Source organism: Scyliorhinus torazame, chromosome 9 (assembly GCF_047496885.1).
Source record: "Scyliorhinus torazame isolate Kashiwa2021f chromosome 9, sScyTor2.1, whole genome shotgun sequence".
NCBI classification, from domain to species: Eukaryota; Metazoa; Chordata; class Chondrichthyes; order Carcharhiniformes; family Scyliorhinidae; genus Scyliorhinus; species Scyliorhinus torazame.
The window spans coordinates 54,916,481-54,982,081 of record NC_092715.1 but is presented as its reverse complement, the minus strand read 5'-3'; the positions used below and the strand labels follow the sequence as shown (position 1 = coordinate 54,982,081).

Genomic DNA, 65,601 nt, shown 5'->3' with positions numbered 1-65,601 from the left:
AAAATATTGTGTAATTTCAAGAAGGGAGTAGATATAGCTCTTGGGGCTAAAGAAGTCGGGCAGCATGGTAGCACGGTGGTTAGCACAGTTGATTCACAGCTCCAGGGTCCCAGGTTTGATTCTCGGCTTGGGTCACTGTCTGTGCGGAGTCTGCTCGATCTCCCCGTGTCTGCGTGGGTTTCCTCCGGGTGCTCCGGTTTCCTCCCACAGTCCAAAGATGTGCAGGTTAGGTGGATTGGCCTTGCTAAATAGCCCTTAGTGTCCAAAAAGGTTAAGTGGGGTTACTGGGATAGGGTGGAGGTGTAGGCTTGAGTAGAGTGTTCTTTCCAAGGGCCGGCCAGTGCAGACTCGATGGGCCGATTGGCCTTCTTCTGCACTGTAAATTCTATGATTCTATGAATCAAGGGATATGGGGGCAAGGCGGGATCAGGGTATTGAACCTGATGATCAGCCACAATCATAATGAATGGTAGAGCAGGCTCAAAGGGCCAAATGGCCTCCACCTGCTTCTATTTTCTATGCTTCTATGTGAACATAAAGACAAGCAGATGGGGGCGGCACAGTCGTTAGCACTGCTTCTTCACAGTGCCAACGACCCGGGTTCGATCTGGGTCACTGTCATAGAACATAGAACGATACAGCGCAGTACAGGCCCTTCGGCCCACGATGTTGCACCAAAACAAAAGCCATCTAACCTACACTATGCCATTATCATCCATATGTTTATCCAATAAACTTTTAAATGCCCTCAATGTTGGCGAGTTCACTACTGTAGCAGGTAGGGCATTCCACGGCCTCACTACTCTTTGCGTAAAGAACCTACCTCTGACCTCTGTCCTATATCTATTACCCCTCAGTTTAAAGCTATGTCCCCTCGTGCCAGCCATTTCCATCCGTGGGGGAAGGCTCTCACTGTCCACCCTATCCAACCCCCTGATCATTTTGTATGCCTCTATTAAGTCTCCTCTTAACCTTCTTCTCTCCAACGAAAACAACCTCAAGTCCATCAGCCTTTCCTCATAAGATTTTCCCTCCATACCAGGCAACATCCTGGTAAATCTCCTCTGCACCCGCTCCAAAGCCTCCACGTCCTTCCTATAATGCGGTGACCAGAACTGTACGCAATACTCCAAATGCGGCCGTACCAGAGTTCTGTACAGCTGCAACATGACCTCCTGACTCCGGAACTCAATCCCTCTACCAATAAAGGCCAACACTCCATAGGCCTTCTTCACAACCCTATCAACCTGGGTGGCAATTTTCAGGGATCTATGTACATGGACACTTAGATCCCTCTGCTCATCCACACTTCCAAGAACTTTACCATTAGCCAAATATTCCGCATTCCTGTTATTCCTTCCAAAGTGAATCACCTCACACTTCTCTACATTAAACTCCATTTGCCACCTCTCAGCCCAGCTCTGCAGCTTATCTATATCCCTCTGTAACCTGCTACACCCTTCCACACTATCAACAACACCACCGACTTTAGTATCGTCTGCAAATTTACTCACCCACCCTTCTGCGCCTTCCTCTAGGTCATTGATAAAAATGACAAACAGCAACGGCCCCAGAACAGATCCTTATGGTACTCCACTTGTAACTGAACGTCATTCTGAACATTTCCCATCAACCACCACCCTCTGTCTTCATTCAGCTAGCCAATTTCTGATCCACATCTCTAAATCACCCTCAATCCCCAGCCTCCGTATTTTCTGCAATAGCCTACCGTGGGGAACCTTATCAAACGCTTTACTGAAATCCATATACACCACATCAACTGCTCTACCCTCGTCTACCTGTTCAGTCACCTTCTCAAAGAACTCAATAAGGTTTGTGAGGCATGACCTACCCTTCACAAAGCCATGCTGACTATCCCTGATCATATTATTCCTATCTAGATGATTATAAATCTTGTCTCTTATAATCCCCTCCAAGACTTTACCCACTACAGACGTGAGGCTCACCGGTCTATAGTTGCCAGAGTTGTCTCTGCTCCCCTTTTTGAACAAAGGGACCACATTTGCTATCCTCCAGTCCTCTGGCACTATTCCTGTAGCCAATGATGACATAAAAATCAAAGCCAAAGGACCAGCAATCTCTTCCCTGGCCTCCCAGAGAATCCTAGGATAAATCCCATCAGGACCCGGGGACTTATCTATTTTCAGCCTGTCCAGAATTGCCAACACCTCTTCCCTACGTACCTCAATGCCATCTATTCTATTAGCCTGGGTCTCAGCATTCTCCTCCACAACATTATCTTTTTCCTGAGTGAATACTGACAAAAAAATATTCATTTAGTATCTCGCCTATCTCTTCAGACTCCACACACAACTTCCCATCCCTGTCCTTGACTGGTCCTACTCTTTCCCTAGTCATTCGCTTATTCCTGACATATCTATAGAAAGCTTTTGGGTTTTCCTTGATCCTACCTGCCAAATACTTCTCATGTCCCCTCCTTGCTCGTCTTAGCTCTCTCTTTAGATCCTTCCTCGCTACCTTGTAACTATCCATCGCCCCAACTGAAACTTCACACCTCATCTTCACATAGGCCTCCTTCTTCCTCTTAACAAGAGATTCCACTTCTTTGGTAAACCACGGTTCCCTCGCTTGACGCCTTCCTCCCTGCCTGACCGGTACATACTTATCAAGAACACGCAGTAGCTGATCCTTGAACAAGCTCCACTTATCCAGTGTGCCCAACACTTGCAGCCTACTTCTCCACCTTATCCCCCCCAAGTCACGTCTAATGGCATCATAATTGCCCTTCCCCCAGCTATAACTCTTGCCCTGCGGTGTATACTTATCCCTTTCCATCATTAACGCAAACGTCACTGAATTGTGGTCACTGTCCCCAAAGTGCTCTCCTACCTCCAAATCCAACACCTGGCCTGGTTCATTACCCAAAACCAAATCCAACGTGGCCTCGCCTCTTGTTGGCCTGTCAACATATTGTGTCAGGAAACCCTCCTGCACACACTGTACAAAAAACGACCCATCTAATGTACTCGAACTATATCTTGTCCAGTCAATATTTGGAAAGTTAAAGTCTCCCATAATAACTACCCTGTTACTTTCGCTCTTATCCAGGATCATCCTCGCCATCCTTTCCTCTACATCCCTAGAACTATTTGGAGGCCTATAGAAGACTCCCAACAGGGTGACCTCTCCTTTCATGTTTCTAACCTCAGCCCATACTACCTCGGAAGATGAGTCCCCATGTAGCATCCTCTCCGCCACCGTAATACTGCTCTTGACTAGCAGCGCCACACCTCCCCCTCTTTTGCCTCCTTCTCTGAGCTTACTAAAACACCTAAACCCCGGAACCTGCAACATCCATTCCTGTCCCTGCTCTATCCATGTCTCCGAAATGGCCACAACATCGAAGTCGCAGGTACCAACCCATGCTGCCAGTTCCCCTACCTTATTTCGTATACTCCTGGCATTGAAGTAGACACACTTCAAACCACCTACCTGAACACTGGCCCCCTCCTGCGACGTCAAATCCGTGCTCCTGACCTCTATACCCTCATTCTCCCTTACCCTAAAACTACAATCCAGGTTCCCATGCCCCTGCTGCATTAGTTTAAACCCCCCCAAAGAGCACTAACAAATCTCCCCCCCAGGATATTTGTGCCCCTCAGGTTCAGATGTAGACCATCCTGTCTGTAGAGGTCCCACCTTCCCCAGAAAGAGCCCCAGTTATCCAGAAATCTGAATCCCTCCCGCCTGCACCATCCCTGTAGCCACGTGTTTAATTGCTCCCTCTCCCGATTCCTCATCTCACTATCACGTGGCACGGGCAACAACCCAGAGATAACAACTCTGTTTGTTCTAGTTCTGAGCTTCCATCCTAGCTCCCTGAAAGCCTGCCTGACATCCTTGTCCCCTTTCCTACCTATGTCGTTAGTGCCAATGTGGACCACGACTTGGGGCTGCTCCCCCTCCCCCCTAAGGACCCGGAAAACACGATCCGAGACATCACTTACCCTTGCACCTGGGAGGCAACATACCAAACGGGAGTCTCTCACGCTCCCACAAAATCTCCTATCTGTGCCCCTGACTATCGAGTCCCCAATTACTAATGCTCTGCTCCTCTCCCCCCTTCCCTTCTGAGCAACAGGGACAGACTCCGTGCCAGAGGCCCGTACCCCATGGCTTACCCCTGGTAAGTTCCCCCCCCCCACAAGTATCCAAAGCGGTATACTTGTTTCTCAGGGGAACGACCGCAGGGGATCCCTGCACTGATTGCTTCTTCCCAGTCCCTCTTACAGTTACCCATCTATCTCCAATCTTTGGTGTAACTAATTCCCTGAAGCTGCTATCTATGACCCCCTCTGCCTCCCGAATGATCCGAAGTTCTTCCAACTCCAGCTCCAGTTCCCTAACTCGGTCTTGGAGGAGCTGGAGATGGCAGCACTTCCTGCAGGTAAAATCAGCAGGGACACTAACGGCATCCCTCACCTCAAACATCCTGCAGGAGGAACATTGCACTCCCTTCCCTGCCATCCCTCTAACTTTCTACCAAAATTTGGCTAACAACTAAATTAAATTTTTTTTAAAAATAATAAAATATGGTACTTACCTCACACCAATGGGTTTTATTATTAGGTTAGAGGAGGAGGGCGGGTGGGAGACACTACACGTGTAGTGTCTCGGGTTTCCTCTCCACCAGAATTTATTGGTGAGGGTCTTCCCAGAAGTCCGCGGGTCGAACTTCCTGTTCCTGCCTTAAACACTAAAATTAAAAATAAAAAAAAAACAGCAAAGAGGGACCGAAAACTGGACCAGATAAGTGTTTACCGCTGAAATTGACTAGCCTGCTCCTGTGAAGGTCTCCCAGAAATCACTAACGCACCGCTCCCGCTGAAATCGACTGGCCTGCTCCTGCAAAGACAAGTGTTTTTAAAGGAGAGACTTACCTCCCAGAAATCACTTGCGCACTGCTCCCGCTGAAATTGACTAGCCTGCTCCGCTCCCGCTGAAATTGACTGGCCTGCTCCTGCAAAGACAAGTGTTTTTAAAGGAGAGACTTACCTCCCAGAAATCACTTGCGCACTGCTCCCGCTGTCCATGTGGAGTTTGCACATTCTCCCCGTGTCCGCGTGGGTCTCACCCCCACAACCCAAAGATGTGCAGGGTAGGTGGTTTGGCCACGCTAAATTGCTTTTTAATTGAGAAAAAATGAATTGGGCACTTTAAATTAAAAAATACATAAATAAAGACAAGCAGATGGTCTGATCTCAAGCAGCAAAGCTTTGGAGGCAAGCACATACTGTACGTTGTGTGCCCCTTTTGTGCTGGCACATCGGAGTGTTGGAGGAGTTGAGCAGTGGCTTAGAAAACCAAGACCTTTTTAAAACTTCATTTACAACAATATGCAAGTACTTGCATTCTTTAGATGGGTTTGGGAGGAATATATTACATATCCAGATCATTATTTAGCAAACAACATTTCAGATTTGAATTGAAGTTAGAGAACTGTAGGCTTTCATTATTTGAGTAGCCTGATAAGACAGCCAGAAATATGTTAAACTTGCAGAATTTTATGTTAAAGGCACCAGGTTTTGTGACGCAGTGGGTAGTGACCCTGCCTCTGAGCCAGACACTCTGGGTTCAAGTCCCACCCCCGGGATTTTGTACATTATCCTTCACTGAACAAATCCAAGAGACATTGTTGATTGAACATTTCAAATGTGCTTTATTTCTGCAGTATGGATAAAGTTCCAAAACTCAAAGCTAGTTAAACAAAAACACCAGTACAATTTTGATCCACTTCCACAATTGTTTAAATAACAAAAGACATTGTAATTGGTTCACCCCGGATACCAAAAAAGCAAAGGGAACTACTTACTTTTTTCCTGGACCCGTACTAAAATATAATTGCAAATTTATGATGTCGTCGAGGGTGGCACAGTAGTTAGCATCGCTGCCTCACAGCGCCAAGGACCTGGATTCAATTCCGGTCTTTGGCAACTATCTGGGGGGAGTTTGCACGTTCTCCCTGTGTCTGCGTGGGTTTCCTCCGGGTGCTCCGGTTTCCTTCCACAGTCCAAAAAGATGTGCGGATTAGGTGAATTGACCTTGCCTAATGTCCAGAAATGCAGGGCGGCACAGTGGTTAGCACCGCTGCCTACGGCACTGAGGACCCGGGTTCGAATCCCGGCCCTGGGTCACTGTCTGTGTGGAGTTTGCACATTCTTCCCGTGTCTGCATGGGTTTCACCCCCACAACCCAAAGATGTGCAGGTTAGATGGATTGGCAATGCTAAATTGCCCCCAAGTTTAAAAAAATGTCCAAAAATGTGCAGGTTAGGTGGGGTTACGGGGATAGGGTTGGTGCAGACACAATGGGCCGAATGGCCTCCTTCTGCACTGTTGGAATTCTACATTCACATCCACTGTGGTACTTTTTAGTACAGGAAAATCTATCAATTAAGTTGCAAATCACAGGCATCACAAGATAACATTTAAAAACTTGGAAATCTTATAAAAATACTTAGAATAACACTACATCATGAGGTTCATTTCCATATTTACAATGCTGACATCTGAGCAATATTTCTATCTCCATCTTGTACATGAAACCCAAATACTGTCTCTCCAGAGTAAGAGTGGATGAGCAAAAGCTTCCCTCTGCCAAATGTATACAGAGTGAAAATCAGCCCTCATAAATATATGGATCTCTCCTTCAACATCCCCTGCTGTTCCTACCTCAGATTTTAAATTCCTGACAGCCGGTTGGTGTTGAGCAAACTTAACACAATTAGTCTAATTAACTAACGAACCACCCCTTAAAGAGACAGTTAAATAAGTGTCTCTTTATACTCTTCTGAGCACAACAGTGAAACAAATAAACTAATTAACAGCCCCTTAAAGGGGCACTGTACCAAAAATCTAAACTTTGAAGGAAACGTATCGAATTTTAAAGTAAAGTACCATTTTGGGGGCTGATAATGCAGCCCTAAAGTGTTCCATTATAGTCTTTTCAGCATAGCAATAAAACAGGCAAATAAATTATTAATCAAATTAACTAATTATTAGCCCCTTAAAGGGGCACTGAAACAAAAATGAAACAATTTATTTTACTCTTTACCAATGTGGGCATTGCTGGCAATGTCTTTTTGTTGCTCAACACTAATTGCCCCTGAATGGAGTGGCTTACTAGAGGGCAGCTAGGAGTCAACCAAATGTGGTCCAGGTAAGGTTGGTAGACTTCCTCCCCTAACGGACATTAGTGAATCAGATGGGTTTTTACAACAATCAATGATAGTTGTCATGGTTCACCCTTACTGTGAGTAGCTTTATATTCCAGATTTATTTATTGAGTTTAAATTCCACCAGCTGCTGTGGTGGGATTTGAGCCCATGTCCCTGAAGCATTAGCCTGGATCTCTGGAATGCCAGCCCAGTGACTCTACCACTACTTCCCCCACCCTGATAACTGCCCGTACCTGATAACTGTCTGATAAAATCCAGTTAAAGAGATTTGTGTGTGTTGAGATGATCAAATGATGTCTTCGTACCGTAAACAATTGACCCACTTAATTACTCTCCAAAACATTTATGCAACAATATAAATGTTCGTGCACCACCGATTTTACTGCTGTCTTGCCAAATGCGACACAATAGTAATTCAAAATTGATGACTGAATTTGTAAAAGAGATTTGAGCCATAAAAGTAGAAACATTTACAGCATAGAAGGAGGTCATTCAGCCAATCGTGCCTTCAAGAGCAGCCAGGTCTAATCCCACGTTCCAGCACCTCATCTGTGGCCTTGTAGGCTACAGTGTTTCAAATACATATCCAAGTACCTTTAGAAGATTTCTACCATGCTTTCAGGCATCGAGTCCCAAATCCCGAACACCCTGCAGGTGAAAAGAATCTCCCCTCAAATCTCCTATAGCCCTCTTACCCTAAATCTTTCCCCCCTCGTTATGGATCTCTCAATCAGAGGAATAAGCCTTCCGATCCATGCCATCCAGGCACCTCATAATTTTATACACTTCAATTAGATCCCTCTTCAGCCTCCTTTGTTTCACAGGAAACCCTGTTTTAATATTAGTCAGCCCAGGCAACTTCCTCACAAGTCCCCTCTGTACTCCCTCGTGTAATCACATCTTTCCTATAGTATGGTGACTACATGCAGTATTCCAGCTGTGACCTAGCTAGTGTTTTATGCATTTCCAGCAGAACATCCCAGCTCTTAAGATTCTATAACTCAGCTGATAAAGACAAGTATCCCAAATGCCTTCTTGATCACCTTATCTACCTGTCCAGACACCTTGAAGGACCCATTGACATGCACTCCAAGGTCCTTCTGTTCCTCTACATTTCTCAGTCACCCATTATATATTGTGCATTCCCTAGCCTTGTTAGCCTTCCCCAAATGCTTTATCTCCTGCTTCTCCAGATTGCATTCCATTTGCCTCTGTTCTGTCCACCTGACTGGTTCATTGATATCTTTTTGCAGTCCAAAGCTTTTTAAAAAAAAATCAATCACACCATTAATTTTTGTAACGTCTACAAACTTCTTAAGCATGCCCCTTACATTCAAGTCCCAATCATTGATATATAACCACAAAAAGCATAAGGTGTAGAACTGAGCCCTGTGAAATCTCACTAGAAATAGCCTTGCAGTCACAAAAACTGGGAAATAGAGGGCTGTGCAAGTGTAACAGGCAATGAATCCCAGGACGAGTCATTAAACATATTGAATATTAGAGGGATCAGTTGTCTTGCAAACTTCTAATGAAACTCAAGAAGGGCCAGGAGCTTTATCCCTCTGCATTAGCCCAATGCATTTCAGAATTTCCTCAGGCGCCAATGGGAATTCCAATTCTTCCCACCGCTCCCTCTCCACCAATGGGAAGGATAACCCATCCAAAACCTCCGTCATGGCTGAACTCTCCTCCGGGGGCTCCGATCTATAGGGATCCCGATAAAATGTTTCAAAAGCCGGGTTGACCTTAGGCGGGAAGGGAACCAAGTCCCGTATCTGCAGAATCTCCCTGGAAGCAGCTTGCTGCCTCAGCTGGTGCACTAAAAGGTGACTATCCTTCTCCTCCTGTTCATAAAATACCCCCTCGAACGTTGCAGCTGGCTCACCACCTTACCTGCTGACAGTAATTCCAATTGCATCTGCAGCCCATGTGTGCTTGTAGGAAATTATCTCCCCCCTAATGACCATCTTAAAGGAAGGTGAGATAAACTCACTCTTATAAAATGTAATATATTCCCCAATGGCAGGGGACATGCATTTGCAAAATCTTTTGTCTGCCAACAGCGCCGTATCCAATCTCCATGGTGGGCATTGGGACCCGACTCCAGTATCAAATGCTTAAAATGTGGGACATGGTCTGACATCACAATCGTCAAAGACCTCCACCCTTTTCACCCAAGGGAGGGGAGACCAACCTGCCACAAAAAAGTCAATACGAGAGTAAACCTGGTGGACATGGGAGAAAAAAGAAAAATCTTTCTCCCTCGGTTGCAAAATATGCAATGGATCTGTCCCTCAATCTGCTCAATGAAAGCCAATAACGCCTTTGCCACCTCTGGTGGAGTCAGAGATTTAGGCCTGGATCGATCCATCCTGAGATCCAGAACACAGTTTAAGTCACCCTCCAAGAGCCGCTGATGTCAATCCAAATCAAGATTGCAGGTTAGCAGCTTGTTAATAAAACCCATATCATCCCAATTTGGAGCATAAACATTAACCAGGACCACCGAGGTGCCCACCAAGGACCCGCTAACAGTCACATGCCTACCATTAGGGTTTGCCAAGATTTTAGCAGAAAATGTAACCCTTTTATTGATTAAAATTTCCGCACCCCGGGCCCTACCATCAATGATCAAATGAAACACTTGTCCAAACCACCCTTCCACAACCTTGTCTAGTCACTGACCTGCAAATAAGTACCCTGCAGAAACACCAATTCAGCATGAAAACGTTTAAGGTGAGCAAATACCCTCGACCTTTTCACTGAACCATTCAACCCTCTTACATTCCAGGTAACCACACTAATTGGGGCCTCCCACCATGTCTTTCTCCACACACACACACAACCCACTCCCCCTCCCCACCCTGGATCTGGAGTCAGCCATTTCCACCAAGAGAATTTATCCAACAATTACTTCGAGATTACAGGCACCAGGCCCATCCAAGATGACCGCCAAACCCATCAGCAAGACAAAACAAAGAAAAATCTGTCGTCACTGTCAGCAAACTATCCCCGTCCCCCCACCCTCAAACACTATCATAAGCAAATATACATACAAAGAACCATGAGGTGAACAAAACCACTAGAACCTACTTCGACTAACCCTGGCAACAAACAAAACGAAAACACTAAGCTCATTAAAAGAAAATTGATATAATGAGCTGCAGTTACCCCACCATTTTGCTCCTGTTAGCTAATTATTCAGCTATCAGTATGGCTCCTGCCCAGAGTGAAGACAAATGCTAGCAGAAAAACGACACAAAGAATAAAACACTTTTAAAACACAGTACTCCAACAGGGAGCTATATATTTTCATAACAGTTAACAGAAGAAAACCCCCCATACATTGAACACTCCACCCAAATCCAATACTGAACCCACCCAAGAACAAAGAAATGCGAACATGTACAAGGAACCTCAACAACTCCCCATATCCACATGCTCATCCCCAACAGCCAAAAGCCCCAAAAACCTCAATCAACTCGCACCCAATCCATGTTTTCTTTTACTAAAGAATCCACCTCCTCCTTGCATCAAAAAATAGACTTTCCCCTCAAAAGTCACTCTGAGCCACCCCAAAACGAATTATACAGGGCTGCTTTGGACTTGTTAAACGCCGCCCGCTTCTTTGACAGCTCCTCTCCAACGTCTTGCAGTGGCCTTCCCTTTTACAATCACAATGTTCCTTTGCCCATCTCAGGACCTGTTCTTTTTCCAGAAAACTGTGAAACTTCACAATAACTGCTCGCAATGGTTCGTTGGGATGGTGCTTTTTCAGAGTGTCTGGTGGGCTCGATCCAGCTCGGGAGCGGACGTGAATCCACTCTCCCTCACCCCCTTCCTAAACATCTTCGCAAAGTATTCTGTGGGAGATGGGCCTTCCATCCCCTCTGGCAAACCCACAATTCAAATATTTTTCCTCTTGGAACTATTCTCCAAATCATTCACTTTGGCCTTCAGTGCTTTATTCACACCAGCCAATAGAGACATCTCCGCTTCCAGAGAGGCAATCTGGTCGCTATGCCTCGAGAGAGTCACCTTCCATGCCTTGTATCGCAGCGCCATGTGCTTTTATTGTCTCATTGGTCTTCTCCAACACCAACCAAATGGGAGCCATGGCCTCTTCCATCGGCTTATAGCGGTACCCCGACATAACCCGCCATTGCTTCTCGACTTCTGCGGCCAAGATGCCGGTAAACATCTCGGTCGTTACTGGAGTGGCCAGAGTCCAAGAAGCTGTCTCTGCCATTTTTTCCACCGAAGAACCCGGAGAAGCTTCCGATTGCATTGACGAACTTCTGCTTTCAAGTTTCTTTGCTGTGGTCCTTCTGGACACTTCCCTTATGTGGGCACCTTATACCATTAATCAGGTGGGTTTTTTTAAAAACAAAAATGTCCCCAGAAACTGGGTGAAAATGGCTAAAAGTACAGCGCCCTAGCAGGAGCCACCAGAAGTCCCAACCAAAGTTATTTTTAATAACATTACTGCAACAAACCCATAATATAAAAAATTACTACAGCGATCACAGATTCAAGGTGCCACTTGGCTTTTGGGACCCATGGGCTTTTATGGGACCCATGGGCTTTTACTTTTGTGATCAGTGCCTCTGGGACCTTACCTTGTTAAAATCCATATAAATTACATCAAAAGCATTCCTGTCATGTCCAGTGACGGCATGTCCTATTCATAACTCTAAATGTGGACTGCACTGATTCTGCAGCTGTATTTTGTTTGAAAATGGACACTAACAAGACTTTCAAGATGGCCGCTGCGGATCACCCACTAGCATTTGTGGATTCAAACTACCACGTTAGTTCCAAAAGACAATGGGACCCATTTCAGACTAAGAAATGTCAACACATATTCTGAAACCATCGCCAACTTTATTCCTGGCTTGAATGTGTCTTTTCAGCAGCAAACACAGTAATGGTCTCAAGCTAAAGAGAAAACACTGGAAAATCTCAGCAGGTCTGGCAGCATCTGTAGGGAGAAAAGAGCTAAAGTTTCGAGTCCCGATGACCGTTTGACAAAGGGTGATCTGGACTCGAAACGCTAGCTCTTTTCTCTCCCTACAGATGTTGCCAGACCGGCTGAGATTTTCCAGCATTTTCTCTTTGGTTTCAGATTCCAGCATCCTCAGTAATTTGCTTTTATCCAATGGTCTCAAGCCACCAAGGGCGGATGGCGCAAAACAATAGTCAATATTGTGGCTATTCAAAGTAAAGCCGACACCATATTTGGAAGGGAGCTGTCGCTTTTCATCAAAACAGGCTGTCAACACAAGGGCACCATCTGCAGAGAATATCAACAGCAGTCAAAGTCAGTAAGATCAAAGCCGTGTTTTAAACTGTGGAGGCTGTTACATCTATAAGGTATCCCAATCCCTATTCAAAGCCCACCAGTAGAGAACTTGATTTCCTGGTAAGAGGAAACTACAAATACCTAAATTTGTCACCTTGTTAACACCTATATCTTTGAGGGAATCCTTAACATCTACAGTTAGTGAAACCACTTAAATTAGTCTTTCAGTGTGAAAATGCTGCATTTACCAGGCTCTCAATGACTGTTTTTCCTATGATGAGCTAAAGATGTGGGCCGGGATTCTCTGATCCCGCGCTGGGTCGGAGAATCGGCGGGGGCGGGGGGAATGGGACGGGGGAATCTTGCCACGCCGCTCCGACGCCGGGCCGCCGAAGAATCGGCGCCAATCACGCCCGCGGGCTCGCTGCTGCGCCGGTTGGGGGCCGTTGAAAGTGACCCCCTGGCGATTCTCCGCGCCTCAACGGGCCGAGTGCCCGCCGAGTTCAATCGAGTCCCACCGGCGTGGGTTATGTCTGGTCCTACCCGGCAGGACCTTGGAGTTCTGGCTGCGGGGGCCGCCCTGGTTGGGAGGGGGGGGGGGGGGGGGGGGGGATCCGACTCCGGCGAGGGCTCCACGGTGGCCAGACCTGCGATCAAGGCCTACCGATCGGCGGGCGGGCTAATTCCATTTTGCCCGGTGGAGACGGCAACCCACGTGCATGCGAGGACCCACTCCGGCCGTGGCGTGCATGCACGGACCCGCGCCGGCTGTGGCTCGCTGGCTTTCGAACGTCGGAGCAGCAGACAGCACTCCGGCGCCGTACTAGCCCCCGAGGAGGGGGCGAATGCCTGGGCCTGGAGGCCCGTTGACACCGGAGTCGCTTGTGCCGGTTTTGATGCCGGCGTCAAAACCGGCACAAGCAACTCCGGCGTCAACACTTGGCTGGGATTTCGGAGAATCCCGGCCGTGAACTTTGTTTTTGTGTTTACAACTTGTAAAAACGTCCTATCCTCTTGAACTGTATTTTTCTTCAGCACGTGTGTGTGTGTGTGAGACATTGCGTCTAGACTTTGAGTCCGATAGCACAAATAAGGGACAGTACAGGATAAACTGTCCCTTAGAAAAGCACGGATTAATCATGGGTAGTCAACATGGATTTGTTAAAGGAAGGCCGTGTTTGACTAATTTGGTTGATGGAGGATTGATGAGGATAGTGTCGTCATTTTAGTCTACAAAGATGTGCAGATTAGGTGGATTGGCCATCCTAAATTTCTCCCAAGTGCCCAAAGGTTAGGTGGTGTTAAGTGGTTGTAGGAATAGGGCTCAGTGCAAACTTGATGGGCTGAATGGCCTCTTCTGCACTGTAGGGATTCTATGTACATGGATTTTAGCAAGGCTTTTGACAAGGTCCCACATAGCACACTGGTTAAAAAAAAAAAAAGCCCATGGGATCCAGGGGAATGTAGGAGGCTAAATGTAAAATTAACTCAGTGGCAGGAAGCAAAGGATAATTGGTGATGGGTGTCTTCGCAACTGTAAAGCTGTTTCCAGTGGGTTTCCACAGGGCTCAGTACCAGGTCATTGGCTTTTTGTTGGACATATATTAATGATTTGAATGTAAATGGAGGAGGAATGATCAAGAAGTTTGTAGACGACACAAAAATTGGCTGCGTGGTTGATATCCAGGGGGATTGCTATAGAGTGCAGGAAGATATAAATGGACTGGTTAGGTGGACAGAAAAGTAGCAAATGGAATTCAACCCAGCGAAGTGTGAGCAATACATTTGGGGAGGCCAAACAAGGCAAAGGAAGACACAGTGAATGGGAGGATACTGAGATGTGTGGAGGAATTGAGAGACCCTGGAGTGAGTGTTCACAGATCCCTGAAGGTAGCAGGGGGGGAGGGGGGTCAATAAGATGGTAAAGGAGGTACGTGGAATCCTTTCATTTATTAGGGCATAGTATTTTAGAGCGGTGAGGTTATGCAGAAACTTTAGGCCACAACTTGAATACTGCATGCAGTTCAGTTCTGGTCATCTTGTTACAGAAAGGATGCAATTACATTAGAGAGGGTACAGAGGAGATATACGAGGATGTTGCCAGGAGATATACGAGGACGTTGCCAGGAATGATTTAAAGTGATTGGCAAAAGAAGCGACACGAGGGCAAGGTTTTTTTACGGAGCGAGAGGCTAGGGTCTGGAATACACTGCTTGACAGTGTGATGGAGGCAGGTTCAATCATTCAAAAGAGAAATGGATCATATTCTGAAGAGGGAAGAATTGCACGGCTAGGAGGAAAAACTGAGCGAGTGGCACTTGGTGAGTTGCTTTTGCAAAGGGGGAGCACAGATGTGACGAGCTGAAGGGCTACAGAAGGAGACCATTCTATGATTCTGTTCAAACCTCTGTCGCTAATACTTGCCCCCAGAGTTGCCCTATTGATATTTTTACCCCATGCATTAGACTGAAGAGTGTTTACTATATCATCGTAAGTTACTGGACTTGATTACTTGAACCAAGCGCAACTTTAAGTTTCTGGTGAAAAGCCGGTATTCGTTCATGCTGTGCAGGCCAGGCTAGAATGCAGTGCGACTTGAACATCCCTCTTCGTAGACAGAGCATCTGGTGTAATTTATAATCAGGGATATCATGTAAAAATATCAAAATGATGGCATCGCGGCTCTGCTGAATAGCTTGCTGCATTGCTTGATGCACCTTGAACCTGCAAACAGGAAAGTGATTTAATTAGGCAAAAAAAGCGACATGTGATATTGGGCATGGACATTTCTCCTGACCGAGTAGGATACGCCCGCCAACCTGGTGAACCTTTGTTATGGGGCCAGAGCAATGAAAATCACTTTCAGACAACCAGTGTCAGTGGGCAGGAGATGGCCTGCGCAGTGTGAATAATGGTAAGGACGTGCTCGGTGGAATGGCCCGTGCTGGTTCTGTGAATACTTTCTGAATATGTAATGAAAGTGAGCATACCTTCTGCACCAGGGATCCTTTAAAAGCTCTTGAGTCATAACAAAGATGATTTTTCTGCTCTGGCTTATGCTTCTGACGATGGATTCCAGCTCAGAAATTCCAACTTCGGAGTCCCTTTCCTCCAAACAAAACTGGAACATAGTTTGGTCATGTTGCTCCAAGGGTAACAAATAGTTGTTGACCCAGTCAATGTCATTTTTGGCATGAATAATGTAAGCATCGTACTCAAATTGAATTTCCTGGTGGTCTATCTCCCTAAACCCAAATATCCGGTTGACAGAAAAGTTCCAATAGAATTCTAACCTCCATCCTTGAAACTGAATCAGAAACACAGTGAATATGATGCCAAGTATAAAGCTACTACTGATTATGAACGCACCTGCAAAAGGGGCGACATCTTTGCAGGGAGATATGTCAAAAGCGACAACAGTTCGGTTGTGGTAACTCGGCGGAGTGTTGCAAATGTACTGACTCTTTAGGTCAGGGATGCTGCTGTTGGTCTTATTGAGCCAGGTAACAAACCAGGAAATACTTTCACAGGTGCAGTCAAAAGGATTAAATCCCATGTACAGAGCTGTTAAGTTATTAAATGCTTGGTTAAAAACATCTTTTTCGACAGATGTAATCAGATTTTTCTGCATGTGTAGCAATTTGAGAGACTGCAGGTCATTAAAAACAACACCTGGAAGAATGTTCAAGTTGTTTGAGCTTAAATCTAAAACACTGAGTTTATACAATCCTTGGAATGCTTTCTCCGGGAGCTCGTCTAACCCATTGGATTGCAAATCAAGCATCTGGAGCTCCGTCATACTGTTTAGATAAAGAACCGGGCCACCAGGATTAATGCCCTTCCAGAGCCGTGCCAAGTTATTGTGTTGCAATTTTAAAACTTGAAGCTGCCGAAGCTCCCGGAAGACATCTTTATCCAAATTGGCTAAATTATTGTTGCTCAGGTCAAGGACAGTGAGGTTCTGAAGTGGATCAAATGGCGAGGGTTGAGAGTTCAACGAGACGATATTTGACTTGCTGAGCATCAAGACTTTCATAGAAGGGACATGAACAAACGATGAGGAGATCAAAATCAACTTCGAGTTATATGACAGGTATATCTCCTCTACCTCATTGAGACCTCGAAATTCCTCTCCCGTCAGGGTCTGAGCAATGGAATTGAGGCCTATGTCCAGTTTTTTCAACTTCTTGAACCAGGAGAAAGCTCCGTGCTGCAGTTTTGAAATTTTTGTTTTTGTCAGGTTTAAATTGACAAGGGGAGACTCAGCGAGGGACACAAAAGTTTCATTTCTGACAGTTTTTAAATCGACCAAACAGTTGTACAGGCTTAGATATTTCAGACTAGTCAGGCCGGAGAAAGTATGCGCCCTTATGCCTGCTATACTGTTGTCCTCCAGATTGAGTTGCACCAAGTTTTTCAACCCCTGAAATGAGTAATCATCAATGAGAGATTCTGCGTCAGGCTGGCTGCCTTGTCCTCTGAGGCCTTTCTTCAAGTTCAAGCACTTCAGATTTTCCAATCCAGCAAATGTTTTGCGGCTGATATGACTGATGCTGTTATTTTCCAGGTACAGGTTCTCTAAATCATGCAACCACTGAAATGGATTACCCTGCAGCGTAGTTAACTTGTTGTTGGACAGATCCAAGGATATCAAGTTTGTTTTGTTTAATCCAGCAAAGGTATTGGCCTGTATTTTCAGGTGAGTGTTCCTCAAAGAAAGCTCAATGATGTCAGTCCCTGATAATGCTTGACTGAGCTGCTCAGTGGCATTTGGATGGAGAAGAACATTGTCCAAAACTAGAACGTGTAAACTTCCAAGTGTGTGGAAACAGTTAGGTTCAAACTGGAAAAGAACAAAGAGATACATTGTTTATTAATAATAATAATAATAATAATAATAATAATAATCTTTATTATTGTCACAAGTAAGCCGACATTAACACTGCGATGAAGTTACTGTGAAAATCCCCTAGTCACCACATCCCCTAGCCCCCCCCATCTTCGGCTACACGGAGGGAGAATTCAGAAGGTCCAATTCACCTAACAAGCACATCTTTCCGGACTTGTGGGAAGAAACCGGAGCACCCGGAGGAAACCCAAGCAGACACGGGGAGAACGTGCAGACTCCGCACAGTGACCCAAGCCGGGAATCGACCCCAGGTCTATGGTGCTGTGAAGCAACAGTGCTAACCACTGTGCTACCATGCCGTTTATTTCCACTGGCATCATTCTGAGCAATGAACACAGGATTAGTCCTGGGGGACTGGAGGATGCAAACGTGATGCCGTTGTTTAAGAAAGGGGCAAAGGATAACCCAGGAAACTACAGACCTGTCAGCTTGACATCAATAGCGGGGAAACTAAAGGAGGCCATAATACAGGATGAGATAAATATACAATTACAGAAAAATAAGTTAATACTAGACAGTCAACATGGTTTTGTCAAGGGCAGGTCATGTCTGACAAATTTAATTGAGTTGTTTGATGAGGTGACCCGGCAGTAGATGAGGGTAGTGCTGTGGATGTTGTATATTTGGACTTTCAGAAAGCATTTGATACAATGTCACATGGTAGATTGGTTAGCAAATTAAAAATGTTTGGGATTGATGGGTCCTTGACAGCATGGATTAGAAGTTGGCTAAGAGATAGGAAACAGAGGGTAGGGATAGATGGGCATTTCTCAGACTTGAGACAAGTTGAAAGTGGTGTTCCCCAGGGCTCAGTGTTGGGATCCTTGCTTTTTCTGATTTCTTTAAATGATTTAGAGGTGAGTGTTGAGGGCAAAATTTCTAAATTTGCAGATGGTACTACATTGTGAGGATGATGCTGAGTGACTTCAGAGGGACATTGACAAATTGGCCAAATGGGCAGACACCTGGCAGATGAATTTTAATGCAGCGAAATGTGAGGTAATGCATATTGGGTTGAAGAAAAGTGGGGAGACAATATTGGCTCAATGGCACAACTTTGAGCGGAGTACAGGAGCAGAGGGACCTCGTGGTTCAAGTGCATAATTCTTTGAAGTTGGCCAGTTGAAACAGTTGTTAAGGAGGCTTATAGGAGGATCCTTGGGTTTATAAATAGAGACATAGAGACATAGAGTATAATAGCAAGGAAGTGATGTACACCTCTACAAATCATTGGTCAGACCACATTTGGAATATTGTGTTCAGTTCTGTACACCTTATTAAAAGACAAAGACAAAGAAAATTACAGCACAGGAACAGTTCCGTCGGCCCTCCCAGCCTGCGCCGATCTAGATCCTTTATCTAAACCTGTCTTCTATTTTCCAAGGATCTACTTCCCTCTGTTCCCCGCCTGTTCATATATCTGTCTAGATGCATCTTAAATGGTGCTATCGTGCTCGCCTCTACCACCTCCGCTGGCAAAGCGTTCCAGGCACCCACCACCCTCTGCGTAAAAAACTTTCCACACACATCTCCCTTAAACTTTCCCTCTCTCACCTTGAAATCGTGACCCCTTGTAATTGACACACCCACTCTTGGAAAAAGCTTGTTGCTATCTACCCTGTCCATACCTCTCATAATTCTGTAGACCTCAATCAGGTCCCCCCTCAACCCCCGTCTTTCCAACTAAAACAATCCTAATCTACTCAACCTTTCTTCATAGCTAGCACCCTCCATACCAGGCAACATCCTGGTGAACCTCCTCCGCACCCTCTCTAAAGCATCCACATCCTTCTGGTAATGTGGCGACCAGAACTGCACGCAGTATTCCAAATGTGGCCTAACCAAAGTCCTATACAACTGTAACATGACCTGCCGACTCTTGTACTCAATACCCCGTCCGATGAAGGCCAGCATGCTGTATGCCTTCTTGACCACTCTATCGACCTGCGTTACCACCTTCAGGATACAATGGACCTGAACTCCCAGATCTCTCTGTACATCAATTTTCCCAGGACTCTTCCATTGACCGTATAGACCGCTCTTGAATTAGATCTTCCAAAATGCATCGCCTCGCATTTGCCTTGATTGAACTCCATCTGCCATTTCTCAGCCCAACTCTCCAATCTATCTATATTTTGCTGTATTCTCTGACAGTCCTCCTCGCTATCTGCAACTCCACCAATCTTAGTATCATCTGCAAACTTGCTAATCAGACCACCTATACCTTTGTCCAGATCATTTATGTATATCACAAACAACAGTGGTCCGAGCACAGATCCCTGTGGAACACCACTAGTCACCTTTCTCCATCTTGAGACACTCCCTTCCACCACTACTCTCTGTCTCCTGTTGCCCAGCCAGTTCTTTATTTTAGCTAGTACTCCCTGAACCCCATACGACTTCACTTTTTCCATCAACCTGCCATGGGAAACTTTATCAAACGCCTTACTGAAGTCCATGTATAAGACATCTACAGCCCTTCCCTCATCAACTAACTTTGTCACTTCCTCAAAGAATTCTATTAGGTTTGTAAGACATGACCTTCCCTGCACAAAACCATGCTGCCTATCACTGAGAAGTCTATTTTCTTCCAAATGTGACTAGATCCTATCCCTCAGATCTTCTCCAACAGTTTGCCTACCATTGACGTCAAGCTCACAGGTCTATAATTCCCTGGATTATCCCTGCTACGCTTCTTAAACAAAAGGACAGCATTAACAATTCTCCAGTCCTCCGGGACCTCACCCGTGCTCAAGGATGCTGCAAAGATATCTGTTAAGGCCCCAGCTATTTCGTCCCTCGCTTCCCTCAGTAACCTGGGATAGATCCCATCCGGACCTTGGGACTTGTCCACCTTAATGCCTTTTAGAATACCCAAAACGTCCCCCTTCCTTATGCCGACTTGACCTAGAGTATTTAAACATCCATCCCTAGCCTCAACATCCGTCATGTCCCTCTCCTTGGTGAATACCGATGCAAAGTATTCATTAAGAATCTCACCCATTTCCTCTGACTCCACGCATAAATTCCCTCTTTTGTCTTTGAGTGGGCCAATCCTTTCTCTGGTTACCCTCTTAAGGAAGGATGTTAAAGTCCGAGAGAGAGTGCAGAGGAGATTTACTAGAATTATACCAGGAATGAGGAATTTTAGATGCAAGGAATGATTGGAAAAATTGAGCTTGTTCTCCTTGGAGCAGAGAATATTAAGAGGTGACCTTATTGAGGTGTTCAAAATTATGAATAGTTTTGACAGGGTAAATAAGGATATTCTGTTTCCCTAGTTGGTATGTCAGTGACTAGAGATCACAATTTCAACATGGTCAGCAAGATAGCGAGGAGTGAGATGAAGAGAAACTTCTTGACTCAGAGAGTTGCTGGGATTTGGAAAGCGCAGCTTGGGAGAGTGGTGGAGGTGGATTCCATAGGAGGTTTCAAAAGAGAGCTGGATATATATTTGAAAGTGATTAATTTGGAAGGTTATAGAGGTACGGCTGGAGAATGGGACGAGCTAGGTTGCCGTTTTGGGCGCTAGTGTGGACACAATGAACCAAATGGCCTCCTTCTGTGCTGTAAATAACAAAACATAACAAATAAGAGTACAAATAAAAACAAATTGAAAATAGGAGCAGTAATAGGCCATTCACCCCTCGAGCCTGCTCCGCCATTCATTATGATCATGACTGATTATCCAGCTCAGTAGCCTGTTCCCACTTCCCTCATATTCTTTCATTCCTTTAGCTCCAAGAGCTATAAATAACTAATTCATGTAAACATACAATGTGTTAGCCTCAACTGCTTGCTGTGGTGAGAATTCCACAGGCTCACCATCCTCTGGATGAAGAGATTTCTCCTCATCTCAGTCCTAAATGGTTTGCCCCATATCCCCAGACTGTGGCCCCTGGTTCTGGACTCCCCCGCCATTGGAAACATCCTTCCTTCATCTGCCCTGTCTAGTCCTTTTAGAAATTTATACGAGATTCCCCCTTCATGCTTCTACACTCCAGTGAATATAATCCTAGTCGACTCAATCTCTTCTCATACATCAGTCCCACCATCCCAGGAAGGAGTCTGGTATTTCTGTTTATATGGTACCACATCACACCAAAAGATCTCAAATTTGTTGCTCTGCCTAAGTAACATTACATCCATTGAAGTATGTACAAAAGTATATATTTTAAAAAAAATTTTGAGTGCCCAATTATTTTTTTTCCAATTAAGGCGCAATTTAGCGTAGCCAAACCACCTAAACTGCACATCTTTGGGTTGTGGGGGTGAAATCCACGTAGACATGGGGAGAATGTGCAAACTCCACATAGACAGTGACCCAGGGCCGGGATTCAAACCCAGGTCCTCAGCGCCGCAGTCCCAGTGCTATCCACTGTGCCACATGCTGCCCTCCCAAAATTATATTTTAAGTATATAAATATACGTTCTCCTATCAGATTATTTCAAATAATCTATGTTAGGAAAGAGTTAATGTTCCCTTGTACTTAAGTTGGAATTTTAATTGCTGTGGTAGTCTGTGCAGAACTCTTGATCCAGGACGCTTTCATGGCAGGTATGCTGTCCTCCCAAATCAGCCAGCGATTGCTGGAAAAAGACACCCTAGGCCTCCAGGAGGCACGGGCCCTTGCAGGTTCCCTGGATGTGTCCTCCAGAAACGCCCGCGTTTATGTTCCCGACCGCGTGGCAGCCCCCTGGGCAGCGTGGAACCCCTCCTCAGCCGACCCCGAGACATCCCCCATCCCCCCCACAAGCTTGTGCTGCAAAGCGGCCTGGCAACCCCGGGGGGGGCCCCGCTGCTACTTTTGCGGGCAGGCCAAGCACCCCCGGCAGCGCTGCCCGGCCCGCGGGAGGGATGCGGTAAAAAGGGCCACTTCATGGTGGCATGCCAGGCCCGTGCGGTCGCCACGGTCTCCGGCGGCAAATGCGGACCGCCACCACAAACCTCTCCATGGTCCCCGTTCGGCCGGCGGGCGCCGCCATCTTCCTACTCCAGGGCCACGTGCGGCCCCCAGGTGCCACCATCTTGTCCCGCGGACGCCACGTTCGATGGACGGGCGGCATCATTTTGTGCACCCCCAGCCATGTGCAAACAATGGGAGCCGCCAACTTGGATGGACTCCCAGGACCCCAACTCGGCTGACTGCATACCGCCCGAAGAGAAGCCTCAACTGCTGAGATTAGCCTCGGTGACCCTGGATCAGCCCCGGCCTCGAACACTCAACTGCTACAACAACAGTACTAATCAACGGGCTCGGGATATCCTGCTTAATCGACTCTGGGAGCACGGAGAGCTTCATACACCACGACAAGGTAAGGCGCTGTTCTCTCCTCGTCCACCCCGTTAATCAAAAAATCTCTCTGCCTCCGGTTCCCACTCAGTAGAGATAAAGGGGTTTTGTAGCAAACCTCACAGTCCAGGGAAGGGAGTTAAAAAAATTACCGGCTCTCTGTCTTTACCCACCTCTACGCGGTCACACTCCTAGGTTTAGACTTCCAGTGTAATCTTCAAAGTCTAACTTTCAAATTCGGCGGCCCTATACCCCTCACTGTCTGCGGCCTCGCGACCCTCAAGCTCGATCCGCCTTCCCTGTTTGCAAACCTCACCCCGATTGCAAACCCGTCGCCACCAGGAGCAGACGGTACAGTGCCCAGGATCGGATCTTTATTGTCAGAGGTCCAAAGGCTACTGAGCGAAGGAGTCATTGAAGCTAGCAACAGTCCCTGGAGAGCTCAAGTAGTGGTGGTAAAGACTGGGGAGAAGCATAGGATGGTCATCGACTACAGTCAGACTATCAACAGGTTTACGCAGCTGGATGCGTACCCTCTCCCCCGCATATCCGACCCGGTAAACAGGATCGCGCATTACAAGGTCTTCTCCACGGTGGATCTTAAGTCCGCCTACCACCAGCTCCCCATCCGCACTAGTGACCGCAAATACACTGCCTTCGAGGCAGATGGGCGGCTCTATCACTTCTTAAGGGTTCCCTTCGGTGTCATCAACGGGGTCTCGGTCTTCCAGCGCGAGATGGACCGAATGGTTGACTCGTACAGTTTACGGGCCACATTCCAGTACCTCGATAATGTCACCATCTGCGGCCACGACCAGCAGGACCACGACACTAACCTCCGAAAATTCCTCCAGACCGCAAAGATCCTTAACCTTACATATAACAAGGATAAATGCGTGTTTAGCACCGACCGCCTAGCAATCCTCGGCTACATAGTGCGAAATGGAGTTATAGGCCCCGACCCTGAACGCATGCGCCCCCTTATGGAGTTCCCCCTCCCTCATTGCTCCAAGGCCCTGACGCGCTGCCTAGTGTTTTTCTCTTACTATGCCCAGTGGGTCCCCAACTATGCAGACAAGGCCCGTCCCCTGATCCAATCCCCAGCTTTTCTCCTGTCGATAGAGGCCCGCCAGGCCTTCAGCCGCATCAAAGCAGACATTGCAAAGGCCACGATGCACGCCATCGATGGGTCCCTCCCCTTCCAGGTCGAGAGCGACGCGTCTGACGTAGCTCTGGCGGCCACCCTCAACCAAGCGGGCAGACCCGTGGCCTTCTTCTCACGTACCCTCCATGCTTCCGAAATCCGCCACTCCTCAGTCGAAGAGGCGGCCCAGGCCACCGTAGAAGCTGTGCGACATTGGAGGCATTACCTGGCCGGCAGGAGATTCACTCTCCTCACTGACCAACGGTCGGTTGCTTTCATGTTCGATAATGCACAGCGGGGCAAGATTAAAAACGATAAGATCTTGCGGTGGAGGATTGAACTCTCCACCTACAACTACGAGATCTTGTATCGTCCCGGGAAGCTAAACGAGCCTCCTGATGCCCTGTCCCACGGCACATGTGCCAATGCACAAGTGGACCGCCTCCGAGCCCTCCACGAGGACCTCTGACCCTGGGGTCACTCACTTTTCCACTTAATCAAGACCTGCAACCTGCCCTACTCCATCGAGGAGGTCAGGACAGCCACCAGGGACTGCCAAATCTGCGCGGAGTGCAAACCGCACTTCTACCGGCCAGAGAAAGCGCACCTGATAAAGGCTTCCCGTCCCTTTGAACGCCTCAGCATGGACTTCAAACGCCTCCTCCCCTCCACCGACCGCAACATGTACTTCCTGAATGTGATTGACGAGTACTCCCGGTTCCCATTCGCCATCCCCTGCCCCGACATGACCGCAACCACCGTCATCAAGGCCCTCCATAGCATCTTTGCACTGTTGGGGTTCCCCGCTTACATACACAGTGATAGGGGGTCCTCCTTTATGAGCGACGAACTGCGTCAATTCTTGCTCAGCAAGGGCATCGTCTCGAGCAGGACGACCAGTTACAACCCCCGGGGTAACGGACAGGTAGAGAAGGAGAACGGAATGGTCTGGAAGACCATCCTACTGGCCCTACGGTCCAGGAATCTCCCAGTCTCCCGCTGGCAGGAAGTCCTCACGGATGCCCTCCACTCCATCCGGCCACTGCTTTGTACCACAACCAACCAAACACCTCACGAACGTCTCCTTGTCTTCCCCAGGAAGTCCTCCTCTGGATCCTCACTCCTGACCTGGCTGGCAGCTCCCGGAACCATCCTGCTCCGAAAACACGTGCGGGCACACAAGTCGGACCCGTTGGTCGAGAGGGTCCATCTTCTCCACGCTAACCCCCAGTACGCCTACGTGGCGTACCCCGACGGCCGGCAAGATACGGTCTCCCTACGAGACCTGGCGCCTGCTGGAGCCCCACACACACCCCAGCCACCAGTCCCACCCTCCCTCCCACCAGTGCACCTTACAGGTGGATCGGTCCTTCCGCCTGCCCCGTCTACACCCCCCCACCCAGCGATGCTCCCCGCAGACGCTCTCTTCCCAGGTCAACCGTTTTCCCCACCAGCGGCGTCTAGGGGTGTTGAAGCTGCCACAGAGATCGAGGCCACGCTCCCGGAGTCACAGACACCCGAGCCTCCACCGGAGTCACCACCGAAGCTTCGACGACCAGGGCCCCCGATCGACTGATTGCTTCATTTTAAATTGACACTTCCACCCTCAGAAAAAGCCTCTGACTATCCACCCTGTCTATGCCTCTCATAATTTTGTAGACCTCTATCAGGTCTCCCTTCAGCCTCTGTCTTTCTGTGAAAAAAATCCTAGTTTATTCAACCTCTCCTCATAGCACGACCGGCACAAAAAAAACACCATTACCTCAGTTAGCTTGTTGGATGACAAATCTAGCTGGTACAATGTGGTGTTCTTGAGGAAGTCAAAATCGTTGTTCCTTAATTGTGTGATTTTGTTTGCGGACAGCGCCAGTCTTTGCAGCTTCTCCAACTGCAGCTGAGTTCCCAGTTTTCCAGAAACCAGTTTATTGTGAGAGACGTCGAGGACCATCAACTCCTTAAAAAAGAAGAGCACAGTCAAGCTGGAGCAGAATAAATTTAAACATTACTCATTCCCACCTTGTCAGATCGCCGCTCAAATTCGCCTCATGGCAAGAGGTCGGATTTCTTGGCCTTTGCCAACACCTAATTACAAAACTCACGAGAAAGATCTGAATTACAAAGCACACACACACACACACACACACACGTTGTTTCAGCGCATCCCAGAGTTTTCTGGCTCCACCTGGTGGTGGCTGGAAGTTAGGCTGCGCTTGGAGTGGACACTGAACTGGGAGGGAGCATTCCCAGTCTCCTACCTCACTTTCTTGTAGATGGTCTTCCTGTCTCTGCTATTCACGTTCTCTACTTTTCCTATTTCTTTTTTTAACTATCTCCTCTTTTTATTCTGTGAGATTCCAGGTAATTCCTCTAGTTTATTTCCTTTGTTACGGCTCTAGTTAATTGTCTGTTATTTCAGAATTGCTGCAGTAACATCAACCGGTGTCTTTTTTAGCACAAATGCTGCCCCATCGACTCAGCATTTTCAACAGTTTTTCTTTTCTGAAGTTTTCACTTTCTAATAAAGGGGCAGCACAGTGGTGTACTGGTTAGCACTCGTGCCTCATGGTGCCGAGGATCTGGGTTCGATCCCGGCCCCGGGCCATTGTGTGTGTGACTTTTTGCGCACTCTTCCCGTGTGTGCGTCGCTCTCACCCCCACAACCCAAAAGGATGTGCAGGGTAGGTGGATTGGCCCTTAATTGGAAAGAAAGAAAGAACTGGGTACTCTAGATTTATAGGGCAGCATGGTAGCACAGTGGCTAGCACTGTTGCGTCACAACGCCAGGGTCCCAGGTTCGATTCCCTGCTGGGTCACTGTCTGTGTGGAGTCAGCATGTTCTCCTGTGGATTTTCTCCGAGTGCTCCGGTTTCCTCCCACAGTCCAAAGTTGTGCGGGTTCAGTGGATTGGTCATGATAAATTGCCCTGTAGAGTCCAAAGGTGAGTTGGGGTTACTGGGTTATGGGGACAGAGTGGAGGTGTGGATTTAAGTAGGGTGCTCTTTCAAGGGCCGGTGTAGACTCGACTGTAAGTTCTATGATAACTCATACTGTTACTTTATGTTTGCTGCCAATACAATGCTTTTAAAAAATTAATTTGAAGTACCAAATTCATTTTTTTTACCAATTAAGGGGCAATTTAGTGTGACCAATCCATCTACACTGCACATCTTTGGGTTGTGGGGGTGAGACCCATGCAGACACGGGGAGAATGTGCAAACTCCACACGGACAGTTACCCGGGTCCGCGGCGCCATGAGGCATCAGATCCTGAACATGAAATGAATCAGAAATGTAATTAATTATATGTGGTCTTCACAGGTCTATGCAAGTATACAGCTCCACCAAGTGGCTGTGAGTAGAAACAGCAACACCCTTGGTACAGCAGTTCCCACATACTGCCAGTAGATGGAAGTGTAACATTTACATAGCGACAAAATGACAATTGCAATGCCAGGTCCATTGCGTGACATGCATGTTTAAACCCCAACATGATTTGTGAAACAAAAATCTGCCAATTAAGTGCAGATTTCTACAGTGATTTTACTGGATTCATCCATTCCTATCCTTGCCTCACAGCCATGGCCGCATTTCAGGGTAATTCAATGTATGCAAAATGCTTTGGATTGTTTCTGAGTGATGTAATGAGACGCTGACAATACAAGCCATTCCTTTTCCCTGAATGAGGGAATCAACACATGCCAAGTACACGTGTCACTTCCAGCTTTCGATACTGCTGTCACGCTTGGCACTTACAAAGAAACGGTGGAGGGGGGAACCAGCTTTCCAACAATATAATTACAATTTAAAGCAAATCTCTGAATAATCTTAACAAAGCATTCCAATCAGAAGTGCCTCTAGTGGTTTGAACATTATTGCAACTCCTTAGTTTGGTTACTGTCAGATAATTGCTTTTTCTCAGCTATGAACTCAATTCAGAGCCTGCAGGCGGGTATGCTGCACACTCAGCCATGTGTTTTACAGGGGGCTACTCAACTCTGGATCATCTCTGTAATATCCTGAACGGGACGTATGGGGTGGGACTGACTATCTTCCCTGTGGCCCCCGTGGAGTACGGGCTCCCCCGCTGAGGGGTGGGGCAACTCCATTTAGCATTGCATAAAAATTCGACCAGTAAGGCACCGACCAGATAGAGACCGGGTAGGGAGCTACCGGGAAGTCTATATACTGTAATTGTAAATAAATCAAAGTTCTTTATTTTACTTGATGTGGACTCCTCGTGTCCTTATTAAAATCCCCGTCACTAGTACCCAAAGCTAAGACTCCCTGTCAAAATGAATGAAGCTGGTGTAATAACTTTGGCTCACCAGCTAGGTGACTGGCAGCTGCGTGGCTGCCAGTCAGCATCTGGGTCCCCAATTGTTTTTTCCAGGTCATGTGACCCTATAGACCAATCGCCCCTTAAAAGGGGCCAGAGACCACATCCCTCCCCCTCGAAGTCCCTTTATACAATGATAACAGCTCAACTCCACAGTCCCCCAATAAATGTAACATTTAACCCATTCAGATAGTCCAGCATAGATTTAGTCTCTCTGGTTGTTTCCGCTCTCTGGCACAGGGTGTATCTACACTGACTTGGGTGCTTCTGCTGGGTACTTTCTGCACAAACTGGTATCTACTCAGGTACTGGCAACTCTGTCTCATCTGTTTCCGTGGTGACGGCAGGCTCTCCTGCCACAGGTTGACGCGGTGCTTCACTACTCAGAAAACCAACAATATTTCCTGCTGGCAATATGGTTTCAGGCTACAACACTGGCTGCTGGGACAACTCTCATCCATGTAAGTGGTCCATATGTTTCCTGACAATTCTGTCTTGTACATTCACTTCGTACGACAGCGGTACTGTCCTGGATACAACAACTCCTGGGACCCAGCTTGGTACGACCTTCCTGACATACACTGGTCCATCAATTGCAAACGACCTTTGCTTTGCCTGCATCATGGGTTTTCTTTTGACTGTTCTGACTGGCCTCCACATGCCCTGGTAAAACTGGAAAGCTTGGACTTAGTCTCATCCTAAGAGGCCGGCCCGTTAATAATTCCGCTGGAGGCACTCCTATCGTAGAAGGCAGAGTTATCCGGTACCCTAGAAGAAATTGAGACATTCTGCTTTCCAGAATCGCACCTGACTACTTTTTAAGACCTGCCTTGAAGGTTTGGACCGCTTGTTTAGCCAATCCATTGGTTGCCAGTTGGTATGGCGCAGTCCGGATATGCTTGAAAGAGTGGATTTCTGAAATTCGGCACTCGTGAAGGCCATTGCATTATCCGACACGATTACTTCAGGTATCCCATGGGACGCAAAAAACTGACGCAATTTCTCAATGTGGCATGCGACGCCAAGGACCTAATTTCAAATACTTCCATCCCGTTTGAGTGGCCATTTATCAGGATCAAAAATATCATGCCCAAAAATACCCCACATAATCAATGTGGACACACACCCATGACCGACCGGAGCAATCCCAATGGTGCAAAGGGTTGTAGCAGGAAACTTCCGTTGCAACTGGCACCGATCGCAGTGTTCCACTAATCTCTCAATGTCAGTGCCAGGCCACCAAACATAACTCCTGGCGAGAAGATTCATTTTTGACACACCTGGTGGGCACTATGTAGTTCAGCCAAAAGCAACTCCCTTCTTGGTACAGGGACGATACTCTTGCTCCCCAAGGTATGATGTCGTCTTCACAACTTGATTCGTCTTTCTGAATACAATATGGCCTCATCTCTTCAGACACTGACTCAGTGATCCATCCTGTTAATATTCTGTGCTTCACTTTGGACAACAACGGGTCTCTGCTGGTCCAATACTCGATTTGCTGGACGGAAACTGCAGCGTATCCAAGAAGTTTCGTGCCATCACAATTTCCTGGGTACTGGGGGTGGGGGTTTGCTACATTCCCAGGCAATGGTAGGCAACTCAGTGTATCCACATTTGCCATCTACGTCCCAGGCCGGTGTTGCAATGTATACTCGTCTGCTGGCAAGATTAATGCCCAAGGCGGAATCCTTACTGATGAGTTTGGTGGAATAGCCTTGTCTTCCTTAAACAGGGGGGGGGGGTCACGTGATGTGACTGCGGCAGCGTCTGCGTTTTCACGAGCTCTGGTTCTGCTCGCTTTATAATCCTTTATTTTATCCTCGTGTACATTTCATAATTGTCTTTTTTTGAGCTATATGTCTTGCGCTATGTCCCTGGAAGATCCTGACTGGAGTTTTGCGATGAGGAGCCAAGTTAAATTGTAAAAATCCTCGTTTTAACTCTGACAGGTGGAGTTGGTTGGGATGGGGCCCAGCTTGCCGAGGAGTTGTTGCTGATGAGTGGGCGTTTTCCCCGATGGTGCTGTGTGAGCAGGTGTTTTCCCTGGCGGTGCTGTCGTGAGCAGGCGTCTGCCACGGCTGTTCTGTGGTGAGCGAGCATTTGCCCCGGCGGTGCTGTGGTGAGTGGGCATTTACCCCGGCAGTGATGTGGTGAGCGGGCATTTTCCCTGGCGGTGCTGTGGTGAGCAGGCATTTTCCCTGGCGGTGCAGTGGTGAGCGGGTGTTGCCCTGGCGGTGCTGTGGTGAGCGGGTGTTGCCCCGGCGGTGCTGTGGTGAGCGGGTGTTGCCCTGGCGGTGCAGTGGTGAGCGGGTGTTGCCCTGGCGGTGCTGTGGTGAGCGGGTGTTGCCCCAGCGGTGCAGTGGTGAGCTGGTGTTGCCCCGGCGGTGCAGTGGTGAGCGGGTGTTGCCCTGGCGGTGCAGTGGTGAGCGGGTGTTGCCCTGGCGGTGCAGTGGTGAGCGGGTGTTGCCCTGGCGGTGCTGTGGTGAGCGGGTGTTGCCCCAGCGGTGCAGTGGTGAGCTGGTGTTGCCCTGGCGGTGCAGTGGTGAGCGGGTGTTGCCCTGGCGGTGCAGTGGTGAGCGGGTGTTGCCCCGGCGGTGCAGTGGTGAGCTGGTGTTGCCCTGGCGGTGCAGTGGTGAGCGGGTGTTGCCCTGGCGGTGCTGTGGTGAGCGGGTGTTGCCCTGGCGGTGCAGTGGTGAGCGGGTGTTGCCCTGGCGGTGCAGTGGTGAGTGGACCTTCACCCCGGCGGTGCAGTGGTGAGCGGGTGTTGCCCCGGCAGTGCAGTGGTGAGCGGGTGTTGCCCTGGCGGTGCAGTGGTGAGCGGGTGTTGCCCCAGCGGTGCAGTGGTGAGCTGGTGTTGCCCTGGCGGTGCAGTGGTGAGCGGGTGTTGCCCTGGCGGTGCTGTGGTGAGCGGGTGTTGCCCTGGCGGTGCAGTGGTGAGCGGGTGTTGCCCCGGCGGTGCAGTGGTGAGTGGACCTTCACCCCGGCGGTGCAGTGGTGAGCGGGTGTTGCCCCGGCAGTGCAGTGGTGAGCGGGTGTTGCCCTGGCGGTGCAGTGGTGAGCGGGTGTTGCCCCGGCGGTGCAGTGGTGAGTGGACCTTCACCCCGGCGGTGCAGTGGTGAGCGGGTGTTGCCCTGGCGGTGCAGTGGTGAGCGGGTGTTACCCTGGCGGTGCAGTGGTGAGCGGGTGTTGCCCTGGCGGTGCTGTGGTGAGTGGACCTTCACCCCGGCGGTGCAGTGGTGAGCGGGTGTTGCCCTGGCGGTGCAGTGGTTAGCGGGTGTTGCCCTGGCGGTGCAGTGGTGAGCGGGTGTTGCCCTGGCGGTGCAGTGGTGAGCGGGTGTTGCCCTGGCGGTGCAGTGGTGAGCGGGTGTTGCCCTGGCGGTGCAGTGGTGAGCGGGTGTTGCCCCGGCGGTGCAGTGGTGAGCGGGTGTTGCCCCGGCGGTGCAGTGGTGAGCGGGTGTTGCCCTGGCGGTGCAGTGGTGAGCGGGTGTTGCCCTGGCGGTGCAGTGGTGAGCGGGTGTTGCCCTGGCGGTGCAGTGGTGAGCGGGTGTTGCCCTGGCGGTGCAGTGGTGAGCGGGTGTTGCCCTGGCGGTGCAGTGGTGAGCGGGTGTTGCCCTGGCGGTGCAGTGGTGAGTGGGCCTTCACCCCGGCGGTGTTGGGTGTATCGGAATGATGGCCCCCACTGAAAATGTTGTTATAGATGGGGATCTCGGCTCTATGACGCAGGTCTTTGGAGCTCACTTTGAGGAACTGCCAGGTGTCTTTGGGAGAATGGTGGAGGCCCAGGAGAGAATCCTTGTATTCGATAGACCAATTTTTCCTGGGAGGGGCCCACCATTGATTCGTTCACACCCTGCTGCTTGGCGTAACGTTTATCCTGACGGCTTTGGGAGGAAGGGGCTGGACAAGGAGTGTTCGTGAGCCCAGCCCCGGGCGAGAAGTGGCGATTGAGTTTGAAAATTAGCTGCCATGCTTTAGTAATCTTTATTTGGGGTTTGGACTTATCAGGTTCGACAGAGCACAGTGTGTCCGGTCTTTGAGGCCTGAAGACGGTTGGGCCCTCCCTGACTACTGGTCCTACATTATCCTGTTCTTGATGCTCGTCATGAGGGGTTTAGGGTGGCCGATCGTGTTGAGTCATCTCCCCCGGCCAGGGCCTACGCTATGGATCACTTGGATACTGGGGCTTCAGCAAGGTGGAAGTGAAGGTGCTTCGTTTGTTGCTATCCGTGAAGATCCTGAGGGGTATTCCAACAATCCTGCCATGGCTTTGGTCTTTTCGAGCAACATAGATGGTACTATTATCCGGCGAGAGTGAGCGCAAGGGCGAGAGTCACCCGTTATTCTATTCTCACAAACATCATATTGAGTCGATTATGTGAAATGCCTGTGCAGTTTTACTCCTTATTCTTAATTCATAGAATTTACAGTGCAGAAGGAGGCCATTCGGCCCATCGAGTCTGCACCGGCTCTTGGAAAGTGCACCCTACCCAAGGTCAACACCTCCAGCCTATCCCCAAAACCCAGTAACCCCACCCAACACTAAGGGCAATTTTGGACACTAAGGGCAATTTATCATGGCCAATCCACCCAACCTGCACATCTTTGGACTGTGGGAGGAAACCGGAGCACCCAGAGGAAACCCACGCACACAGGGGGAGGATGTGCAGACTCTGCACAGACAGTGACCCAAGCCGGAATCGAACCTGGGACCCTGGAGCCGTGAAGCAATTGTGCTATCCACAATGCTACCGTGCTGCCCATTATGTGTTATAATCCTTCCGGTTATGGGAAGGGAGAGTATCTCGTTTATAATCAAGGCTAGTGGAGCTGCGGTAGGGTGGTGGGTGGATGGTTGGTGTGGAGTTGGATGATAGGGTTGGTTAAGTCCTCACTGAGATTGAGGATAGTCACCCCCAGTTAGAGATTACTGTATCTGGTCTTTATTTTGTTTGTTTATTATTTTGCATTTAAGAGTCCGTGCCTTTCTCCTTTGGTGGCCTGGGCAGACTATGTATCCTGGAGAGAACTGGGTCCCTTCTGACTCTTCCTCGAGGTTGGTGTGTTTTTTATGGGGCCTTTTTTTCCTTTTGTGCTATCAGGAAGAATTGAGTGGCGGTGCGGCGGAGGTGGGTTTGATTAATCCTTGACTGATTTGTTGAAGAGAGAGACTGTTTGCCATGCCTCTACATTGTTGAAGCCCTTCCCTCGTGTGGAGGTAGGTTTGATGCGGGAGTTAGGCACCCTCCTCCAAGTGGTTTCCCTGAGTGTCCTCCTCATTGTGGTTGGGTTTTCCATGTGGAAGCAGTGTTTATATCTCTTTGAGGCAGCATCGCCGTGTCCCTTAATATCCTTCTTGCCATGATGTGCAGTGCTAGATAATATTCCTGGCTCAGCTTGGACTTTCTTCCATTAATGTTTGTTTTTCCTTCTTCTCTTCACCTGTGTGAGCAGTGTGCTGTTACATATCCTGTTCCAGTCGGGTGGTCTATGGGTGGTTCCCCTATTGTACCTGAGGGAGGGATTCGGCCACACTTGCAGGGCGTCAATTATTGGGTGTCTTGTTGATTCCTCTTCTTTTCAGTGATGGTGTCTCCCTGGCTGAGGGTGGTGTAATCTTTTTAGTGTAAATGGGGGAGGAGGGGGGGGGGGGTGGCTGGTGAAGGGCAGGATCGGCTGGGGTGTGGGTTTTTGGGTGTGCTGGAGGTCCTGGGGGTTCTGACTCCTGTGAGTCAGAATGTGCTGGGCTAGTCCATAGAATCCCTACTGCCATTCAGCCCATCGAGTCTGCACCGACCCTCTGAAAGAGCACCCCACCCAGGCTCAGTCCCCTGCCCCATCACTGTAACCCCGTGCATTGACCATGGTCAATCCACCTATCCTGCACATCTTTGGACTGTGGGAGGAAACCTGAGCTCCAGGAGGAAACCCACGCACACACGGGGAGAATGTAAAAACTCCAATTTAAGCCTATAGTGAATATCTGAGATCATTTTTTATTCTCTTGCTTTGATCTTTACATTAATCTTAACCCAACAATGATCACGCTTTGATTGAATAATCAGTAGTGACCCGATTTTCTAGTCCTTGCTTTCCATACGGACCAACACAACTGGGATTTACACTAAATCCTTTTCCCCCCACTTTTTTCAGGTAAAAGACGAAAATTAGTTCTTTTTTGTTGTGGTCAGAGGTACTGTTCCACTGCATTCTTTGACCCATGAGCTACAGACCAAGTCGCCGAGTGATTTTATCTGGTGTGGTCATTTGAAGCATCACAGAACATAGAACAGTACATCACAGTACAGGCCCTCCAGCCCACGATGTTGTGCCAACCATTTATCCTAATCTAACATCAACCTAACCTACACCCCTTCCATTTACTGCTGTCCATGTGCCTGTCCAAGAGTCGCTTAAATGTCCCTAATGACTCTGACTCCACCACATCTACTGGCAGTGCATTCCACACACCCACCACTCTCTGTGTAAAGAACCGACCTCTGACATCTCCCCTATACCGTCGTCCAATCACCGTAAAACTATGCCCCATCGTGGCAGCCATTTACACCCTGGGGAAAAGTCTTTGGCTATCCCCTCTATCCATGCCTCTGATCACCCTGTGCAACTCTATCAAGTCACCTCTCTTCCTTCTTCGCTCCAGTGAGAAAAGCCCGAGCTCCCTAAACCTTTCGTCATAAGACATGCCCTCCAGTCCAGGCAGCATCCTGGTAAATCTCATCTGCACCTTTTCCAAAGCATCCACATCCTTCCTATAATGAGGCGACAAGAACAAACAAAGAACAAAGAAATGTACAGCACAGGAACAGGCCCTTCGGCCCTCCAAGCCCGTGCCGACCATACTGCCCGACTAAACTACAATCTTCTACACTTCCTGGGTCCGTATCCTTCTATTCCCATCCTATTCATATATTTGTCAAGATGCCCCTTAAATGTCCCTATCGTCCCTGCCTCCACTACCTCCTCCGGTAGTGAGTTCCAGGCACCCACTACCCTCTGCGTAAAAAACTTGCCTCGTACATCTACTCTAAACTTTGCCCCTCTCACCTTAAACCTATGCCCCCTAGTAATTGACCCCTCTACCCTGGGAAAAGCCTCTGACTATCCACTCTGTCTATGCCCCTCATAATTTTGTATACCTCTATCAGGTCGCCCCTCAACCTCCTTCGTTCCAGTGAGAACAAACCGAGTTTATTCAATCGCTCCTCATAGCTTATGCCCTCCATACCAGGCAACATTTTGGTAAATCTCTTCTGCACCCTCTCTAAAGCCTCCACATCCTTCTGGTAGTGTGGCGACCAGAATTGAACACTATACTCCAAGTGTGGCCTAACTAAGGTTCTATACAGCTGCAACATGACTTGCCAATTCTTATACTCAATGCCCCGGCCAATGAAGGCAAGCATGCCGTATGCCTTCTTGACTACCTTCTCCACCTGTGTAGCCCCTTTCAGTGATCTGTGGACCTGTACTCCTAGATCTCTTTGACTTTCAATACTCTTGAGGGTTCTACCATTCACTGTATATTCCCTACCTGCATTAGCCCTTCCAAAATGCATTACCTCACATTTGTCCAGGTTAAACTCCATCTGCCATCTCTCCGCCCAAGTCTCCAGACAATCTAAATCCTGCTGTATCCTCAGACAGTCCTCATCGCTATCCGCAATTCCACCAACCTTTGTGTCGTCTGCAAACTTACTAATCAGACCAGTTACATTTTCCTCCAAATCATTTATATATACTACAAAGAGCAAAGGTCCCAGCACTGATCCCTGTGGAACACCACTGGTCACAGCCCTCCAATTAGAAAAGCATCCCTCCATTGCTACCCTCTGCCTTCTATGGCCTAGCCAGTTCTGTATCCACCTTGCCAGTTCACCCCTGATCCCGTGTGACTTCACCTTTTGTACTAGTCTACCATGAGGGACCTTGTCAAAGGCCTTACTGAAGTCCATATAGACAACATCTACTGCCCTACCTGCATCAATCATCTTAGTGACCTCCTCGAAAAACTCTATCAAGTTAGTGAGACACGACCTCCCCTTCACAAAACCGTGCTGCCTCTCACTAATACTGGACACAATATTCCAACTGTGGTCTAACCAGGGTTTTATAAAGCTGCAGCAAAACCTCACAGCTCTCAATCCCCCTGTTAATGAAAGCCAACACACCAAACACCTTCTTTACAACCCGATCAACCTGGGTGGCAACTTTGAGGGATCTATGTACGTGGACCCGAAGATCCCTCTGTCCCTCCACACTTCCAAGAATCCTGCCTTTAACCCTGTATTCAGCATTCAAATTCACCTTCCAAAATGAATCACTTCACATTTATCTAGGTTGAACTCCATCTGCCACTTCTCAGCCCAGCTCTGCATCCTGTCAATGTCCTGTTGTAACCTGCAACAGCCCTTGACACTGATGTGTTATATGAGTTGGTTTAACACTGACTGCAACTGGGTGCAGTGAGACGAGAAACAGGCTTCCGACACAGGAGATGGTCCAACACTGTTTTATTGAACCTGCTGATTGCTGTACATAATCTGCTGTGGGTTGACACTCTATTAATCTAAACTGATAACCTCTCTCTCGCTTGACCAGACTGGCTCTCTGTCACATGGAGACAGTGCTCACTGCACTGTGCACCCGGACTATCTCTGTAGCTGTATCCAGTGAGAAGAGACAGAGTCTTGATGCCTCGTGTGTTTTATAGTGGTGGTGTCCCCTGCAGTGTCCTGTCTGGTGATTGGTTGTTCTGTGTCCTGTGTGTTTATTGGTTATTCTGTGTGTCAGTCACTGCCTGTCTGTATCTCATTTTATACATGAGTCGATATTATGACAGACGCTATCTACAACTCCACCAACCTTCGAGTCATCGGCAAACTTACTAACCCACCCTTCCACTTCCTCATTCAAGTCATTTATAAAAAACACAAGAGCAGAGGTCCCAGAATAGATCCCTGCGGGACACCACTGGTCACCGACCCCCAGGCATAATACTTTGCATCCACTACCACTCGCATTCTTCTTTCGGCCAGCCAATTCTGTATCCAGACAGCCAAATTTCCCTGTATCCCATGCCCCCTAACTTTCTGAATGAGCCTACCATGGGAAACCTTATCAAATGCCTTACTGAAATCCATATACACCACATCCATTGCCCGACCTCCATCAATGTGTCTCATCACATCCTCACAAAGAATTCAAAGAGGCTTGTGAAGCATAACCTGCCCCTCACAAAGCCATGCTGACTATCTTTAATGAAACTATGTTTTTTCTAAATAATCATAAATCCTATCTCTCAGAATCCTTTCCAGTATTTTGCCCACCACAGACGTAAGACTGACTGGTCATTAATTCCCAGAGATCTCCCTATTTCCTTTCTTGAATAGGGGAACAACATTCGCCTCCCTTCAATCATCCGGTACTACTCCAGTGGAGAGTGAGGATGCAAAGACCATCACCAACGGTGCAGCAATCTCCTCTGTTGCTTCCCGTAGTAACCTTTTGTATATCCCGACTGGTCCAGGGGACTTATCTACCCTGTGCCTTTCAAAATTTCCAGCACATCCTCCTTCTTAATATCAACCTGTTTGAGTGCATTAACCTGGTTCACGCTGTTCTCACAAGCAACAAAGTCCCTCTCTCCAGTGAATACTGAATCAAAATATTCATTTAGGGCCTCCCCTATGTCCTCAGACTCTAGGCACAAGTCCCCTCCAATATCCTTGATCGGCCCTACTCTCACTCTGATCATCCTTTTATTTCTCACATAAGTGTAGAACGCCTTGGGGTTTCCCCTAACCCTTCCCACTTGGGAGTTTTTCGTGCCCACTTCTAGCTCTCCTAAGTCCATTTTTGCGTTCCTTTCTGACTACCTTTTAATCCTCTAGAGCAGTGGCAGTTCCTTACTTCCTCAACCTTACGTAAGCTTCCTTCTTCCTCTTGACTAGAAGCTCCATTTCTCTTGTCAGCCAAGGCTCCTTCATCTTACCATTCCTTCCTTGTCTCAGTGGGACAAAACTATCCAGCACTCGCAGGCGCCCCTTAAACAACCCCCACATTACTGTTGTGCATTTCCCTGAGAACATCTGTTCCCAATTTTTGCTCCCCAGTTTTTGTCTAATAGCAGTATATTTTCCCCTCCCCCAATTAAATACCTTCCCATATTGTCTGTTCCAATCCCTCTTCATGACTAGGGTAAAAGTCAAGGAGTTGTGGTCACTGTCATCGAAATTCTCTCTCACCGAGACATCTGACACTTGCCTGGTTCGTTGCCAAGTACCAAATACAATATGGCCTCTCCCCTAATCGACCTATCTACATATTGAGTCAGGAATCCTTCCTGGATACACCTGACAAATTCTGCTCCATCTAAAACATTTGCATTAAGGAGGTTCCAGTCAATATTAGGAAAGTTAAAGTCACCCATGACAACAACTCTGTTACTTCTGCATCTTTCCAAGATCTGCCATCCAATCTGTTCCTCCATCTCTCTGCTGCTATTGGCGGATCTATAGAAAACTCCCAATAAAGTGACTGCTCCTTTCTTGTTTCGAACTTCCACCCATACTGACTCAGTAGACAAACCCTCCTCAACTACCTCCTTTTCTGCAGCTGTGGTGCACTCCCCAATTAACAGTGCCACTCCCTCTCCTCTTTTACCTCCCTTCCTATTCTTCTTAAAACATCTAAACCCCAGAACATCTAACAACCATTCCTGCCTCTGTGAAATCCATGTCTCCATAATGGTCACAACATTGTAGTTCCAAGTACGGATCCATGCTCTTTAAGTTCATCTCCCTTATTCCTGATACTCCTTGCATTGAAACAGACGCACTTTAACCCATTCCACTGAGTGCAACTTTGCCCCATCAACTATCTATCCTTCCTTACAGACTCGCTGCATACTATTTCTGCCTGTTCAACAGCTACCCTATCCTCTGATCCGTAGCTCTGGTCAGAAGTTGAAGTTTAATTGATGGACATCACAGTTGATTGATGGCAGACGTGAAGACACCACCAGGAGCTGCGTAAACAGCTTGGATAGCGTGAAGCCTGCTTTAACTTGTAGTCCTTGTGAGAAGAGGTTGTAAGAGGTGAGGTTTGTTTTGGGAAAGACTGTGCACCAGGCCTCGAGTGGCTGGAATGAACCAGAAATTCAGCTTAAAAGGGATGTGGCTTTGGAGTTTTGGGTTTGCAGCCATAGTGGAACAATCATCCTCTGGAAGACAAGAGGAAGGGATAGGAACGGAGTGCCCACCCATTGGGATTACTCAGTGACTCGGTAATGTATGCGCGAAGGGGATGGTAAAGTGTGCACCAATTTGGGGAGCTTTTGTGGGAGTGCCATGAGCTTTCATTTTCCGCAATAACTTTTGATGGAGCACCTCATTAATTGCCAAATCTGTCTGTCTTCCTTTCTTCAGATATATACAGTGTGCTTTCTCCTTTCAATAGTTATCTTTCTTTCTTTCTACTTCTTTTAAAAAATGTTTTCATACATACTCTCAATTATAATTATCACATTATGATCATTATAATCATTATTCAATGTTCAATAAAATTGTTGTTTTAACGCAACACTTGTCATAGTCACTCATTCCTGTCACGTCGAGTACAGCTTTGAACCCAAGTGAAACTCTGAAAGAGACTCTCACAACCCCCTACACTCCTCTGAACCACCTCCACTGCATTTACGTCTTTCCTTAAATAAAGAGACCAAACCTGCACACAGTATTCAAGATGTGGTCTCACCAATGCCCTGCATAACTGAAGGATAGCATCTTTAATTTTATGTTCAATTCTTGTAATAAAGGACAGCATTCTATTAGTCTTCTTGATTACATGCTGCACTTTTGCATACTAACATTTTGTGACCTCTGTACCTCGGGACTCAGCAATCACTCTCATTTAAATAATATTCTGCCTTTTTATTCTACCTGCCAAAGTGAATAACTTGAAATGAAAATGAATGAGATGAAAAGAAAATCGCTTATTGTCACGAGTAGGCTTCAATGAAGTTACTGTGAAAAGCCCCTAGTTGCCACATTCAGGGAGGCTGGTACGGGAATTGAACCGTGCTGCTGGCCTGCCTTGGTCTGCTTTAAAAGCCAGCAATTTAGCCCAGTGTGCTAAACCAGCCCCTCCAACTTCATATTTTCTCACATTATACTCCGCCTGCCAGATTTTTGCCCACTTACTCAACCTATCTATATCTGTCTGGAACTTCCATGTATCTTCTTCACATTATATTTCCCCACCTTTCTTTGTATCATCTGCAAATTCAGCTACCATGCCTTTTCTCCCCTCATCTAAGTCATTGATATAAATTGTGAAAAGTTGAGGCCCTAGCACACACCCTGTGGGACACGACCATCACATCGTGCCAATCAGAAAAAGAGCCATTTATGCATACTCTGTTTTCTGACAGCCAGCTAATCATCTATCTCGACTAATATGTTGCTTCCTATGTCATGAGCTTTTATTTTCTCCAATAACCTTTGACTAGAATAATAATAATAATCTTTATTAGTGCACAAGTAGGCTTACATTAACACTGCAATGACATTACTTTGAAAATCCCCAAGTTGCCACACTCTGGCGCCTGTTCAGGTACACTGAGGGAGAATTCAGAATGTCCAAATTACCTAACAAGCACGTCATTCTGGACTTGGGGGAAGGAAACTGGGGCACCCGGAGGAGACCCACGCAGATATGGGGAAACGTTCAGACTCCGCACAGACAGTGATCCAAGGTGGGAATCGAACTCAGGTCCCTGGCGTGTGAAGCAACAGTGTGAACCACTGTGCTACCATGCCGCACTCTTCAAATTCCTTCTGGAAATGCAAGCATAGGACGTCTACAGGCTCTCCTTTATATACAGCAGAGGGCAGTAGAGAGGAGCTGCTGATTGGCTGTTGTGGGGAAAATTTGCATCAGTGCATTGCGGTCACTGCATCCAGAATGTGTACCTGAGCAAGACACCCTAGGTGTTCAAGTCAAGGCAAGCATCCAGCAGAGGGCAGTAGAGAGGAGCTGCTGATTGGCTGTTGCGGGGAATATTTGCATCAGTGCATTGCGGTCACTGCATCCAGAAAGTGCACCCTAGGTGTTCAAGTAAAGGCAAGCATCCAGCAGAGGGCAGTAGGGAGCTGCTGCTGATTGGCTGTTGCGGGAAAAATTTGCATCAGTGCATTGCGGTCACTGCATCCAGAAAGTGTACCTGAGCAAGACACCCCAGGTGTTCAAGTCAAGGCAAGCATCCAGCAGAGGGCAGTAGAGAGGAGCTGCTGATTGGCTGTTGCGGGGAAAATTTGCATCAGTGCATTGCGGTCACTGCATCCAGAAAGTGTACCTGAGCAAGAAACCCTAGATGTTCAAGTCAAGGCAAGCATCTAGCAGAGGGCAGTAGAGAGGAGCTGCTGATTGCCTGTCTTCTGCTCAGATCCTGCATCTGTACGCAGGCTCTTGACCACCTGCGACCAGTTTGAACTGGCCTCGGGAGCCAAGGTAAACCGTGGCAAGAGCGAGGCCATGTTCTTTGGGAACTGGGCCGACCGGTCCTTTATCCCCTTCACTGTCAGGTCAGATTACCTGAAGGTGCTGGGGATATGGTTCGGAGCTGCTGGGGCGTGCACCAAAACCTGGGAGGAGCGCATAGCAAAGGCAAGGCAGAAACTGGGCTGGTGGGAGCAATGCTCCGCTCCATTGCGGGCAAAACCCTGGTCATCAGGTGTGAGGTACTCTCGGTGCTACTGCACGTGGCGAAGGTCTGGCCCATAACCCGACCCTATGCCGGAGCAATCACCCGAGCCATCTTCAAATTCATCTGGAGATCCAAGATGGACCGTGTCCGAAGGGACACCATGTACAAACCTCTGGAGAAGGGAGGGCGGAACGTACCCAACGCCTCCCTCATCCTGTTGGCCACCTTTGTGTCCAGCTGCATCAAGCTGTGCGTGGACCCCCAGTATGCAAACACCAAGTGTCACTACATACTGAGGTTCAACCTGTCCCCGGTGTTACGAAGGATGGGCCTGGCCTCATTGCCGCGGAACGCTCCAAGTAGTTGGACCGTACCGTACCACCTGTCCTTAGTGGAAAAGCTTTTGAAGAAAAACACCTTTGACCACAAGGCAATGAAGCAGTGGTCAGCACGTAATGTCCTCGAGGCCCTCAGGGAAAAGGAGACCGTGGAGGACGTTGGATGGTTCCCTGAGCAGACTGCCAGAGTCATCTGGCAGAACACCTCATCACCAGAACTTTCAAACAAGCACCAAGACCTAGCTTGGCTGGTGGTGAGAAGGGCCCTCCCTGTCAGATTCTTCATGCACACCCGAAGGCTCTGCGCCAATGCACGCTGCCCTCAGAGTGGCTGTGGGGGAAATGAGACGGTCACACACCTCCTTGTGGAATGTGCCTTTGCAAAGAAGGTCTGGCGAGAGATGCAGTGGTATTTGTCAAGGTTCATCCCGAACAGCTCTGTGACACAGGATTCTGTGCTCTATGGACTGTTTCCAGGGACACACCGAGACAAATATCAACTGCTGCTGGAAGGTAATCAACTCGGTGAAAGACGCTCTTTGGTCTTCCCGAAACTTGCTGATCTTCCAGTGCAAAGAATTGTCCCCGACCGAGTGTTGCAGACTGGCACATTCCAAGGTCCAGGACTACGTGCTGAGGGACGCACGCAAGCTTGGGGCAGCTGCCGCCAAGGCGCAATGGGGAAAGACCACTGTGTAAGGTCTTTCCAGCAAATGTACACCGAGGGGCGGGTAACAGTGTAAACCCCCCTCGGTCTGGGCCACCAACACTCCAATGTATAAAACAAACATGACAATGTAAATATTTAAGAAGGAATTGTAATGTAAAGAATGATATGTGTATAATATCATCAAAATTGAATGGAAGAAAGTCAAGGCAATGTGTAGCTCTGACGGAAATGTACAGTCAAGACAATTCGAAATGCTCTGTAATGCTTATGATAAATGTTATGAATAAAGTATATTTTTTTGAATTAAAAAAAAAAAGTTGTGGGGCAAATTTGCATCAGTGCATTGCGGCCACAGCATCCAGAAAGTGTACCTGAGCAAGACACCCTAGGTGTTCAAGTCAAGGCAAGCATCCAGCAGAGAGCAGTAGAGAGGAGCTGCTGATTGGCTGTTGCGGGAAAAAGTTGCATTAGTGCATTGCGGTCACTGCATCCAGAAAGCGTACCTGAGCAAGCCACCCTAGGTGTTCAAGTCAAGGCAAGCATCCAGCAAAGGACAGGAGAGAGGAGCTGCTGATTCGCTGTGGTGGGGAAAATTTGCAACAGTACATTGCGGTCACTGCATCCAGAAAGTGTACCTGAGCAAGACACCCTGGGTATTCAAGTCAAGGCAAGCATCCAGCAGAGGGCAACAGACAGGAGCTGTTGATTGGCTGTTGCTGGGAAAATTTGTATCAGTGCATTCAAGTCAAGGCAAGCATCCAGCAGAGGGCAGTAGAGAGGAACGCGAGGCGAGTGGCGGGGACTCAGTGAAAGAGTGCGAGGAGAGCGGCTGAGAGTCACTTAAAGAGCGCGAGCAGAGCGGTGGGGACACAGGATAAAAGAGCGCGATGAGAGCGCTCCTGCCATTTTTAAACTTTACCTTAACTGATTACAAATATATCAAATAATGAATAAGTGAAAGGAATAAAGATTTTACTTACCAATCACAATACTTACCAACACAAAAAAAAAAAGAGTTAAATTTCTCCCAGCTACTGCTAATTGGAGCACTTTCCTTACCAGCCAATCAGGTCACTGCTTTGCTGTGATGTCACTCTTCACGGTAAGTTTTTAAAGTTTGTAAAGAGGAAAACTTACCTTCCCGACAGACCCCTGGCCACTGCTCCTGCTGAAAATCTGAAGACCGCTTCGTCGGCAGCTGTGTCCCCGCCGCTCTCCTCGCGCTCTTTTATCCTGTGTCCCCGCCGTTCTCCTTGCGCTCTTTTATCCTGTGTCCCCGCAGCTCTCCTTGTGCTCTTTTATCCAGTGTCCCCACCGCTCTCCTCGCACTCTTTTATCCTGTGTCCCCGCCGCTCTCCTCGTGCTCTTTCACGGAGTCTCTGCCGCTCTCCTTGCGCTCTTTCACTGAGTCCCCGCCGCTCTCCTCTCTACTGCCCTCTGCTGGATGCTGCAGGCAGACCCGTGTTATGCTCCTCGTGCTCAATATGGGAGTTCAGGGACGCGGCCGATGCCCCTGACTCCTTCATGTGCGGGAAGTGTGTCCAGCTGCAGCTCCTGTTAGACCACATGACGGCTCTGGAGCTGCGGATGGACTCACTTTGGAGCATCCGCGATGCTGAGGAGGCCGTGGATAGCAGTTCAGTGAGTTGATTAGGATTGGTGAGGGAGACAGGGAATGGGTGACCAAAAGGCAGAGAAAGAGCAGGAAGGCAGTGCATAGGGTCCCCTGCGGTCATCTCCCTCCAAAAAAGGTATACTGTTTTGGATACTGTTGGGGGAGATGACTCACCAGGAGAAGGCAGTAGTAGCCAGGCTCATGGCACCGTGGCTGGCTCTGCTGCACAGAAGGGCGGGAAAAAGACTGGCAGGGCTATAGTCATAGGGGATTCAATCGTAAGGGGAGTAGACAGGCGTTTCTGTGGTTGATAACGAGACTCCCGAATGGTATGTTGCCTCCCGGGTGCACAGCCAGCTGTCGTGGTGCATATAGGCACCAACGATATAGGTAAAAAAACGGGATGAGGTCCTACAATCGGAATTTAGGGAGTTAGGAGATAATTTAAAAAGCAGGACCTCAAAGGTAGTAATCTCAGGATTGCTACCAGTGCCACAAGACAGTCAGAGTAGAAATTCAAGAATAGTCAGAATGAATACGTGGCTTGAGAGATGGTGCAGGAGGGAGGGGTTCAGATTTCTGGGACATTGGAACCGGTTCTGGGGGCGGTGGGACCATTACAAATCGGATGGTCTACACCTGGGCAGGACTGGAACCAATATCCTAGTGCTTTTGCTGACACTGTTGGGGAGGTTTTAAACTAATGTGGCAAGGGGATGGGAACCAGATTAGGAGGTTCGAGGTCAGTAAAGAGGCAGCAACTAAAGCCAGTAAGGTACTAGATAATAAACTCAATGTGACTAAGGGGAGGAGTAGACAGGGAAGAGATGATGAATGCAAAGGAACAGGTGGTCTGAGGTGCATTTGTTTCAATGCAAGAAGTGTAGCAGGTAAGTCAGATGAAAATAGGGCTTGGATTAATACCTGGGAATATGATGTTATTGGTATTACTGAGACTTGGTTGAGGGAAGGGCAAGACTGGCAACTAAATATCCCACGGTATAGATGCTTCAGGAGGGATAGAGAGGGAGGCAAAAGGGGTCAGAGGATTACTAGTCAGAGATGATATCACAGCTGTGATTAAGGAGGGCACAAAGGAGTATTCGAGCACTGAGGCAATATGGGTAGAGCTAAGAAATAGGAAGGGTGCAGTAACATTGTTGGGACTTTACAACAGGCCTCCCAAAAGTGAACGTGAAGCCGAGGTACAAATATGTAGACAGATTATAGAAAAATGTAAGAGCAATAGGGTGGTCGTGATGGAAGATTTTAACTTCCCCAACATTGAATAGGACTCATGTAGTGTTGGAGGCGTAGATGGAGCAGAATTTGTAAGGAGCATCCTGGAGAGTTTTTTAGAGCAGTATGTAAATAGTCCAACTCGGGAAGGGGCCATACTGGACCTGGTATTGGGGAATGATCCCGGCCAGGTGGTTGAAGTTTCAGTCGGTGATTACTTTGGGAATAGCGATCACAATTCCGTAAGTTTTAGAATACTCATGGACAAAGACGGTCCTAAAGGAAGAGTGCCAAATTGGGGAAAGGTCAAGTATAACAAAATTCAGCAGGAGCTAGGGAATGTGGATTGGGAGCAGCTGTTTAAGGGTAAATCCACATTTGAAATGTGTGAGTCTTTTAAGGAAACGTTGATTAGAGTGCAAATGAGGGATAGAAATGGCAAGATTAGGGAACCATGGATGGCGGGTGGAATTGTGAGACTAGCTAAGATGAAAAAGGAAGCATACATAAGGTCTAGGTGACTTAAAACTGATGAAGCTTTGGAGGAATATCGGGAAAGTAGGACAAATCTCAAACGCACAATAAAGAGGGCTAAAAGGGGTCATGAAATATCTTTGGCTAACAGGGTTAATTGTTATACAAGGAGCAAGAGGGTAACTAGAGAAAGGATTGGGCCACTCAAAGACAAAAGAGGGAATTTATGCGTGGAGTCAGAGGAAATGGATGAGATTCTTAATGAGTACTTTGCATCAGTATTCACCAAGGGGAGGGACATGACGGATGTTGCGGCTAGGGTGGATGTTTAAATACTCGAGGTCAAGTCGGCATAAGGAAGGGGGAAGTTTTGGGTATTCTAAAAGGCATTAAGGTGGACAAGTCCCCAGGTCCGGATGGGATCTATCCCAGGTTACTGAGGGAAGCGAGGGACGAAATAGCTGGGGCCTTAACAGATATCTTTGCAGCATCCTTGAGCACAGGTGTGGTCCCGGAGGACTGGAGAATTGCTAATGTTGTCCCTTTGTTTAAGAATGGTAGCAGGAATAATCCAGGGAATTATAGACCTGTGAGCTTGACGTCAGTGGTAGGCAAACTGTTGGAGAAGATACTGAGGGATAGGATCCAGTCACATTTGGAAGAAAATAGACTTATCAGTGATAGGCAAAATGGTTTTGTGCAGGGAAGGTCAAGTCTTACAAATCTAATAGAATTATTTGAGGAAGTGACAAAGGTAGTTGATGAGGGAAGGGCTGTAGATGTCATATACATGGACTTCAGTAAGGCGTTTGATAAAGTTTCCCATGGCAGGTTGATGGAAAAAGTGAAGTCGTATGGGGTTCAGGGTGTACTAGCTAGATGGATAAAGAACTGGCTGGGCAACAGGAGACAGAGAGTAGTGGTGGAAGGGAGTGTCTCAAAATGGAGAAAGGTGACTAGTGGTGTTCCACAGGGATCCGTGCTCGGACCACTGTTGTTTGTGATATACATAAATGATCTGGACGAAGGTATAGGTGGTCTGATTAGCAAGTTTGCAGATGATACTAAGATTGGTGGAGTTGCAGATAGCGAGGTGGACTGTCAGAGAATACAGCAAAACATAGATAGATTGGAGAGTTGGGCAGAGAAATGGCAGATGGAGTTCAATCCAGGCAAATGTGAGGTGATGCATTTTGGAAGATCTAATTCAAGAGCGGACTATACGGTCAATGGAAGAGTCCTGGGGAAAATTGATGTACAGAGAGATCTGGGAGTTCAGGTCCATTGTACACTGAAGGTGGCAATGCAGGTCGATAGAGGTCAAGAAGGCATACAGCATGCTTGCCTTCATCGGACGGGGTATTGAGTGCAAGAGCCGGCAGGTCATGTTACAGTTGTATAGGACTTTGGTTAGGCCACATTTGGAATACTTCGTGCCGTTCTGGTCGCCACATTACCAGAAGGATATGGATGCTTTAGAGAGGGTGCAGAGGAGGTTCACCAGGATGTTGCCTGGTATGGAGGGTGCTAGCTATGAAGAAAGGTTCCGTAGATTAGGATTGTTTTCGTTGGAAAGACGGAGGTTGAGGGGGGACCTGATTGAGGTCTACAAAATTATGAGAGGTATGGACAGGGTGGATAGCAACAAGTTTTTCCCACGAGTGGGGGTGTCAATTACAAGGGGTCACGATTTCAAGGTGAGAGGGGGAACGTTTAAGGGAGATGTGTGTGGAAAGTGTTTTACGCAGAGGGTGGTGGGTGCCTGGAACGCTTTGCCAGCGGAGGTGGTAGAGGCGGGCACGATAGCATCATTTAAGATGCATCTAGACAGATATATGAACGGGCGGGGAACAAAGTGAAGTAGATCCTTGGAAAATAGGCGACAGGTTTAGATAAAGGATCTGGATCGGCGCAGGCTGGGAGGGCCGAAGGGCCTGTTCCTGTGCTGTAATTTTCTTTGTTCTCTGTACAGCATATGTTACTCCTTCAAAGAACTCCAATAAATTGGTTAAACATGATTTCCCTTTCACAAAACAATGCTAACTCTTACTGATTACTCTGATTTTCTCCAAGTGCCCAGCCATAACCTCCAGTGATCAATTCTAACATCTTCCCATGACAGCTGTAAGTCAAATGGCCTATAGTTTACTCTCTCCCTCCTTGAATAGAGGGGTTACGTTTGCTGCTTTACACTCTGATGGAACCTTTCCAGAATCTAGTGAATTTTGGTAAATTAATAGCAACGCATCTACTACCTCATTAGCAACCTGTTTTAAGACCCTAGGATGGGGTCCTTGATGACCTGGACATTTATCAGCCGCAGCTCCATCAGTTTGCTCAGTACAACTTCCTTAGTGATTGTAAATTCACCCTGGGCAGGATTCTCTCAGCCTGCGGCTGGGCTGGAAAATCCCCGCGACCGGCGCGATTTGCGCCACGCCTTCTCGACGGGCCTTCCCGGGGGGGGGGGGGGCCCTCCATTGTGGCCTCCTTTCTTCCACGCCGGCCCCTTTAGCTCTATGCCATGTTGCGTCGGGGCCGGCGCGTAGAAGGGAGCCTCTGCGCATGCGCTGACCCAGTTGACGCCGGGATCAGCAGCTGGAGCGGCGTTTCCGACGCCGGCAACACTTAGCCTCAGGATCAGAGAATCCCGCCCCAAGTTTCTCTCTCTCCTTCACCTCCAGATTCACAGCTATTACTGGAATGTTTTTTGTATCCTCTATAGTGAAGATAGAAATAAAATATTTGTTAATTTCATCTGTCGTTTCCTTATTATCTTCTATTAACTCCCCATTCTCACTTCCCAGAGGACCAACACCCACTTGACTTACTCTTTTCCTGTTTAAATACCAGTACAAACCTCTGCTATCTATTTTTACACCTCTGGCTAGCTTCCACTCATTCTTTTTCGTTATTCACCATTTTCTGACTACTGTATATTTCTCTCGCCAGTGTTAGAAATACTGAGACTTACTTGAAGACTTTTGAAAGGGTCGCCTGTGATTTCCTTGATCCTATTGAACTGCAAGTAAAGCTCAGTCAGGTTGCTGCAGTAAGGGAAGTAATGCACAGACAGATGAGATAACTGATTGTGTTCCAATCCCAGCATGTGCAGAAATGGCAGAGCCTTGCATAGGTTTTCATCGATTTTAGTAATGACATTGTATCCAGAATCCAAAGCTCGAAGTTGGTTGTACGTAGATAGTACAGAAGCTGGCAAAGACTTCAGCTGGTTGTGGGAGAGATTTAGCACCGTGATGTTAACAGGAAGGTCTGAAGGGATGTTAGAGAGCTTCAAGTGGCTGCAATCAGCGACCAGATCCTTTATTTTGCATTGATTTTCAGAGGCCACGACACCATAATATAATATATAAAATTCCAAACACAAGGTGAAGGCCCGGAAATACATTTTCACCTGTTAGATGTGAAATCTTTGGCATCTCATTCTACCAAAAAAAAAATGCACAACTATTAATATTCCAGTCTCTTCATTTAAATTGCATTTACATTGCGTTTATGGGCAGGTAAACTAAATCATTATTGTACAAACCTTTAGGAAATAAAATATCATAGACCAATGTAAAACTTCATAAATAATACCACCACACATTTATAGTATTAGAGTTAAAATGATAAAATGCACTACCTCATTTTGCTCAGTTAAAAAGAATATAGTGGTTCACAATGTCACAAATGAAACAACACTGTGACTAATATGAAAATGAAATGAAATGAGCCACGAGAAAGAGGATATTAAGGGTATTTAAGTACACAAGAAATCAGATCAGGAGTCGACCACACGGCCCATCAAGCCTGCTCCGCCAATCAAGATGATCATAACTGATCTTGGGATTCAACCCCACTTTCCCACGTTCTTCCCATATCCCTCAATTCCCAGCGGGACCAAATCTGCGTTGATCCAAGTATTTAACGTTGGAGTATGCACAACCCTGTGTGGGGAGAACTCCAAAGATTCACAACCGTTTGAGTGAAGAAATTTCCCCTCACCTGTCTTAAATGATTGACCTCTTATCCGGAGACTCTGCCCCTGCATTTTAGATTCCGCAACCAATGCAAACAATCTCTCAGTGTCTTACCTTTCAAGCCCCTTCGGAATTGTGTAGGTTTCAATGAACTCTCCCTTCCTTCTTCTAAACTCCAGAGAAGAGAAGCCCAATTTACTCAGCCACCCATGATAAGTAAACGTGTCGTGTATAAGGAAGTGATATGTATCTGCAAAGTAAAAACTGGAGCCAGCACTTCTTCAATGTTAGCAGTTTTGGTTCCTATATTTTCTGAAAGAGGTGCCAAAAGGTAAATCAGTGGCGGCTGCAGTCCCACCCATCAACCTGCAAACAGAGGCCAAGGGCATTGAGACACATTAGAACCACAATAGGTTAGCAAAACAATACAACAGGCACCACTCTGCAGGCAGCCAACTAAGTATAGGATAAAAATAAAAAAACGTTGCTCACCCTGCCTATATGTGGCAGCTGCCAGGGCCACTGATGATTCCTGGGCGTGGTCAAGATCTGTACTCCCACTGGAAACCCATTTCTGAAAGGGGTCCTCAACAGACATTAAACCCCCTCCTCCCCCTCCATTATCATATTGAAGGCATCCGGCTGCTTGGGACTCTAAAATGCACCACGCCTCGACCCTTATTCCCATTCCAGAAGCTTCTCAAGATTCCCTTGCAGCTCGCTTCAGTTCACAGAATAATTTACTGCTCTCCCCACATTAGTATCTCCTGCAGTCAGTGCACCTCACTCCAGCCCTATATCGAAGTCACTGATCATCAGAGAACAGAAGTGGTTCCAGAACAGAAACCACTTCCACCCAATCCAATCGGGCCTTTATCTCCATTCTCGGTTTCCTTCCTGCTGACCAGGTTTTAATCCAATTCCCTCCCCTTCCCCTTCATTTCACACCCTTTAAACTTTTGTTAAAGTCTCCACTTGTCAAAGGAGTTCTGGAAGTCAGCATCCCTCCCACTTGACCTCACAATCTCCAGCAAAGTTATTGCCTCATTAAAGGGCTCAATCAGGTTTGTTGAACACAATTTTCCTTTCTGAAATCTGGGCTTGCTGGTTCAAATTGGCAAGTAACTAACACGTATCCCCCTCAGCAATGATCTATCTCCTGGCTGTTCGCTGGACCTTTCTGCGTGCAAATCGACTCCTGCATTCTCTATTAACAGCTCTACACAAATTCAACATGTGCAGCTTTCCACAGAACACTGACTACCCTTCAAAAGTAGTTCATTAGCTTCTTGGCAGCACTGAAAATAGGGGTGGGTGGGGAATGACACAAGACACAATGCCAGTTCTTTTTTTTTTGAACTGCAGGTTAGTGACGATGAGACTTTGCTCTGTTCGGTAACCTACATAAAACCCCAACTCTGTTGCACTAGGACTTGGTCCTTCATCACCTCTGAAAGCTAGGGATTCCAAACAAACCTGTTGGACTTTAACCTGGTGTTCTAAGACTTCTTACTGTGCCCACCCCAGTCCAACCGAACCGGCATCTCCACATGATGGCACAAGAACTTGTAAACGTTGTTGTGGCACCCTGTAATACATGGATATGTAAAACCTACGTCCATCCGAATGTCACATCATTGTGGATGGCGACGACTCTGACACTTTTGTAAAGAGGCAAAGTTGCAAGAATTCTCCTCCTGAGGTGTCTTGTTAAAGTTAAACTCCAATTGTACAGGAAATGCCCCTGTCAGCACGGGTACGAATTTCTCAAGTACTGGGGCAGACATGTTGAACAAATGTTAAAATTGAGGCTGGGTCTACACAATACAATGGGCCTTCTCGGTCCAATTGGTCCGCTGCACCTTTCACGGTGCACCAGCAAAGTCGGCAGCAGAAGGCTGTCCAGCTCCGTCCTTGTTTCTCCGGGGGCGGGGGGCGGGGGGGTGCTTGCTCTTTCCCGCAGTACCCAGCAGCAACCCCCCTCCCCCTCGCTACCCGCCCCTTTCCACTGAGTTTGTCCCGAGAGCCACACACTGGTTCTCAGTCACTCTGCCCTGGCTGCGACTTGCCGCCCACACAGTAAAGGGGGGAAGCTCACTTACCAGGACTAGGCGCAGCGTCAGAGAGATTCGGGACGCCGGGCTATATTTGGCACTTCCATGGGGCTTCTTCCCATCTCACACTTTCATTTTCCAGTGAGAAGGCACTCGGGACTGGCAGGCCGTGCTTGCTCGAAGGTGAGGCAGCCTCACGTTGAAAAGAGTTGTGAACCGATTGGGCGCTCTGAGCACCAATGAGTGACCCACATGCACGGCAGAGTTATTCTTTCCCCATTGCAATGTGGACTTCACACAGATCGAAGCAGAAGGCACATTCAGCGGGGTAATGCCATCTTTGCATGCAGGATGTAAAACCTTTTTTGTGCTGTTCATTAATCAGCAGTCTAGTGCCATTATCATTATTCTGTCATTGCACCAAAAGAGGAATTACCAGATGGGCCACCTTGAAATTCTGAGCAGTTTGGGGTAAATATTCGGGGTAAAAACAATTTGCATTGGTTGGTCATTCAGTCACGAAAGGCCATGAATTAAGACTACTGCCCAAAGGAGAGAAACACTGGATAAAAGCAAATTAGAAACTAAAGAGATAATGCTGGAAAATCTCAGCACGTCTGGCAGCATCTCAAGGGAGAGAAAAGATCTGAGTCCAGATGACCCTTTGGGTTAGGGTTAGGACAAAAATAATTGGGTACTCTAAATTTATAATAAAAAAATAAAATTTTTCTAATTAAAACAAACATTTCTAACACTAGTGTCCTCAGTCGTGCTTGACCTGCAAGGTATGACTAACTAATATTTGTGAATCAAGTCAAATTTATGAATCAAGATTTTGCATATCCTTTTTAAAAAAATATTTTAATGTGTTTTTTTAACATTTTACATACGAAATAAGGAACACAGACAGTGATCCAACCCGAGAATCGAACCCGGGTCCCTGGCACTGTGAAGTAGTAGTGCTAACCACTGTTAGCAATGGCTAAGGGCTCTACCCCCAGTGCAACCAAGAGGGGGTACAAGGGACACCCCTGTCTCATTTCCCAATGCAGCTGAAAGTACCTGGGTTCACCTCATTCGTACAAACACTCGTCTTCAGATCCTTATATAATTTGACACATGCCACAAATGTAGGCCCAATCCCAAACTGTTCCAACACCGCAAACAAATAGCTTCACTCTACCTGATGAAATGTCTTCTCTGGGTCCAACATCACCACCGCCTCCACCTCCCTCCCTTTTGACGGGGAAACCACTATGTTCAGTAAGCGCCACACGTTCAAAGACAACTGTCTACCCTTTACCAACCCTGTCTGATCCTCCCTAACTACCTGCGGGAGGCACTCCTCCAACCTAAGCGCCAAAACTTTGGCAAGAATCTTGGTAACCACATTTAGCAAGGATATTGGCCGATAAGACCCATACTCTACTGGGTCCTTATCTTTCTTTAACAAGAACAAAATAGTTGCCTGCCCCATCGTCTCTGGAAACGCTCCCCTTGCTACCGCATCCACAAAGATCTCCACCAACAGCGGTGACAGCCTGTCCACAAATGTCTTATAAAATCCCACGTGAATCCATCGATCCCGGTGCCTCACCCGTTTGTATTTTCCCTATCGCTGTCCGAACCTCCTCAATCCCCACTGGCTCTTCCAACCCTGCCCTATCCTCCTCTTTCACCGTGGGACACTCCAACTCCTCCAAAAACTCCCTCTTATCCAACTCATCCCCCAGGGTCTCCGACCTATACAACTTCTCATAAAATTCCTTAAATGCCCTATTCACCTGCTCTGGCACAGTCACCAGCCCCCTCACCCCATCCTGAACCTGAACAATCTCCCAGGAGGCTGCCTGCCGACAAAGCTGTCCTGCCAATAAGCGACTGACCTTCTCCCCGTACTCATACACCGCATCCTTTGCCCGCCTCAACTGGCATACCACTTTCCCTGTGGACAAAATTCAAACTGGGTCTGCAGTTCCTTTCTACTGGCCAAACGTTCTGTAGTGGGTTCCTTTGCATACTTCCCATCAACTTCTAGAATTTTGTCCACCAGCTACTGATGCTCTCTTCCCTCCTTGCCAACGGGCACCCCTCACCATTGCTTTCAACATCTCCCACACCACTGACTGTGAGACCTCCCCATTTTTATTAAAGCCCACCTAATCATCAATCACCCTCGCCATCCTCATGCAAAAACCCAGATCTGCAAGCAACCCCAGGCCACTCCCCCCACCTCGCTCTCATTCACTAGCCAACTTAAGTTTGCTAGCGAGGTTACCTCCGCCAGAGCTCCCTCCTCCCCATACCTAACACAAAAGCCAACAGAACCCCCCTACACACACCCAACCCATCTAAACAACCAAACATGTTAAACACAAAGCAAAGGGGTAAAAACCCAACACATTACCACACTGTCCCCAAACCATCCCCTCCCAACCATAACATCAGAAAAGGTATTCCAAGCTCAGTTCAGTCCCAGTCCCCCAGCCTTCACAAATGCATCCGCCTCCTCTCCCGCTTCAAAGAAATTGTCCTTAGAGTTATGCGTAACCCTCAACCTCACCAGATAGACCAACCTGAATTGCACACCACTCTTGTAAAGTGCTGAATCGCTTTGTGAAAGACCATGTGCTTTCTCGCTAGCTCCACTGTGATGTCCTGCTATATATGAATACCACTGCCTTCCTACCTCACCTTCAGGTTCTGCTTGGCCCATCTCAAGATGCTCTCCTTCATCTGATAGCTGTGGAAAATTGCTCAGGTAAGGGCGGAATGGTGGCAGTGTGGTTAGCACTGCTGCCTAACAGCGCCAGTGACCTGGGTTTAATTCCAGCCTTGGGTGACTGTCTGTGTGGAGTTTGCACTTTCTCCCTGTGTCTGCGTGGGATTCCTCCAGGTGCTCCGGTTTCCCCCCACAGTTCAAGGAAGTGCAGGTTAGGTGCACTGGCCTTGCTAAATTGCCTCTAAGTGTCCAAAAAAAGTAGATTAGGTGAGGTTATTGGGTTACGGGGATAGGGTGGGGGCGTGGGCCTAGGTAGTGATGTGTTGGGTGTTCTGGATCACAAACAGGTCACCAACACTTGAAGTGGTGCAACTCTATTTTATTATAAGGTTAACTATATTAACATACTTGAACTGTGGGTAAATGCAATACCAGCTTTTACTGTTGACCCTTGCCTAGTCCTAACCAGGTGATGCACTCAGCACATGGTGAATGTCTGTGTTGCAGGCTGTGAGCTCTGTGCTCCGAGCTGGCTGCTACTAGAATGAGCGGGAACTCTCCTGTCCCCTGTCTTTATAGTGCATGTGCTCTCACTGGTGATTGGCTGCGGTGTTGTGTATGCTGATTGGTCCCACTGCATGTCCATCAGTGTGTGTGTGTGTGTGTGTGTGTCTGCACCAGAATATACTGGTGTATATTATGACATCCCCCCTTTTATATAAAGAACATGTGCCTGCGTGACAATAAATATCGTGTAGTGAATGTACCTGACTATGTATGTGCGTGTTATTTACATAACTATGTACATGACGCTAATCTATTTACATGGGAAGGTGCCTGGTGCAGAGAAATAGGGTGTCACACCAACAATGAAATGAACATTATATACAAACTACTGGAACGATGAAACAGGATAACAGAACAGATCAAAGAGTCCAACATTGTAAAACTCATAAGTCAAGTCTTTGAGGTGGGCGCCGAATTCTGGTTGACTGCCTCAAGGGTGGGTCAGGAGCCCCCGGCTGAGGAACGGGCTGGGCCCCGGCAGAGTGAGGAGGATGCAGTGTATTTGGAATCTCCACATAGTCCAGGTTGGGGACAACAGGAGGGCGTGGCACCGGTGGAGGATCATGTAGCGAGCGTGGAACGAGACAAAGGGCATGCCGATTGCGGTGGCGAATGGAACCATCTGGCAGACGAACCAGGAACGAGCGGGGAGACACCTGCCGAAGAACCACAGCAGTTGCAGACCAGCCACCCTCCGGAAGATGGATGCGGACGTTGTCATCCAGCGCCAGAGCAGGGAGATCAGTCGCCCGAGCATCATGCGCCGCCTTGTGTTGTGCACGAGACTGTTGCATCCGCTGAAGGACCGGAACGTGGTCGAGGTCTGGGACGTGAATGGACGGCATCGTGGTCCTGAGGGTGCGACCCATGAGCAGCTGGGCTGGCGACAAGCCCGTGGAGAGTGAGGCCGAACGATAGGCCAGCAAGGCGAGGTAGAAGTCGGATCCTGCATCGGCAGCCTTGCAGAGGAGCCGTTTGATGATGTGGACGCCCTTCTCCGCTTTGCCATTGGATTGGGGGTGCAGGGGACTGGATGTCACATGCACAACGTTGTACCTGCTGGCAAAGTTGGACCATTCCTGGCTCGCGAAGCAGGGGCCATTGTCCGACATCACAGTGAGTGGGATGCCGTGACGAGGAAAGGTCTCCTTGCAGGCACAGATGACCGCCGATAATGTGATGTCGTGCAGGCGTACGACCTCTGGGTAGTTCGAAAAATAGTCTACAATTAGAACATAGTCCCTGCCGAGCGCATGGAACAGGTCAACACCTACCTTAGACCAAGGGGACGCGACCAACTCATGGGGCTGTAGGGTCTCACGTGGTTGGGCCGGCTGGAACTGCTGACAGGTGGGGCAGTTGAGCACTGTGTTGGCGATGTCCTCATTGATGCCGGGCCAGTACACAGCCTCTCGGGCCCTCCGTCGGCACTTCTCCACGCCAAGATGGCCCTCGCGTAGCTGTTCCAAAATGAGCTGGCGCATGCTGTGCGGGATCACGATGCAGTCCAGCTTCAGGAGGACACCATCGACTACTGCCAGATCGTCTCTGATATTGTAGAACTGCAGGCATTGGCCCTTGAGCCACCCGTCCATCATGTGGCGCATGACACGCTGTAGTAGGGGGTCAGCCGCAGTCTCGCGGCGAATGTGGATAAGGCGTTCATCCGTGGCCGGCAGATTGGAGGCCATGAAGGCCACATGGGCGTCAACCTGGCAGATGAACCCCTCTGGGTCACACGGGGTGTTGACTGCCCTGGACAGAGCGTCGGCTATGATCAGGTCCTTGCCCGGGGTGTATAGGAGCTGGAAATCGTACCACTGGAGTTTAAGCAGAATGCGCTGGAGGCGAGGGGGTCATATAATTCAGGTCTTTTTGTATAATGTTGACCAGTGGGCGATGGTCGGTCTCGACAGTGAATTGGGGGAGGCCGTACACGTAATCATGAAATTTGTCGACGCCAGTCAACAGGCCCAGGCACTCCTTTTCGATCCGCGCGTAGCGCTGTTCCGTGGGGGTCATGGCATGTGACGCATATGCAACGGGGGCCCATGATGAGGCCTCATCGCATTGCAGGAGCACCGCCTCAATGCCGGATTGGCTGGCATCCGTTGAAATTTTTGTTTCCTTCGTGGGATCAAAAAATACCAATACCGGGGCCGTGGTAAGCTTGGTCTTAAGCTCCTCCCATTCGCACTCGTGGGTGGGAAGTCTGTCATCTTCCTGACCAGGTTCCGGAGAGCTGTGGTATGGGAGGCGAGGTTGGGGATGAACTTCCCCATGAAGTTGACCATGCTCAAAAATCGGAGGACCGCCTTCTTATCCGCTGGCTTCTGCATGGCCGTGATGGCTGCCACCTTGTCCGCATCCGGCCGCACACCCAACCGGGAGATGTGGTCCCCTTGGAACTTGAGTTCCGTCTGGCCGAAGGAACATTTGGCTCTGTTGAGGTGAAGGCCTTGGTCCCGTATTCGTTTGAAAACGTGCTGGAGGCGACTGATATGCTCCTGCGGGGTGGTGGACCAAATGATGATGTCGTCAACATAGACGCGCACACCCTCAATGCCCTCCATCATTTGCTCCATGATCCGGTGGAATACTTCTGATGCCGATATAATCCCAAACGGCATCCTGTTGTAGCAGTATCTGCCAAACGGGGTATTAAAGGTACACAGCTTTCTGCTGGACCTGTCTAGTTGAATTTGCCAGAATCCTTTTGAGGCGTCAAGTTTGGTGAAGATGTTGGCCCGAGCCATCTCGCACGTGATCTCCTCACGCTTGGGGATAGGGTAATGCTCCCTCATTATGTTGCGATTCAGATCCTTTGGGTCAATGCAGATCCAGAGCTCGCCAGAGGGCTTCTTTACGCACACCATGGAACTGACCCAGTCGCTTGGTTCCGTCACTCTGGAGAGCACTCCTTGGTCCTGGAGGTCCTGCAGCTGCATGAGGCGGTCCTTGAGGGGTGCTGGGACTCTGCGAGATGCATGAACCACAGGCGTGGCGTCTTGTTTGAGCAGGATTTTGTAAGTGTATGGAAGCGTGCCCAAGCCTTTGAAAACGTTGCGGTGCTGGTCGATGGTGGCATGGAGTTGCGCCCTGAAGTCTGCATCCTGGAAGGCAGACGTGTCCTCTGGAGAGAGAGAGTGTACTCGTTGAACGAGGTTTAGGAGTTTGCACGCCTGTGCACCTAGCAGAGAGTCCTTCGAGGAGCCCACGATCTCGAAGGGAAGGATGGCTTTTCGCGTCACTTCGAGTTGGCATGAACCGGTAGCAGGAATGACGTTGCCATTGTAGTCCACTAGTTGGCAGGTCGATGGAAGAATGGTTGGTTTAACCCCAAGAGTCTGAAAGGCTGACTACGCTAGGAGATTAGCGGAAGCACCAGTGTCCAGGCGGAATCGTATCTGGGATCGGTTGACCGTCAGGGTGGCACACCACTTGTCATCTGGATCAATACTGTGCACCGACAGCGGCTGGTGGTTTTGATTCGGGGACAGCCTGTTCTTTGTTATAACAGCGATTCGAAAAGGCTCCCTCAGATCCTCGGTGTCACTGGTCTGCGGGAAGTCGGAATCGGACTCGGTTTGGGGGTAGGTAACTGCTTGTTGCAGGGTTCGTCGGAGGTTTATTTCATTTCCTGGTTCAATTTGAGGCATTGTGCTGTCATTCCAGGAGAAGGAAGGTTGTTTTACAGCTTTAAAAGATTTTTTCTTTGATTTGGGATGTTTCCCCTTTAAATGGGCGTGGTCTGGGGCCTCTGGCGTCATGACGCGCGTGACGTAGCACGTAGGAGGCATTTGCACATGCGCAGATCGCGATTCCTTTACTGATGGCCGTTTTCGTGATTGCGCATGCGCGGCGTCGCGCAAGTGCAGTCCCTTTAGAAAGATGTCCGCCAACCAAAATCGTTCTCTGCTCCGGGATTTCGGCCTCGAGGTGAGTACTGGCGCTTCTCTTACCTTTCCTTGCTGGTTGGAGTGTGTTTTCCTCACAGTATTTGCCAAATTTGTCCAGGACTGCCTGGAAGTCGCTCCTGTTTTGCCCCTTGGAGAACTTGAATTTTTAAAAGATTTCTTCTGCTCTGGCACCGGCGATGGTGAGGAGAAGCTCTGTTTTTTCTTGATCGTCCAGGTCTTCTAGTTCGGCTGCCAACAGGAAGATTTCAAACTTTTGCCGGAATGCCCGCCAGTTTTCGTGGAGATCACCATGGCACTGGAGCTGCTGCGGAACCCGGATCTTGAACATCTTGCCAGTGTATCGTTGCTGGTTGTCACTGTACGCTGAGGTATGGCTATCTGGACTGAACCAGTTCACTCCTGGTATCATGATGTGTTGGGTGTTCTGGATCACAAACAGGTCACCAACACTTGAAGTGGTGCAACTCTATTTTATTATAAGGTTAACTATATTAACATACTTGAACTGTGGGTAAATGCAATACCAGCTTTAACTGTTGACCCTTGCCTAGTCCTAACCAGGTGATGCACTCAGCACATGGTGAATGTCTGTGTTGCAGGCTGTGAGCTCTGTGCTCCGAGCTGGCTGCTACTAGAATGAGTGGGAACTCTCCTGCCCCCTGTCTTTATAGTGCATGTGCTCTCACTGGTGATTGGCTCCGGTGTTGTGTATGCTGATTGGTCCCACTGCATGTCCATCAGTGTGTGTGTGTGTGTGTGTGTGTGTGTCTGCACCATAATATACTGGTGTATATTATGACAGGTAGGGTGCTCTTTCAGAGGGTTGGTGCTGACTCGATGGACCGAATGGCCTTCTTCTGCACTGTTGGGATTCTATCATTCTATGTTACGTCAAAAAAAAAGCAGGACTGCTATGACTTGGACGGATAAGTGACAAGTAATATTTGCGCCACAAACAGTGCTGGGTAATGACTATCTCCAAACAAGAGAGAATACAGCCATCCCCCCTTTACTTTCAATGCTATTGCCTTTGTCAAATCCCCCACTATTAATATTCTGGGAATTACCACTGACCAGAAGCTGAGTTGGACTAGCCATATAAATACTGGGGCTACAAGAACAGGCCCAGAACAGAATTCTGCACTGAGTAACTCACCTCCTGACCCTCCAAAGCCTGTCCACCACCTACAAGGCACGAGTCAGGAGTGTGATGGAATGTTCTACACTTGCCTGGATGGGTGCAGCTCCGACAACACTCAAGAAGCTCAACACCATTCAGGGCAAAGCAGCCCGCTTTCACTCCCTCCACCATCGCGCACAATAGCAGCCTTGTATACAATCTTCACGATGCACTGCAGCAACTCACCAAAAACACCTTCCAAACACCATCTCTACCGTCTTGAAGGGTAGCAGATGCATGGAAACACCACAACCTGGAGGTTCGCCTGCAAGCAATACACAATCCTGACTTGGGAATATTTTGCCGTTCCTTCGCCGTCATTAGTTCAAAATCCTGGAACTCCCTCCCTAACAGCACTGTGGGTGTACCTCCACCACATGGATTGCAGCGGTTTAAGAAGGCAGCTCACCACCATTTACTCAAGGGAAATTAGGGATGGCGATAAAAATGTTGACCTTGCCAGCGATGCCCACGTCCCGTAAAAAAAATAATTAAAAATATAAATAAATATTGTGTTTTCCTGTGATCTGGACTGAGGTGTAAATATTCTTCAGGGCACTGGGGATAACTCCCCTGCTCTTCTTTGAAATAGTGCGATGGGATCTTTTACATCCACCCAAACAGCAGATGGGACCTCAGTTTAATATCGCACCGAAGAGACAGCGCGCCGGAGCACCAGTAATGTCTTTTGTCTCAAAACATTGTGACTCAGGAGTAAGCATGCTATGTAAGCCATGACTGACACTCAAATAAAAAAATATTGGAAATGGGACTAAGTGGATAACTCTCTCACAGGACCACTTGGATGAATCACTGCTTTCTGTGCAGTAAATCTCTTATGATTTTCTTAGCAGTGTGGCAGTTCTCCTCTCAGGTGATGATTAAACCTTGGGAATTAAAAAAAAATAGTGTGGGATGTTTTACTGTTATGAGTGACTGCTATAAATCAATGTCCAAGGTCAGTGGAATTAATGTTTCATTCTTTGATTATACAGCTTTATTCTCAGACTGGAGGGCTTTATGAACTTGAAAATGAGTGGGAAGAATATAAAGAAAAAGCAGAAGTATAGCCCCTTACACAGCCCCGGAATGCGCCAAAGTTCTTTACAGCTAATGAAGTAATTGCAAAGTGTTGTCACTGTTGGAATGTGGGAAATGGAGCAGCCAATTTAGGGACTGCAAGATCCTGCAAACAGCAGCATGATGAATGAACAGATCGCCTGTTCTGGTGGTTTTCATGTTGAGGGATAAATGTTGAACAGGGCACCTGGATTCTTGATAAGCAAGGCAGTGATAGGTTATCAGGGGGTAGGCGGGATGCAGATTTGAGGTTACTATCAGGTGAGCCATGATATTATTAAATGGTGGAGCAGGCTCGAGGGGCCGAATGGCCTACTCGTGCTCCTTGTTCGCATGTTTGGAGAACTCTCCTGCTGTTCTTGCAAATTGTGCCATGGGAGCTCTCATATACATCTGAGAGTGCAGACAAAGTCTTAGTTTCATGTCTTATCCAAACTATGACCTCGACAGCACCAGTACTTAAGTGGTGGTAATCAAAAGAGTAGTTTGGGGTTGGGCCAAAAGGGCCTGTATCTGTGCTACACATTTTAAGTCATTCCACGCAAAGATTAAAAGTTGTAAAAGTCTACCCGTTGTTTTCCTCTCTATCGCAGTTGAAAAATAGACACTGCATGATTGGACTTCTGGTGCAACGTTTGGAAAAAACTTTAAAGCTGAAAAATAGTCAAAATAATGTATTTTTCCAGTTTGCAGTAATTGCTAAAAATACTGTTAGTGTGAGGCAGACTATTTATCAAAACCAGGAGCAGATCAACTTGCCGTGACTACCTAATTATGGCACTGGTGTCACGGGTTTAATGCAGATGAAAAAAAAACATCAGGCTACATGTGTTTCACATCTCCTGTCTGATCACCCCTTTCCCACTTCCTCTTTAAGTTTTCCTGTTTTTAATTTTAAACTTTTAGGGTCATAGAGCCCGAAACCTTTACAGGACGGAAAGGGGTCCTTTGGCTCATCATGTCCACACTGGCTGTCAAGCACCTGTCTACTCTAATCCCATTTTCCAGCATTTGGCCCATAGCCTTGTATGCTATGGCATTTCAAGTGCTCATCTAAATACATGTTAAATGTAATGAGGTACCACACTTTCAGGCAGTGAATTCTAGATTCAAACCACCCCCTGGGTAAAAAAGCTTTTCCTCACATCCCCTCTAAACCTCCTGCCCCTTACCTTAAATCTATGCCCCCTGGGTATTGACCCCTCCACTGAGGGGAAAAGTTCTTTCCTATCCACCTTATCTAAACCCCTCATAATCTTATACACCTCAATCAGGTTCCCCCTCAGCCTTCTATGCTCCAGGGAAAACAAGCCCAGCCTATCCAGTCTCTCTTGCTCGCTGAAACACTCCAGCCCAGGCAACGTCCTGGTGACTCCTCTGCAACCTCTCTAGTGCAATCACTTCCTTCCTATTGTGTGATGACCAGACCTGTACACAGTACTCCAGCTGTGGCCTAACCAGTGTTTTATACAGCTCCAGCATAACCTCCCTGCTCTTACATTCCATGCCTCGGCTAATAAAGACAAGTATCCCATGGGCCTGTTCAGACACGTGCAGGTTCGGATTTTGCTGGAAGGATTTTTCTGAGCTTCTCAGTGTTGCTGCCATCATCGTTGGTGGGGAGGGTACTGTCGTTGGTGGGGCGAAGGAGGGGAGTACTTCAGGAAATTTGGGGAGGATTTTGCCAGAGGGATTAGCGATGCTGGAGGGGATTAAGGCCAAGTGAGAGGAAGAGCTAGGGGAGGCAGGGAAAGAAGAGATGTGTAGTGTGAAGCCCTTCAGAGGGGGAATGCCACCTCATTGTGTGCAAAGCTTGGGCTCATACAATTAAAGGTAGTACATCGGGCACAGTTAACAAGGGCTTGGATGAGTCGAGTGTTTGAGGGGGTAGAGGATAGGTGTGGGAGGGGCCCAGCTAATCGCACGCACATGTCCTAAGCTGGTGAACCTTTGTCGTAATCATAACAATCTTTATTATTATCAGAAGTAGGCTTCCGTTGACACTGCAACAAAGTTACTATGAAAATCCCGTTGTTGCCACACACCGGCACCTGTTCGGCACCGGAGGGAGAATTCAGAATGTCTAATTCACATAACAAGCTCGTCTTTCGGGACTTGAAGGATGAAACCGGAGCACCTGGAGGAAACCCACGCAAACATGGGGTAAGCATGAAGACTCCGCACAGACAGTGACCCAAGCCGGGAATCGAACCCGGGTCCCAGGCACTGTGAAGCAATAGTGCTAGCCGCTGTGCTACCAGGCCGCCCACATGCCCAACGTTAGATGTGATTTAACCTCCAATGTTGGATGCGATTCTGTGATTGGGCAGCACTTGCTGAACAATCCAGAGTGAGCTGAGAATTGCACTAACAACCAATTTAAGATGATAAGTCAGGCTTGCAAAGTGGATCACTTATGCTTGCCCGAAGCTACAATAATCATGGGCAAGGACCAGTCTTTTGCAAACAGATAGATCATTTCCAGACATTGCGACTCCTTCTTCAGCATCAAAGGGAATTGGAGGCTGGTCCCCGAGAAGCCATTTTTGGGGTGTCGGACCTGCTGGACAGGTGTGGGGGCAGATGTTTTAGTTTTCACCTCGCTGATTACTCGCAGGTGGGTTCTGTTGGAGTGGAGATCAGCTTCTCCAACCTGTGCCTTGGCATGGCTGGGAGATCTCATGGAGTTTTTCTACCTTGAAAAAATTAAATACATATTGCTAGGTTCAATTGGGAGGTTTTACATAAGATGGTAGCCATTTGTCACGTATTTCGAAGAACCGGTCACCGCCAAATGTTAGGAGGGGACTTCCGGTGGCAGCCAGGGAATGAGTGGTCACACATTTAGCAGCTCCCGCTCAAGGCAGATTTTTTGGACCTTTTCCCCGTTCGTAGGGTGGAGGTCTGGATTAAAAAGGGTGCAGGAGTGACTGGAGAAAGTGAGACTCCACTGGTGTGGCTGGTGGGTGGATAAATGGACTCGAAATGGGATGAGAAGAAGGGAGCTGGTGGAGCAGGAGAACCTTTGTGCGCCACAGGTCAAGATGGCGGAGGGTAAAGAGCCCGTCCTGTCCGCCCAGTGGTCAACGGAGCAGCTGGTGGACTTCTTAAATGAGAAGTTCAGCCAGCAGAGAAGGGAAGCCCATGAGGACTGTTGCTAACTTTTGGTTGGCTCTTAATTTGGCTCTATTTAATCACGTTTGCTCAAGAGTCGCCAGGTATCTTTCGACACCGCCACAAGGTTCAGAACTGAATACTGATCAATGACTCGATACACCAGTTAGTAAGTTCAAAAGCAATGCCCATTTATTTACACACAGTCAAATCTACTCATGCATAAACTCTACAAACTAAACTACCACTATTACTAAGGCCTATACTTGGCTTCGGGCGCCCACTCAGGCAGAGGAACAATGGCCGTTGCTCGGTTCTGAGGCTGCTGGGTTGAGCTGTTTACAGGGTAGCAACTAGGAGCGTCTATCTCGTAGCGTGCGTTGACTTGGGACTTACTTGGTCTGCTGTAGCTGCTAGGCAGGTCTCTCTCTTCGGTGAGAGCCAAAGCCAAAGGAGGAAGATTCTCCCTTGGGTGATACCTCTTATACTGCAAAGGGCTTTGCGCTCTTTTGGGCGGGCCTTGAACTTGGCCTCAACTAATTGGGTCTTTCCCAATCATCTGTATCGATTTTCCTCCAATCGAGGGGTGGTTCCCTGATCGCTGGGCGTGTCCTGGTGACTGTCAGTCTGCTTTGTCTTCGATTCTTCTGGCGCCGGGTAGTCTGTCCTAACATTGTGTATCTAAATGTTTCCCTTTTGTCCCCGGAGATGGC

General features: G+C 48.0%; 1 protein-coding gene across 4 annotated transcripts; it reads right to left on the bottom strand.

The window, feature by feature from the left end:
* Positions 1-5,674: 5,674 nt before the first annotated feature.
* On the bottom strand, positions 5,675-52,517 carry LOC140429210 (toll-like receptor 3). 4 transcript variants are annotated; one of them, XM_072515923.1, is made up of 6 exons: positions 52,354-52,517; positions 50,366-50,617; positions 49,243-49,714; positions 25,634-25,825; positions 15,515-17,367; positions 5,675-15,248 (listed from the first exon to the last, which is right to left on the bottom strand). In XM_072515923.1, exons 3-6 carry the CDS (start codon positions 49,675-49,677, stop codon positions 15,020-15,022), a joined length of 2,709 nt encoding a protein of 902 aa, XP_072372024.1. In that variant the 5' UTR covers positions 49,678-49,714; positions 50,366-50,617; positions 52,354-52,517; the 3' UTR covers positions 5,675-15,019. The 4 variants fall into 4 exon arrangements, with proteins under 4 accessions (XP_072372024.1, XP_072372026.1, XP_072372025.1 ...); XM_072515925.1 differs by having other exon boundaries at positions 50,366-50,501; positions 52,354-52,514; XM_072515924.1 differs by having other exon boundaries at positions 50,366-50,563; positions 52,354-52,508.
* Positions 52,518-65,601: the final 13,084 nt, after the last annotated feature.

Bases quoted from the DNA above. Each gene is read 5' to 3' on its own strand.
- LOC140429210 (XM_072515923.1), bottom strand. From the start codon at position 49,677: ATGTATTTCCGGGCCTTCACCTTGTGTTTGGAATTTTATATATTATAT. The intron at 25,826-49,242 runs GTAAGTCTCAGT...TTCTTTTTTAAG, and splicing joins ACCCTTTCAAAAGTCTTCAA to GAGTTGATGGTCCTCGACGT. The intron at 15,249-15,514 runs GTATGCTCACTT...TCCTGTTTGCAG, and splicing joins AAGGATCCCTGGTGCAGAAG to GTTCAAGGTGCATCAAGCAA.